This window comes from Lepus europaeus, chromosome 5 (genome assembly GCF_033115175.1).
Source record: "Lepus europaeus isolate LE1 chromosome 5, mLepTim1.pri, whole genome shotgun sequence".
NCBI lineage: Eukaryota > Metazoa > Chordata > Mammalia > Lagomorpha > Leporidae > Lepus > Lepus europaeus.
Genome location: NC_084831.1, coordinates 126,935,130 through 126,996,077, shown reverse-complemented (window position 1 = coordinate 126,996,077; position 60,948 = coordinate 126,935,130). Strand labels below are relative to the sequence as shown.

Sequence of the window (60,948 nt, the reverse complement as noted above, 5' to 3'; positions counted from 1 at the left end):
AGCAAGAAATTATACATAAGTGATAACTATAGAGTCAGCTTTTCTCTTATAAGAGAGAAATGATGTTGATATAACTAAAAATACTACTTACATGCACACAATTTAAGAAAAAGAAATATAATAGCAAACTTTGTTTTGACAATATGAATTTGACAGATCATACATTCCCTGAAAATTGGAGATAGATACAGTTAGTTATGTTACTAGTTATGGTGTTGAATAAATTCCTTTCAGTCGGATTCTTAGTTTTCTCATCTGTTAGATAAGAAATACTGTCATCTGTCTTAAAGGATAATTTTGAGAATTTAATAAGATAACAAATATCTTTTGGTCCTTGAAAATAGGATGTATTCAATAAATATTGCCCCTGAGTTATAAATAATATGCTAATTGCTTTCTAAATGCATGATTTATTTTTTTTCCTAGATTTTGCTTGGTTTCTTCAGGCTATTAAAATTAATTGGTATTATGTGAAAATTTATAAGCTAATTATAAAGAGATTATAGGTGTCTTTATTAGGTGATCATGGAGAAACAATTTTTTAATATAAATTGTGTGCAGATAATTAGTAGAATTAATACATTTTATTTTTAAGTAGCCCCATGGTACATTTTACTAATTCTTAAATAATAGAGATGAAAGAAACTATAAGTCCCAATAAAGTAGTGATATGTGATTTCAACTCAGTTTTCAACAGTATATATCATAATTTTCTGTTTGTTCATAGATTCCTCAGGAATGTAGCTGACCTGTGCAAATGGGCAGAGGAGGACCCACTCAGTGTTCAGATGGCAAATATAGAAGTTGTCTGGGGAGTAAAGGGTTAACCATGCAGCCTCAGCTTGCTCAAGCCCCGCACAATCTACAGAAAGGCCTGTCTTCAGGGGATCTGGCCCCTGACCAGCTCCTTGGCCCACATCATATCAAGTTGACTAGATGATTTATGCTACCAGTGTGGCTTCTGGGAAAGACCTAGTTTTATATGCCTGATACCCTGGGCCCCTGGGAGACTGGAGGTTTGTCACACAAGCCATGTATACCCATGTAACTGGTCAACCGAAAAACACCCAGGCATGGGTGGGCTTCCTTTTTGGCAATTCTTTACACAAGTTGTCACACGTCATTGTTGGGAGAATTAAGCACATATCTGTATGACTCTTTGGTAAGGCGGTGCCCAGAAGCTTGTATCTGGTTTCTCCTGGACTTCACCCGTGTGCCTTTTCCCTTTGCTGATTTTAGTCCGTATCCTCTCACTGTGATGAACCAGAACTTTGTATTACAACTCTCCTGAGTACTGTGAATCCCTCCAGTGCCTCAGTGAGCCTTGGAGACAGCACACAGAGCGCAGGTTATTTATTACAGTGGAAAACCAGGATGATCTCAACAACTGCAAGTAATAGATTGGTTAAATGGGTGATCTGAGCTACTCAATGAAATACTAGGCAACTATTAAGAAAGACAACGGAGAAAATGGTCTGTGATAACCATGTAAAGTTGGTTTAAAAAGGAAAAGATGGCTTCCAAATTGAAAGTATACCTAAGCCCATGTATATGTCTGGAAAATATTGAAAGACATACATCCAGTGTTAACTGATTACTTCTGGGAGCCAGCATTGTGAGGGAGACCTACATGATAGGCATCATACACGTTTTTTATACTTAGTTTATATTTATTAAAACTAATATTGCTAAGGTTATTGACTGTTAATAATGGCAGATATTTAACAATGGAAAAGAACAAAAATTTAAGGATCCAACTACTGACATTTTATTATGATATCCTATTATTAGTTTTATATTGGAATAGCATTCTCCTCCCTCTAATCCCAAAGCTTACTGTGAGCTCCTTCAAGGATGGAAGTAGAAGACACACCTGGGTCTGTACTGAAAGCCCACAGAGCCCAGCTGTGTACGTTTCTTTAGCTGGGTGAATGCCTCGGTTGATTTAACGTCTGTGTTGTACTCTTAGTCACTAGGTGGCGCATTTGCTCTTTTGCAAGATACATGATATTTTCCCCACACCTCCTTGAAAGAGGGAAAAATGAGGCTCCTGGAAGGAAATAGTGTCTAGAGAGGGAGCTGGGTTGCTTCTGGTCAAGGGAAGAAGCAGCAGCTCCTTGTCTTGGGATTGGTAGCACGCACTCTCTCCAACTTTCCTCCCTCCCTCTCACACACAGACACAATTTGCCTGTTTATGTTATCACCAGTGGTCCTGCAGTCTCTATGAGCACTGGCAAAACAAACATTTCTCATAATTACTAAGAGCCCTTTAGCCATGTGATGATGGCCTCGTAACATGTAACAAACATGTAACATGGCCCATCACATGAGGACACGCATCACCCAGCCTTCTCACTCTCCGAGTTTCTCAGATTCTTTGGCTGCTAGAGCACAGTCACATGTGCGATGTAGAAACATCATCTTTAAAAATACTCCCTGTAGGTACATAGCTCTGCTGAGCAATGGGCAGGGAAGTCCCCCTCGTTGTCCCATCACCTCCCAGATGTGCTAAGACAAGTTCCTCTTTCTGTTTCCAGCATGGTGCCAGTTTCCTTCTGCACCCAAAAGATTATCTGTAAATTTGGGGACTTAAGATCTAGAATAATTACAAGGTATGCCTGAAATGTGCTTTGAGGCCCCCAGATAACAACATTGAACAAAAGTATAGATGGGTGATAATAACAGAATTCTATTAAGCTTTCTGAGTTTGCAAGTAGAAGATAGTTACTGAGAAAGTGCTGAGTGCGGATTTGGTCCTGTCTTTGAAAGGCACAAATCTGAAGCCAGAGAACCTAGGTCTGAATCCCAAGTTGCATCTAGCCCTGCTTCTTACCAGTGTGATCCTGCGCTCTTAGAGAGTTATTTATCTAAACCTCTTCTAAATAAGAGTAAGTATCTCCATGTTGTGGAGTTGTAGTAAGAGTTAACTCAGCATCAAGTCTTATTAGTGGGAGAAAGAAATTTCAAGCTAACCCAGTGTCCCAGAGGCAGTTTGGAGGGGATGCAGAGCAGGGGGCCTTGGAGCTGTGATGGCCTGACTGGAAGACAAGGCTGTGAATGATGGCAGCAAGCAAGCTGTGCACAGGAGGTGAACCACTGTGTGCATTCACTTCAGGGACTGAATGGCCGTGAGCATGAAGGGGAAGTGGATCTTACCAGCTGCCCTGCCACAACCACATCCCTAAGCCTCTTATCAATTTAGAGGTCGGTGTCTTTGTGAAGATGTGTCCTCCTCCTTCCTTAGAAGGGTGACTCTTATCAAGAGGAAGTAACTTCCGTTCCATGGAACCTTGGGGCAAGAGATGATGGCTGGAGTTGGTCAGCTGATGAAACAGCTCTGCCTGACTTACTCCCACCCCAGCCCTCGGTATTTGCAAGCCCATCACATCGTACCAGTGCCCTGAAATGTACTGTGACAGGAACTGGTTGGTGATGTTTGGTCATGTTCTCAGTTCCTTTTTGGGCTCAAGGAGAAACTGGTAAACAGAGAGTCAGATGAGTGGAGAAAGGGAGACCACAGATGTTCCCTGGTCCATATCCAAATTTGCTGGGTTACATTTGTTGTAAGCTCCCTCCTTCCACCCCTCCACACCCTGTACAAACAAGATGGGGGGAATGGCCATGAGCCCTCCCTTTTCCGGTGTCACAACCCCGGGAGCTCTTTTGCTCCCTGAACTACTTAGTTCAGTGTGTTGTATAGTGCTCTGGACCTGTGCACACATGTCCTAGACTTTAGTTTGGGTTGTCATGTATTAGTTAAATAACTTCACCCAAACCAGTTAAGCCCTTTGAATTTTAGTGTTCCCATCCAAAAGACACAAGAGTAGTAGTGCCTCCTTACCACAAAATCTATCCCCCCCTTCCTCTGAGAGTGTCTCATACTCACTACCTCATCGCTTCTTTTTTTTTTTTTTAAGATTTTATTTATTTATTTGAGAGTAGAGTTACAGACGGTGAGAGGGAAAGAGAGAGAAAGGTCTTCCTACCATTGGTTCACTCCCCAAATGGCCGCAATGGCCGGAACTGTGCTGATCTGAAGCCAGGAGCCAGGTGTTTCTTCCTGGTCTCCCATGGGGATGCAGGGGCCCAAGCACTTGGGCCGCCTTCTGCTGCTTTGCCAGGCCACAGCAGAGAGCTAGATTGGATGCTGGTGCTGCAGGCAGAGGATTAACCTACTTCGCCATGGCATTAGCCCCACCTCATCACTTCTAAGTAGCACTTCTTTGCCTGCTGCATCTTGGTACACTTTCCTTCAGTTATTTAGTTGCTCTGATATCTACCATGAGGGTTGAAAATAGAGATGGGCCATCTACATTCAGATTGGCAGATTTCATAACCTGTCTAAACAAGAGAAAAAAAATTAATCGAGCTGTTCCTGTTCAATAGAAACAGTTTTCTGTGGTACCAAAGTGATGCATTTTTTAAATTTCTTAAAGAAATCCTCTGGCTTTTGTCTCTGTTTCTTATTTCTTGCTCATGGAATAACACAAGGACCTCAGTCTCAGGTTTGCACCATGTAGGCAGGGCTACCCATCCCTAAATCATGTGTTCAATTGACAGCAGAAACTTGGAGGGCTCAAAGAAGTCATATATTTTGGCTGGGAGAAGCAGGAGAAAATTCTCAAAGAGGGTGGCATTTGAGTTGGGTCTTTCCCATTGGTGAAGAAGATGAGGGGCTGCAAAGAGTGGTAGGAACAGAAAGAGGGTCATGAGGCAAGAGATTGGAGACCTGAGGTCTGAGACCCTTGGCATTGTTTTACTGAACGTGCCTGGTCTGTTAATGCCGAAAGGAGGATTTGTTTTGAGACTTCCCAGGCCTATCTGGAACATGCGTTGTCACACTAGCCGCATCAGCCTGCACTGAGACCCCACAGAGTTGTCCAGGTACCGTGTGTTCCTCCCAGACCCCGGTCTCTCCAGCCCTTTCACAGAGGATGTCAAAGTCTCTTACAGGGACCTCAGTTGCCCTAAATGGGTAAGCCCCCTGCTTCTGTACCTTCAGACCATCAAGTCAGTAAGGTGGCCTCCAAACCAGAATATTCTAGAGCAGCTGACTGCAGGAGTGAAATGCGCATGAAAGCAAGCAGCGTCCATTAGTGCCAGCATGAATTTACCAAGAAATTTTGCCCTGGTGGCCTGTTTGTTTTTTTTTTTTTAAGATGTATTTATTTATTTGAGAAGCAGAGTTACATACAGAGAGAGGGAGAAACAGAGAGACTCTTCAATCTGCTGGTACATTCCCCCAAATGGCCACATTGGCTGGAGCTGGGCCAATCTGAAGCCAGGAGCCAGGAGCTTCCTCCAAGTCTCCCACACAGGTGCAGGGGCCCAAGCACTTGGGCCATCTTCCATTGCTGTCCCGGGCTATTGCCAGAGAGCTGGATCAGAAGAGGAGCAGCCAGGACATGAACTGGCACTCATATGGAATGCCATTCCCACCTGTTCTTTTCTGACAGAGTGATGAGGTAGGCAGATTAGGAGACTATTCATACACATTGTGTACTTCCTTGGGCTTTTTGGAGACAACTCCTTGTGAACAGGGAGAGAATTATGGGGTAGATATTTGGATGATGAGTTAAACAATTATACCCAAAGGGATCCTTGGCAAAAAAATAGATTTCTAGTGAGAGAGTCCCACTCAAATTTCTTTTACCTACTTTATTCTACATTTGTTTTGAGAGAGAGAGATTTGGATTAGAACACAAAGACATGCTTACCTAATTTGTGCTAGAAACCAGGAGAGATTGTATTAACATCCAAAATTATTTAATTGAATTAACAAAGTAATCATTCAAAAGAGATAAGTGTAAGGCTCTGATTTTTTTTTATTTATTTATTTTGAAAGAGTTACAGGGGCCAACATTGTGGCATAACAGGCAAAGCCCCCACCTGCAGAGCCGAATCCAGTATGGGCACTGGTGCAAGTCCCGGCTGCCCACTTCCAATCCAGCTTGCTGCTATGGTCTGGGAAAGCAGTAGAAGATGGCCCAAGTCCTTGGGCCCCTGCACCCACGTGGGAGATCTAAAAGAAGCTCCTGTCTCCTAGCTCCTGGCTCTGGATTGGTCCAACTCCAGCCATTGTGGCCATCTGGGGAGTGAGCCAGCAGATGGGAGGCCTCTCTCTAACTTTGCCTTTCAAATTAATTAATTAATTTTTTTAAAAAAGTTTCAGAGAGAGAGGAGCATTGGGACACGAACCAGCACTCATACGGGATGCCAGTACTGCAGGTGGTGGCTTTACTCACTGTGCCACAGTGCCAGCCCCAAGGCTCTGAATTTTGATCCTCAGAATGGACTACATAAATATAAATTAGGGATCAAAGAGGTGTGCTTTGATAAAAAACCTATCCCTTGAGCGGAGTTTATAAGCAAAATCAGCTCAGTGGGTTGGATAATTTCTTCTGACTCCCAAAAGCAGCTATCTCTGTGGGCTATGCTGAACTCCACATGAAAGACCTGAGTTCTAGTCCAATCACATCACTAACAAATCATTTAACTTCTTGGGTCTCAACCTCCTTCTCTCTAAAACTAACAACTTGGACCATATATCTAGGTCTCTTTCATCAATGAAATCCAGGACTCAGTCCTTTATTGTCTGTGGCCGGGGTGTCAATGCCCACGCATGACCATCTGTGTCACATCCGCAGATCCTGGGTGCTGGGTGTATGTTCGTACTGGCCAGTGAGAGCCCTTGTGCAACGTATGGAAGGTGAAAGTGAAGCAGAGGTTATATTTCTGCAGCTGCTGCTGCTTCTGGAAACCTGGTTGAGGAAACTTTCGGGGTTTTCTGTAGCAACTGTCATGTTCAGGTGGCCCAGTTTTGTGGTGCAAGTGGCAGAGTCCTGAGCATGCATTTTTTGGACCATGGCGGATAGGGCAAGGTCCTGGTGCCTCAGCAGCAGCAGCAGCAGCAGCAGCCGTCCTATTGTGGCTCTTTCCTGATCACGCAGGGCTCCTGTGACCCAGACTGGCCATTTTCTGATCATGGAAGAGGCGACAACTCCCTTGGTGAATGATCTTGGGAGGCTTTGCTGAAAATTGAAACCAGGGTCTGTTCCTTCATCCCTCTCAACCATTCTGTAAGCTAGGAAATGCTGTGTAATAAATTCTTTCCTACTTAACCCAGCCAGAGTGGCTTCTGTTGTCTGAAATTAAACCTTCATCGATATGATAGTACACTTAGAAAGCTTTTTTTTTTTTTTAAGGCCTGGAGAAGTACATATCAGATGGTTAAGCATCAGTTGTCTCTACAACCTACTGAGGGGCTGGGTGGGAGGGTGGCAACTGATAGCAGACTTCAGCATTTTCCTAATAGTATGATTTTTTTTCAAATAAACTCTTCATCAATAATGCTGTGTTTAAAAAAGAAGCAAAATGAGTGAACTTGCGAGTTCGAACATTGAAAGGATAATTCACGGCTCATCACAATGCAGCTTCTGTTTGTCATACTCCACTTAAAATGTATTCTTTCCTGTTCCCAGCACCGTGCAACTTGAAGTGTGTCCTGAGAACCAGCAACACTGCATCAACTAGGAGTTTGTTGGAAGTGCAGGCTCTCAGGCCCCACCCTGGACCCGCTGCATCACAGTCTCCATTTGCAGAAAGGCCCCGGGGGATTCCCGTGTGTACTAAAGGCTGCGAAGAGCCATGGTTTTTCTGCTTCTCTTGCTAAGGGAGCAAGTCCTGCAATGACTTAGCCACTAGCGTGATTTCACTGTATACATCAGAATACAGCCAGTCCTAGATGGTGATCAGGCCTCTGATGTTTATTCAGAGAGATCTTTGTCCTCTTGCTTACACAGGTGAAGTTCTGACTTGGGGGAGGAGCTTGCTCTGCCTCTGCCTCCTGCTTCCTCCCCCCACCTCCCTCCTGGCCTCTCCTCCTCCCCTCCTTAGCATCTGCTCCCTTTGCTTCTTCTAGTCCAGAGGAGGAAAGAAGAGAGAAGAGAGGGAAGGCAGATAAGGAAATGACTGGTAGCCAGATTCACACTCTCTGAACTTGGCGAGTGGCTCACACGGGCACTTTTGTGGGCTTTCTGGAGATGTGCACAGCTGGGAACTGCTCTCCTACGATCTTGTGGCTCTAGACAGACGTTCACTTGCCCTTTTCCCTCACCCCCAAGGCATCCAGTTTCACCACCAGCCTTCTGGTGTCTTTGTCTACCCCTCTTGGTGGTCTTGTGCAGGAACCAAGACAATCTCATGCCGCCTCTCTATCGTTCTTGTACCAAGGAGATGCAAACAGACATCATTTCAGGATATTTATAGTACAAGCTAATCCCAAAAGAGGCCCTTCTATCCTTCAATCATAGTTCATTCTAGCTTCCTCAGGCCTAAGGGAGGCCCAGTTTATCTGTCTCTACTACGGGGGGGCCGTCATCATGTCTGGTGCCCCCTACGTCTACACGCAGAGCCGCATCCTCAAGGCGCGGCTGGAGTACCTGCCGGCCCAGTTCCAGATCCGGGAGAAGGACTTCCTCACCTTCGACGCCATGCGCCACGCGGCCCAGTGCGTGGGCCAGGCCATCCGGGGCAACTACAGCCTCATGGTGTTCACGGACAAGGTCCGCCCCCCGCCGTCCAGAGCGGGAGGGGGAGGTCGCGGGGGCAGAGGGCGCCGGGTCCCCCCTCCCCCTGGGCCTGACGCTGCCATAAAAATAAAAATTAAAAAAAAAAAAATGGCCCAAGTCTTGCAGAGGACACATTTTTGCTCTCTCTGAGTGACTCCACTGGCATGTCCTCAACAGACTTGAGAAGGAGGCAGTGAGCGTCCCAACCCCCCACCTCGCCCCCACTATGAGGGAGAAACCTCTTCCCAGATCCTCTCTCTTCTCCCTACCCTGCCCCCCCTATATCTCTTAATGTGAGTCCAAAAGTCAAGGAGCCTCAACCATTTCCTTTGTAAATCTGTTTATGATGGTCCGCTTCAGAATTTCACATCTATTGTATCTTGAGATAGCACTTTTGACATCCTGTCACAAGTGCAATTGCTTAATTGTAAAAAATAAAAATAAAACCCTGCCTTCCTGCCTTATTCTTTACCAGATCCACCCATCTGAGGAACTTTTGCACTCAGCTGTGGGTCCCACACTTTAAACAGATTTCACAGCAACTGGAGATGTGTTCAGGAAGCCCGGATAAAGAAGGAATCCCAAATGAGGAAGACTTGAAAAACCTGAAAACAGAAACTGTTAAAAAGAAAATTGTATCTTTAAGAAAACCTAAGCAAGAGCTAAGCAGCCCCTAAATACTGTCTTGGAGGCAGATCTAGATACCATCAGGCACCAGTCTCCTAGCCTCCCTCCCTAGCTCTCCCTTTTAAATACACTAAAATTGATTCACTGGATTGAGGGAGTGGTACAACAAGCTCTGCAGGATCCCAGTCACTAGGCTCATGAAGTCATTTGTCTCTCCAATAATGGCTGGTATGGGCATTAGGGGTTTTGTTTAGAGGAACTCCAGGTCCAGGGAAGACAGTAACTACCACTTGTGTGTAGCCCACAGACTGACTGAAGCCCACTAGACCATCATAAAAATTCCCTGAAGAGTACAGAATTGTTGGCTAATCAAAAGAAGGCCATGCGTATCACTGGCCAGCCAAGAGCTGGGGCACCAGCTGAATATACACAACTCAGCCACAACTTCAATCTCTATGAATCTTCATCCCTAACCATTTGGGAAACCTGGGAATTAAGCAGTAGCTGCAGGCTCCTTGCTCTGCATTTTGCGAATGGAGACCTACTTTCTTCCACCATCCTGATGTCACTATTGGCTTTCTGCAATCAAGCAAGCAGACGCAGGCTTGGGGGTTCTGTAGCAACTTCTCCAACTGGGTTAGGGGATTGTTCTGCAGCAGTGTCTTTAAATATCTAAAGCATTGTCAGGAGAACCAGGAATTTGACTTATTCTATATAACCCAAGATGAGACAGTGAGTAGAAGTTGTAGAAAAATCATTTGATCATTATATATATGGAAAACCTTTCCAATTTGCAGAACTGCCCAAAGATAGAGCCGACTGTTCATGGGAAGGAATGAGGGTCACATCTTCACAAAACATCAGGCATGGCCACATGGTCAGACAGCCAGGAGAACTTTAGAAATATGTCAAGAGGGCCAGTTCAAGTCCCGGCTGCTCCACTTCCAATCCATCTCCCTGCTAATGTGCCTGAGAATGAAGTGGAAGATGGTCCAAGTAATTGGGCCCTTGCACTCATGAGGGAGACCTGGAAAAAGTTCCTGGCTCCTGGCTTCAGTCTTCTATCCACTGGTTCATTTTCTAAGTGGCCTCAATGGCCAAGGCTGAGCCAGGCTGAAGCCAGGGGCCAGGAGCTTCATCGGGTCCTCCCATGCGGATGACAGGGGCCCAAGTACTTGGGCCATCCTCTGCTGCTTTGCCCAGGCCATTAGGAGGGAGCTGGATTGGAAGTGGAACTGTTAGGCAGTTGAAGATTGCCCTGTGTGTGTAAGAGGGGCCTAAGGGAAACAAGCATCAGCAGAAGCTTGGAAGCAGCCCCGTATTTGACACTACAAAGTCCTGCCCATGCCCTGATAATTTCATATATGGTCTGAGCATTCCCCCCAAGGAAAGCTCCCCAGGAGAATCCACTCTGCTCAGTACCAAGTGGGTTTCCTGGCCTGGTGACAATAAAACCTGGGGCAATAAAACCTTCACAGCTTCCCCCAAGGAAGGCACCCTAAGGGAAGCTCCTCTGTGCCAGGTGGACTACCCAGTCTAGAGTAGTGAAACCTTGGGAGGGATTTCACCTCATTCATGCTCAGCAAACTCTTTGTACTGGAGAAAAAAGGGGAGGGGAAGGAGAAAAGGTAGGAAGAACTGGACCCCATTCCTCTATAAGCACCAGTCTGAATACGGACTGCACACTCAGTTCTCAGCTCTTTCCTGAGCCACCTACCTGGCCTATCAGGTGTATTCTCTCTGTGAAACCTCGTAACCCTGCTTTCCTCAGCCTGAATGACTGGGCAGTCTCTCAGATTCTGTCTGGAGAGGTGCGCATCTATTCTAATGGAAACCACACCCCATTAAACCTTGCTACCTGGGGCCGGCGCTGTGGTGTAGCAGGTAAAGCCGCTGCCTGCAGTGCCGGCATCTCATATGGGCACCGATTAGAATCCCCTCTGCTCTGCTTCCGATCCAGCTCTCTGCTATGGCCTGGGAAAGCAGTAGAGGATGGCCCAAGTCCTGGGGCCCCTGCACCCATGTGGGAGACCCAAAAGAAGCTCCTGGCTTGGAATCGGTGCAGTCCCAGCTATTGCAGCCAACTGGGGAGTGAACCAGTGGATAGAGGACCTCTCTCTCTCTCTCTCTCTCTCTCTCTCTCTGCTTCTCCTTCTCTCTCTGTGTAAAACTCTGACTTTCAAATAAATAAATATTTATTTATTTAAAAAAAAACTTGCTACCTTCCTTACCATTTGTCTCTCTCATGTCTGAATTCTTTCTTGTGCATAGACAGGAACCTATTCCACTCATCTCCACTAACAGAGCAGCCTGGACAAAAACTGGCACCCGTATGGCATGCCTGTGTCACAAGCAGTGATCTAACCTGCTATACCACAACACCTGCCCCTGCTTCAGATACTAGTTATAACAGGGATGAACATTTTTATGAAGCTTCTTATTATGAGCAGGATATCATGCATCGGAACCAATTATCTTTGCAGGTGTAGTGACTGGGAACACATTAAACCAATGTGGGCTAACTGTAGCACATGTTAGAAATTTGATGAAAAGCTAGGATGATTTGGCTTGGGATAAGAGCCCTAATGAATTCAAGCTGCTACCTCTAATATGCTTTTGATGTAGACTTTATCAGGCCTAGTACCACTTCCTTAGCTTGGATTTCCTCTGTAAAGATTAACTGATTAAGCTAAAAGAGTGACACAAGGGTAAAGCCAGAGTTGAAACCCTGGGTCATAAAGAATAGATTCACTCCGAGGCTGGTGCTGTGGCACAGTGGGTTAACGCCCTGGCCTGAAGCACCGGCATCCCATATGGGCACCGGTTCTAGTCCCGGCTGCTCCTCTTCCCATCCAGCTCTCTGCTATGGCCTGGGAAAGCAGTAGAAGATGGCCCAAGCCCTTGGGCCCCTGCACCCACATGGGAGACCTGGAAGAAGCTCCTGGCCCCTGGCTTCTGGTTGGCCTAGCTCCAGCCATTGCAGCCATTTGGGGAGTGAACCACCTGACTGAAGACTTTTTCTCTCTGTCTCTCCCTCTCACTGTCTGTCTGTAACTCTACCCCTCAAATAAATAAATAAAATCTTTAAAAAAAAAAAAAAGAAAGAAAGAAACATTTCAATGCTAGCCTCAGTTCAGAGAGCTTTGCAGGATCTCACAGATGATGATCAAAGTAATAGACAATTTACCCATAGATAGACTGGAACCCACCTTTGTCATTCCAAAAGAAATGCGTTGCCCCCCCCCCCCCAACACTGACCCATCAAAAGAAGACCACATGCATTGTGGGCCAACCAGAGGCTCACAAATGAGCTGATCACATCGCTCAATTCCCACTTCAGACTCTAAGATTCACTGCCTCTGCTCACTAGGGAGCCTGAGAATTTTGTAACAGCTGGTTGGCCCCTTGCTCTGTGCTTCGCAATAAACACCTCCTTTTGTTCCACCAACCCAGTGTCAGTGATTGGCTTGCTGCACACTGGGCAAGCAGATCCAGTTTTGGGGGTTGCATAGCAGTTTCTCCAAGCGGTTTTGGGGGTGCCCTATAACACTAGTAGGCAGAAAACAGGTGTTTATTAAGGAAGTACAATCAAGAGAGTGTTTCTTTGTGTTAACTGCAGATCAGCTAGCAAGAAATTCAGAAGATAGTGAGCTTAGCATTACAAATAGGGCACTTTCTCTGAGGTGGGGACTGTACTACTGGAGTGTTACATGACCCAAGATACTAATGCCATCAGGATCCAACCAGGGGTACTCAACAGGAGACGCAGTTAAGAGGGTTTCATGGGTTTGACCAAGAAATAAAATTCAGGGGCCAATGCTGGGGTATAGTTGGTTAAGTTGTTGCCTGCAATGCCAGCATTCCATATGGGTGCCAGTTCTCGAACTGGCTGCTCCACTTCTGATCCAGCTCCCTGCTAATGTGCCTGAGAAGGCAGGGGAGGATGGCCCAAGTGCTTTGACCCCTGCACCCACATGGGAGACCCTGAAGAAGCTCCAAACTGCTGACTTCAGCCTGGCCCAGCTCCAGCTGCTGTGGCCATTTGGGGAGTGAACCAGCAGATGGAAGATCTCTCTCTTTTCTCTCTGTCTCTAAGTCTTCCTTTCAAATAAATAAATCCATCTTTTAAAAAAAGAAATTAAATTCAGTAGTGTATTCTCTTAACCAGAGTCAGAGAGACAAGCTCTGACATGCATAATTAATTGAAATACAAATTGATAGTATCTCTTTGAGGGAAAATTTGGCCATATCTTTTAATTAAAATACATAAAAAGATATATCCTTTAATTAAAATAAATAGAAACCAGCAGCCGCCGCCGTGCCGCCATGGCTCTCTAACGCCAGCGCCGCCTCTCGCTCGGCTCCCCGAGCTCCAGCTGGAGGAGAAGGGGGGTAAGTAAGGAGGTCTTTATACCATGGCTCGTACAAAGCAGACTGCCCGCAAGTCGACTGGTGGTAAAGCAGCCAGGAAACAACTGGCTACAAAAGCCGCTCGCAAGAGTGCGCCCTCTACTGGAGGGGTGAAGAAACCTCATCGTTACAGGCCCAGTACTGAGGCACTTCGTGAAATCAGACGTTATCAGAAGTCCACTGAGCTTCTGATTCGCAAACTCCCCTTCCAGCGTCTGGTGCGAGAAATCGCTCAGGACTTCAAAACAGATCTGCGCTTCCAGAGCGCAGCTATTGGTGCTTTGCAGGAGGCAAGTGAGGCCTATCTGGTTGGCCTTTTTGAAGACACCAACCTGTGTGCTATCCATGCCAAACGTGTAACAATTATGCCAAAAGACATCCAGCTAGCACGCCGCATACATGGAGAACGTGCTTAAGAATCTACTATGACGGGAAACATTTCATTCTCAAAAAAATTTTTTTTCTCTTCTTCCTGTTATTGGTAGTTCTGAACGTTAGATATTTTTTTCCATGGGGTCAAAAGGTACCTAAGTATATGATTGCGAGTGGAAAATAGGGGACAGAAATCGGTATTGGCAGTTTTTCCATTTTCATTTGTGTGTGGATTTTTAATATAAATGTGGGGACGTAAAGCATTAATGCAAGTCAAAATGTTTCAGTGAACAAGTTTCAGCAGTTCAACTTTATAACAATTATAAATAAACCTGTTAAATTTAAATAAAATAAAATAAAAATAAAATAAATAGAAACCTTGATCCTGCAATTCTACTTTAAGAAGTTTATCCTACAAGTATACTCAGGTATGTGCATAAAGATATAGGTATGAAGATATTCATGGCACATAATTTAAAACAGTAACAATTTACAAATAATCTAACAATCCATTAATGGCTCTGGCAGAGGTCATCTCTCCAGGAAATGATTTCCAAACCTTCACACTGGGCTTAGTGCCTCTCCTCTTGCTATCTGGTCAGAAGACAGGGACAACAGAACGAGCCAGAGGAACTATGACACCACACCCTTCCACCCTAGGGCTGCCTCGGAAACTTCTCCCATGGCTGGCAAATCCGAAATCATTACTGTAGCAAAATTGTTGCCCAGAACTGGTGCCAGCTGGAAACATCCAAAGTGCTGATTGTGTGCCCACCATGCCTATAGCACATTGTAATAGCCAGAAGATGGGCAGTCACCAAACTCCCAGAAATCTACATGGTTTCCTGGAAAGTACTCCCTCCTTGTGCCTCCACATCACACAAAAGGGATGAACCCTCATTTCGTGAGTTGCAATAGAGAAAAGGGAACTCTTAAAAACTACTGGTGGAACAGAAAGAACAGGCCATCGAAGAAGGAGGTGCCTTTCTCTGAAGGGAGGAGAGAACTTCCACTTTGATTATGGCCTTGTCTAAATAAGGCTGGAGTTTGTGAACTCAAGAGGCTTCCATAGCCTTGGCAGCTCATGACAAGAGCCTCGGGTGATTACTGACGTCATAAATAAGAGTGTCAATTGTTAAATCAACACCGGGAGTCACTGTGCACTTGCTCCCCATGTAGCATCTCTGACTTTAATGTGTTGTACTACATGAATTAACGGTAAAACTAGTACTCAAACAGTACTTTATACTTTGTGTATCTGTAAACTGTTGAAATCTTTACCTAGTATATACTAAGTTAATCTTCTGTATATAAAGATAATTGGAAATGAATCTTTTAAAATTATTTATTGATGATATTCACATCTTTTTTTTTATTTGACAGATAGAATTAAAGAGAGAGAGAGAGAGAGAGGTCTTTCCTCCATTGGTTCACTCCCCAAATGGCCTCAATGGATGGAGCTGAGCCAATCCGAAGCCAGGAGCCAGGTGCTTCCTCCTGGTTTCCCATGCAGGTGCAGGGGCCCAAGCACCCGAGCCAATCTCCACTGCCCTTTTCTGGGCCACTCTCCACTATCCTCCTGGGCCACAGCAGTGAGCTGGACTGGAAAAGGAGCAACTGGGACCAGAACCAGTGCCCATATAGGATGTCAGCACCACAGGCAGATTAGCCTAGTGTGCCATGACGCTGGTCCTGAAAATGAATCTTGATGAAGAATGGAGTGGGAGAGGGAGTGGGAGATGGGATGGTTGCAGGTGGGAGGGAGGTTATAACAGGGAAAAGCCACTATAATCCAAAAGTTGCACTTTAGAAATTTATATTTATTAGATAAAATTTAAAAAAATACTGGTGGAAATGTAAATTAGAACAACTACAGTAAATGGTATGGAGATTCCTTAGAAAACTAAAACTAGAACTTGCATATGATGCAGCAATCCCAGTAGACATGTATCAGAGAGACACCTGCTCCACCATGTTTGTTGCAGTGTGTCACAAAAAAAAAAAAAAAAACATCAAAATATAGAATCAAGCAAGATGTCCATTAATGGGTGAATAGATAAGGAAAATGTGAGATACACACACACACATATATATATACATATACATATACATATACATATACATATACACACACACAATAGAATACTATTCAGCCACAAGAATGAAATCCCAGCATTTGCAGCAAAATGGATAGAACCAGAAGACATCACATTAAAGAAATAAGCCAGACACAGAAGGACAAATACTACATGTTCTCCCTGATATGTAGAAGTTAAAAAAACTCAATCTGAACACAGAATGGTGTATATTAGGGGCTAGGGTGGGTAGGGGAGTTAGAAGGATTTTTGATAATGGGCACCAAAGTGAGTCAGATCAAAAGAATACGTTCCTAATGTTACACAGCATAGTGGGGTGTCTGTGCTTCAGAACAACGCAGTACATAGTTTATGAACAAATAGAAGCTCCAAGCTTCCAATCATAGTCAAGTTGAAGAATCAAATGTTGATTAATCTGATTTGATCAGTACTCATGTACTAAAATGCCCTGTAGTCCATAAACACATAATTATTGTCAATAAAAATTTTAAGAAAAGTGTGTCTGTTTTAATCATGACTGAGAAACTCCACTGCAGACTAAGAACAGATGAGAAAAAAAGTATTTTTTTTTTTTTGACAGGCAGAGTGGACAGTGAGAGAGACAGAGAGAAAGGTCTTCCTTTTTGCCGTTGGTTCACCCTCCAATGGCCGCTGCGGACGGCGCATCTCGCTGATCCAAAGCCAGGAGCCAGGTGCTTTTCCTGGTCTCCCATGCGGGTGCAGGGCCCAAGGACCTGGGCCATCCTCCACTGCCTTCCCGGGCCATAGCAGAGAGCTGGCCTGGAAGAGGGGCAACCGGGATAGAATCCGGCGCCCCAACCGGGACTAGAACCCAGTGTGCCGGCGCCGCAAGGCGGAGGATTAGCCTGATAAGCCACGGCGCCGGCCAGAAAAAAAGTATTTTTAATGAAGGTTCTCCTTGCTTCAACTTTCTATAGGGCCAATCCTTGAACCAGAGCCATCAAGACACAGTCAAACATGCCTGGGTTATTAGTCACAGTTCTGAAACTGAACCCCTATAATGTAAAACCAGGACACAACCTCTCATTTGTCTCCTGTAGCCCAAGGTGTCCTTGCTTGCTCTTTATCAAAAAGAATTTGCTGACTTAAGGGAGTGATCCAGCTGGCCTTACAAGGTTCTAATCGCTGGACTCAAGGAGTCATTTGCTTCTCCACTAGATAAGAACCTTGATGGCCACTGTTTTCATGGGTGATTTGTGTAGGGGAATTCCAGGTCCCAGCAGAATGTAGCTGCCAACTTCACATAACCTCCAAACCAACTGGAGCCCACCTGGCCATCATAAATTCCCTAAAGAGCACAGTATCACTGGCCAATCAAAGGAAGGTCATGAGCACCACTGACCAACCAGGAACTTGGACATGAGCTGATTACGCACCTCTCAGTCCCAATTTCCAGCTATAAGAACCTTCACCCCTAACTCCTCAGGAAGCCCAGGAATTAAGCAATAGCTGCCCTGCTCCTTGCTCTGTGTTTTGCAATAAATACCTACTTTCTTTGAGCTGCTCCTCTTCCCATCCAGCTCTCTGCTATGGCCTGGGAAAGCAGTAGAAGATGACCCAAGTCCTTGGGCTCCTGCACCCACGTGGGAGACCTGGGGAAAGCTCCTGGCTCCTGGCTTTGGATCGCAGCTCCAGTAGTTGCAGCCATCTGGGGTGTGAACCAGCAGATGGAAGACCACTCTCTCTGTCTCTACCTCTCTCTAACTATGTCTTTCAAATAAATAAAATAAATCTTTTTTAAAACATCTTATTCCTCTGCTAAGCGTTAACCACATCTCATCCCCAAATTATTTCATGCACCAGCGACAACTTGGACCCCTTAGCTTCCCAGCACTCTACCTTCTAAGTAGCTCAGCATGCCCTATCTTAAACCTCTGATAATGAAAGGATGTGTTTGTCCATCTAGTGTTGTGAGGTTACCTTGTTTCTCTCATTTTGCGAATGAAGATGCTTAGCCTCAGCCCTCTTACAGAGGTTGAGACAAAAAGTATATGCAAAATCATGAGTAATGAGAGATGGTGGTGTGATGGAAAAGAGCAAGTAATCCATGTGGCTGTGGTGTGATGGGTGGACCATACATGCTATGACAGGCAGTTTGGGTTTTACCCTAAACCTTTGATCCATTCTCTTAGGGAAAAATCTAAGCGTACAACCCAAAGAGTTCTCCTTTTCTGCAGAGTGAAGTCAAGTCAAGAGGCTGAGACGTAATCTTCTCTGATGGAGGGCATTGGGTTTCACACATGATACCTCATACAGACAACAGTAGGTTTAGGGTTTGAGACCTGAGTCTGAGACAGAATTGGTCAGAGGAGCAGAGAGAGGCAGCTTCCTCCCCAGGTGCACTCAGCATCTGGCTGCCATCCCTGCCGCTGGAGAATGAGCTCTCTGAGGTTCCTCCAAGGCAAGCTGGGCCACCTCTTAGGCGAGCTGGGTTAGCTGGTCTTCGGTTTCCCTAAATGCAGCCTAGAACATCACACACAAGTGGGACGATATCACCTTACTGCAGGCTTCTCTGGGAGGTCATTACTAGAATTATAATGGATGATCTTGGTCCTGTCCCCTCAGATGAAAATTGAAGGACTCAAAAATAGTGGAGCCTACAGGACATACTGGTCAGTTCCCTTCCCTCTACAAAGGAAAGCTGGGTCATGAATGATTCTCATTCTCACCCCCACAACCCTAGGTAGCAATACAGGAACAAAGATGTTGTGGTGGTTCACAAGGTGTGAATGAAAGGGATTCTGCCACTTCGTTCTCTTTTGAGTGGCTGTTTCACTTTTTTGCTCTCTTAAAATGATCAGCTGATTTTTTTAATGACTTAAGACTTTTTGATTACTAGGTCTCTTGGCACTAATACCAATCATGTTCTATCTAGATCAGGAACAGCAGAAACATCAGGGAGAACAAAGTCAGAACAGGAAAGAGCCCGGGCACTGGACTAGAGTGCAGCTGGTCAGGGAAGGGTGCCTGGGAACAGAGTTCTGAGAAGTTAGACGAGCCGGAGGTAGAAAGCTGGAAATCAGAGCCTCAGAGACCCCTGTGAACGAGGACCCTGATACCGGGTTACAGGGACCTGGGCATATCTTCTCAGGGCTAGGCAAGGGTGAACTGAGATCAATTTATTTGACTCTTATTTTCTAATTTTAAATTAGCAACTCCTCCAGTAAGACTTATTGGTGCTCTCATGTCCAAATACCTTTGGAATGTTTCCAAATATCCATCCCAAATAGCCAATAGGTGAAAGTTCTTCTTCATAAGAGTTTCATGTCCTGGTTCTTTCCTACTTTTTTTTAAAAAATATTTTATTTATTTAATTGGGAGGCAGAGTTACAGACAGTTAGAGGGAGAGACAGAGAGAAAAGTCTTCTGTCCATTGGTTCGCTTCCCAGATGTCTGCAACGGCTGGAGCTGCACCCATCCAAAGCCAGGAGCCAGGTGCTTCTTCCTGGTCTCCCATGTGGGTGCAGGGGCCCAAGGACTTGGACCATCTTCCACTGCTTTCCCAGGCCATAGCAGAGAGCTGGATTGGAAGAGGAACAGCTGGAACTAGAACTGGCGCTCATATGGGATGCTGGCACTGCAGGTGGAGGATTAACCTACTGCGCCACAGCATCGGCCCCCCTACTTTCTAATATTCATCTTTACCACCGTTTCCTAAAAAACACCACACACACATATACACACAGAAACACATAGAATTCTCCAAAACTCAGTTATTTGTAGCTCTAAAAACACATCAGAGTCTTTCGTGTCTCCATGCCTTTGTATCCTGGGTTTATTTGCGCTAACAATCTTTCTCCCATCTCTATTTGGGGAATTCTTGCTCTTCCTTCAACAATTCAGTTTCCTCCTCTGAATTTCTCCAGTGTTTCACAGCGCACTTATCACACTGCCTTGTATGTGTGCACGGTATAATGTCAGTGACTTTGTAAGAACAACATGGTGAAGAATAACACTAAGAAGGATATGGTGCAGTCTACTGCTGTCTTTCTGGTTAATCAATCACTCAGACAATGGGGATGTGACTGAATTCCCATCAGGCAGAATTAAAGGGCGGAGGGGTGTAGTTGTTATTTGCTCCCAGTGAAGAAGGGAAGATGAGACCCTCTGAGGACAAGTCACCCCACCCCTGCTGAGAACCAATGGCTCCACCAGGGTGATGGGGGGGGTCCATGAAAAGGAGATTTTTGGGGAGCACAGTCTGAAATCGCAATCAAAAGGGCCTCTCACTTTTTTTCAGGTACCAGAGAGGGTGCCATGAGGGTGGGGCAGGGGTTTGTGTGCATGGGTGTATCTAGGTGTGTAGCGTTGGAATGACCATGAAGGAAGGAAAAAACAAAAAACTACAAAGCAAGAGAATTCAGAAACGTTGATGATTTGTCTCAATCACTTTCCCCAAAGTGATCTCTGGTTGGATTTCTTGCTAGGTTAGCACAGCCTGCCTGCTACCTACCAAAAACCCACCAGACTCCAGGGGGTGCATCTGGGTGAGTCCACCGGAACTCTGACCCGGGAGTGGGAAGTCCACACAAATACCTTTCCCTCCCTAAAACTAAACAGAACCGACTTTGAGGCTATGAACTCATCACTAACGGGACTGAAAGTCTTTTTAATATTAACAGCTGGTAAATAAACCCATGATGAATTACAGCTTGACCTTCGGCTCTCTCAACAGCCTTACCTAGCAAGCGTTGGCCTGTGCCGAAGGAGCCACTGGCTAGGTGTCATATGAAGAGCTAACGGTGACTAAATTGACCGCAAGTCCTAAACCGCCAGTCAACCCTAGGTTTCCAGTTCCTTACTGAACCTCGCCAGGAGAAGGAAGAGATGACCGAGGTTTGTGGTTACAGACCTCTAAGTGAGGTCGGACTGGCCCGCCACACTTCATGGGCCCTTCTTTACAAACCACAGCAAAAGAAAGGGACGCAACAAGAGAGGGCTTTGAAAGGGCTCGGCGTGCGAGGCGGCAGAGCAGGGGACGGTGGCCGTCACCTCAGATCTCCACAGGAGTGGTCTCTGTGGTTGCGGGGCTCACGGCCAAGGCGGAAGTGGGCGTCTCGCGGGTTCCCCTGAGCCCCGGGAGGGCCTGTGGTTCCTTGAATTCCAGGACCACCCTGCTCAGAAGGCCCTTGAGCAGCCGCATTTCTCGGAGCAGAAGGTCCACGTCGGGTCTCAGGGCCCCGGCCGGGTCCACGGGCGTGGGCGGAGCGCAGGCAGGCGGCCCGGCTGCAGTGGGGACGCTGCCGGCCGGGAACTGCAGCCCCGCCGAGGTGGTGTTCGCCGCGGAGGACGCCGACGGGACCGACCTGGACACCGGGGGCTTTCTAAAGGACAGCGGCTTGTTAGCCGGAGCCAAGGCTGCGGCCTGCGGGGCCGGGGCGGTGCTGGGCGCCAGATCCAGGGGCGAACCTGCGAAGGAACGCGGCACAGACGCTGAAGCGCGCCTGACATCGCTGCGGTCCCAGGGCGCGGGGATCGGGGAGAGGCGCGGGTCCGGGCGGGGCGGAGGAGGGGCGGAGGAGGGCGGGAGCCGAGCGGAGGGGAGGGCGAGGCCCCGCGGGGTAGGGGGAGCCGGTGCGGGGCTGCCGGTGGGGCTCGCTCACCCCGCCCCGGGAGCTGCAGCCAGGGGCTACGCTTGCGGACGCTGCGGGAGGCGGTGGCCACCTCGCACCAGTACGACTCCAGCTCGTCGACCTCGGGCTCCGGGACGGTGTACTCGGCGGCCCAGTCGAAGCGGCGCACGGCGCGGCTGTACTTGTAGAAGGCGAACTGCAGCGGCGTGTCGCGCTTCTGCGGGTGCAGGCGCGTCTCGCAGCGCAGCACCACCGCGCCGCGGGCCGCGCCGCGCGCCTCCTGCGGGCTGGCCATGCTCAGCACCGGCGCCTGGAACAGCTCTGCGGAGAGGGCGGCACAGGGGCGGAGGATGCTTGAGGGATCCCCTCGGGGACCGGGGGGGGGGTGAGGGGGAGAGGTGGAGGAGGAAGCGGGACCTGTCGGCCGCCGCGCGAGCCCTCGCTCCTAACCCCTTCCCTACAAGGGCTCCCCACCGACCAGGAGCTCAAGACGGGGCGGGAAGAGACAGTGTGTGCCCGTGGAGGGAAGGAGGCATACTTTCTGAAACGTGGGCCGGGAGTCCCGAGTCTGCGGGAAACCTGGAAAGGGAGCAGGGAGGAGGGACCATATCCCGACCAATCCCCGCCCCCCACTCCCGCAGCTCGGGGTCTCCAGCCTAGAAGGGGGGTCGCTGCACCTGCCTCTGTGGACCAACGCTCGGGAGCCGGTTTCTCGTCCCTACTCGCTGCAAACCACCCACTTCCCATCCCCCCGCAGCCTCCCTTCTGGCTAGGACCCGGCCAGAGTTGCGCTCTCTAGCATAGGCAGGGACCCCAGACGCCAATCAGGTCGCAGGTCCAGCGGAGGCGAAAGCTTCTGTGGTTCGGTGGAGAGAGCCAAGGAGGCAGCTACTTGAACCCCCACCTCTGGTTTCCTCGCCTGGTTCTTGGCCCAGAATTTCCCACTACTCGTTTGCCTCAGCCTCCGGACCCCCGGTGTGCCCCACCTTGCACGGTCACAGCCACCTTGGCGGAGAACATGGGAGCGCTCTCCACCGGGATGCGCATGGTGCCGGAGCACTGGTAGCGGCCACTGTCGCTGGCGCGCGCCTGCAACACTGTGTAGTTGGTGCTGGAGTGGAAGTAGCGCACGGCCTGGCCATCGTGGTAGTAGTGAAGCTTGTAGATGACCTTGTCGTACCAGCCGCGGCAGCGTATCACCAGCGGCTCGCCCTCGAAGACCGGGGTGTAGGGCACTTGCAGGATGAGCCAGTCTGCAACAGGCAGCGCAGGCGCGCTAGACCCCAAGCCGAAGGGTCAGCCCTGGAGCCCTCGCATTCTCAGCTCCCTCCCCTCCCTCACCCCTCATCCTGGAGCAGCTCCTCCTCCCCTCCCCACTCCCTCCCTCCTCTATCCCCCGTGCCAGAACGGGGCACACCTTCCTTGGTGGTTGACACCCGTAGTGCAGGATGCATTAGGAAGTGAGTGAGGGGAAAGGAGGAAGCTCCTTTGGGATGCAAAGATGCTGAAGACTCCTACCCGTCAGTCAAGTTAAAAACTTATTCCCCACCTTCCACTCCTGATGCAGACCAAGTTCCAGCCACAGTGAACTGCTGAGGAGGCCCTGGTCTGAACCCAGGGCCTTAGTAGCTGCTTTCTCAGCCAAGAAAACACTCCCTTACCTGTTTAGGTTGAGGTCTACTTGTCCTGCATGTGAAGGCTTAGACCTTTCCCTTGCAGAAAACCTCCCAGACACCCAGCATAGCCGTAGGCATCTCCCACAGCACCGAGAATTCACCAGATCACCACCTACCTAGCCCTGGCACATGCTGGATGCCATATTAGGTGTTGAACCTTGTGGAAAGATTCCACAATGGCACAGCCTGCATACTACCAGCAGCCTGCAGGCAGTAACCACTGTCTCGCTTATTGAGCATACTACTGCTCAAGCAAGAAATCTCAGAGAGTGGAGTGGGCGCTACTCACCTGAACACTGAGTGGTAGCCTTGAAAGTCTACTTACAAGCTGTGGCCTACCAGCCTAATATTCATTTGCTGTTCCCTAAGAGTAGCTGATCCTGCACCCTCGTGCACGAACTGTTGTTATTTCTCTATCCTGCTTTTAAACCCGTCAAGCATTCCCAGAGTCAGTTTCTCTGTCCACATGGGTGTGCGCTGGCAATACAATCTTTGATGAAGTGCTCTGTCCAGTTGCTGCCATTTTCCTTTTGTGGCATGTCATAGTTCAGTTTTCATACGACAGACAGAGACAGAGGTACTATGATTGGCCCCGCTTTACTGCAGGGGACACTGAGACACATCAAAGTGTGTGTCACGCTGGCAATGTCGCGCAGTCCATCAGGAGTAACTCCTGCAGCTGTGCTCAGCCTGCCCAGGGACACTCACTGTTCCTGCTTCGCCCAGCCCTCTCCTTTCCACTGCTGTCCCCAGTGTTCACTGTCTGGTATTCCCAGCCCGCAGAGCCTCTGCTCTTCTGAGCTGGTCTCAGAAACAACCAGAAATGTTTGTTGTCCCCACCCTGTGGCGGGAGCTTAAACAGGGACTTTCAGGGCCAGGCAAGCCTTATTCCATCTCTCATAAGTGCCATGCGGTGGCCTACTCCAGAGAGTCAACAGAGGTCCCTCCGTGGCCCTCATTTCCTGCCCCCTGGGGGTGACCCAGCATCCACTGCTACGGGTAGGACAGCTGTCCCCCTCCCCTGCCCAGATCACTCACCATTGGATACAGAGAGATGGATAGGGTCACTGACAGGTGCTCCCCGTGTTTGGCATCGATACACGCCTGGTGTCTGGACCTCAATGCTCTTCTTGTGGGAGGGCAGGAGCAGGTGACCCAGGTACCAGAGAGTGCTGATGGGCCGGAGCTCCAGGAGCAGGGGGTGGTAGCCATCACACCGCAAGGTTACCCGCTCCCCCTTGAAGATTGTAGTCCAAGGTGGATGTAGAGACAATATGGGCTTCTCCAGAGTGGCTGGGGTATGTGGGAGAGGGGGGCAGTATGGAAAAGAGAATCAAGGTGAGGTGCCCAAAGATGCTGCCTGAGGTTGGGAGATCTTGGAAAACCCTGGCTTCCAGGACCCAGCCTGTGTACCAACTCATTCCTGCAGCACGAGAGACCACGGCACTGTTCAGCACACGTGCATCAGCCAGCACCTGTTTCTAAGTGACTAAGAACACTTAGTCACAGGGACTGAGGGCAGGAGGGAAGAGACTATCCCAGAACAGTCGAGATTGGGGGAGGGAGGGCCTATCTAATTAGGTCACTTAGAGGGGCTGGAGAAGTTGTAGGAAATTGGGATGCGGGAGGTGTAAGACTCACCAGCTTGCCCACTGCTTGGAACTGGGAAACGAGGAAGAAAGAAGGGAGGAAGAAGGATGTTGGAGATGAGAGCAAAGAAGGGGACTCTTGGGCATGGCAAACACTGAATGACTCGAAGCCTGCTTTCGGCCCCTCTTCCCACACCCTCCCCCCCAATACCAGTAGATAATGAGCCATTTGGTATCTGAAGATTGAAGGGCCACCCCACACTCTGCCCTACCCTATGCTCTTACTGCCAGAGCCCTCTGTCGCTGCAACCTCACTGAGGACTCACCCAGGAGCAGGAGGGCTGTCAGTGCCCACATGGTGGATCTGCCTCAGCAGCTGCAGAAGGGAGGCGATGCACTGCCATGGGATGGGGAGAGAGAGAAAGAAGTGGCCAGGGGCTGACCACTGGGGACTAGGAGACTTTGCTGCCTCTCCATCCATTTCTAGTTCCTGAAGACAGTGGGCTGGAGAGAATGGGATTTGGGCGGGGTATGTGGCAACCCCCAGACATCCCATGTTCACCATCTGCTACCTCTAAAGCCACACCACAGCTTGGGCCAGCCCTATAGACTCCTGTAGAGAGGACCTATGGAGCTTGTGCCTGTGGAAGCACAAAAGAGCCACCTAGAGGGGTGGTGCAGTGGGTTAGTGCCCTGGCCTGAAGCGCCGCCATCCCATATGGGTGCCGGTTCTAGTCCCGGCTGCTCCACTTCCCATCCAGCTCTCTGCTATCACCTGGGAAAGCAGTGGAAGATGATCCAAGTCCTTGGGCCCCTGCACCTGCATGGGAGACCCAAAAGAAGCTTCTGGTTCTTGGTGCAGCTCCAGCCACTGTAGCCAATTGAACCATTGGATGGAAGACCTCTCTCTCTCTCTCTCTTTCTTTCTCTCTCCTCTCTCTGTCTAACTCTGACTTTCAGATAAAATATTAAAAAAGGTAAATGTTAAAAAATGCCACCTAGAACCCCAGGCTCCAGTGGCTGACCCTGCCCATTCCATTCCTTGTCCACCTTCCAGCCAACCCTATAAGCCTCAACCAAAGAAGACACATCCTCGTGTCCTCCAGGTCCACCCAAGACCTTTTCTTACTGCTCACTCCTGGCAACAGACATCTGTGGTGGCCAGTGATCTTAGGTTCCCTGCATCCCTCCAGGTGAATAGACAGAAAGGCCTGACTCACCAACCACCTTGCCGTTCGGTTCCCCAGTAAAGGGTACAGTTGTAATGTGTTCCCTTCTTGCTCTCTTCCTGAAACCCTAAATTCTCAGAAATTAGAAAATTCTTTTTTTCTACCCTCCCTGGTGATGTCCCTTTGCAGCACCGCCACTCACTGGTTCCTTCCTCTTGTCCCTGCAAACCCTCCCCACCACACCCCCATTCCAGAACCCCCGACCTGCTGCAGAGAAGTTGCTGCATCAGCCCCACGGATGCTTCTCAGATCTGACCTTCCGGCTCTACTTCTTGTGCTCTGAGTCATGTGATCATACCTGAGCAATGGGGAACCTGACTTTTCATGTAAATACTTAATGCATTTTCCAACCTGCTAGTATGTCTCCTTGGACTCTATCCTTGCCTCACCCGTGGCCAACTAGAACCAGGGCAGCTTCTTCCCTTGGAGCTAGGGCAGGAAAGAGATCAGTTGTCAGACTGTCTGCTCTCATCAAGATGGTATCTTCCCCCGCTGCTGATGCCCAGTGTTCCGCTCAGAGAAGCCCCTCATGTTATAGGTTAACACGCTAGTCTCTGCTAAAAAGGCAAATGCCTCTTAGAGAAGTGGGCTTTGTCATTTACATGAAGCTGGCCACGTTTAACAATGCTTTGAGAGCAGGTTTTTATAAGAGGTAAAGTCGTATAGGTCTGAGAAGTAGGGAGATATTTGCTCCTGTGCCCTGGAGTGGAGGGGTGGGGTAGGGGAGAAGAGCAGAGATGATCACCCACCAGCTTTAGGGGTGCCTGAGCTGTGTGACACTGTGCTTCGTCTCAGGGCCAGAGTCCGGCTCCCCACATGGTCCACAGCATCCCGGATGTCTCACATCTGTACCTGACTGAAACCTGAATGCAACACAGTTGTCAGCTATCCTTAGTCTACACAAGCTATTTTAGCCGCTCATCACCTAGAACATAGATCTTAGCTCCTTTACCGGATTCTGGGGGGAAAAAAAATCTGACTCCGTCAACAATTCATGAGCTGTGCAGTCTTCCCTGGAAATCTCTGGAGCCATTGATAGGTTCCTATCAGACTATGCTCAGAATCTGACAGCAAAGATCTCCCACCCAACACTTCTTTTTGTTTTTTGGAAAGATTTTTATTTATTTATTTACTTATTTAAGAGGTAGAGTTACAGTGAGAGGGAGAGACAGAGAGAAAGGTCTTCCATCTGCTGGTTCACTCCCCAAATGGCCACAACCACCAGAGCTGCGCCAAACCAAAGCCAGGAGCCAGGAGCTTCTTCTCAGTCTCCCATGTGGGTGCAAGGACCCAAGCACTTGGACTACCCTCTACTGCTTTCCCAGGCCACAGCAGAGAACTGATTGGAAGAGGGGCAGCTGGGACTAGAACCCATGCCCATATGGGATGCCAGCGCCGCAGGCGGAGGATTAACCTACTATGCCATTGTGCCAACCCCCCAACACTTCTTTATTCTAGGCTCTCCTCTGCTCTCCCCAGATGGAATCCTTTCTTCCCTAGGATATTCTGGCCTTCCCCTACCCCCCACCACCAAATTTCTAATTCTTTTACTATTCATAGACCTTTAGCAATTACCGCTTGTTACTTGAGCAATGCTTTGAAGCCTATCACAGCATAACTTCTGGACAAGATATGTTAGCACTTGGTAAGAATTCTGGAGATATAAAGTGGCCTCAGTGATGATGGTGATATGGAGAGAATGCTGCTGCTGCTGCCCATGACACCACCGTACTCTCAGACCGGCTGTGGTAGATCCCGTGTCACGTACTTCTCAGATATCGCTTCATTAGAGGAAGGATTATTATTATCTCCACTTTACATACAAGGAGACCGAGGTGATAGAACTGCAAGTGGAACAGAAGTCGATCTCACTCCTGTCTCGCTCTCCCTATCAGGGGTTCAAGATGCTGCTCATGGAAGACCGTCCTTGTGAGTCAAGACCGTCCTTGTGAGTCTTTCCCAGTCTTTTTTTTTTTTTTTAAGATTTATTTATTTATTTGAAAGAGTTACAGAGAGAGAGGAGAAGCAGAGAGAGAGGTCTTCCATCCTATGGTTCACTCCCCAGTTGGCGGCAACGGCCGGAGCTGTGCTGACCCGAAGCCAGGAGTCAGGAGCTTCTTCCAGGTCTCCCACGCAGGTGCAGGGGCCCAAGGACTTTGGTCATCTTCTACTCCTTTCCAAGGCCATAGCAAAGAGCTGGATCGGAAGTGGAGCAGCTGGGTCTCGAACTGGCGCCCATATGGGATGCCGGCACTTCAGGCCAGGGCATTAACCCACTGCGCCACACCGCCGCCCGCCCCCCCCCAGTCTTTTCATAAATGCTTTTTTAGCCTTCAGTCACACTGCCATCCTGCTCCCCTCCCCATAAGCACCCACTATAAGATGTTTACTGTGTGTTCATATCTATCTATCATGCATATCTTTATCCTTGAGAAAAATTAGTGCTGTTAATTTACGCAAATGGCATTCTGAGAGAGTATTTTCTCTTTTACTTTTTTATTATTATTTTAATTATTTGAAAGGCAGAGTTACAGAGAGAGGTAGAGACAGAGAGGGAGATCTTCCATCCGCTGGTTCACTCCCTAGATGGCTGCAACAGCCAGAGCTGGGCTGATCTGAAGCCAGGAAACAGGAACTTCCTTTGGGTGTCCCACACGGTTGCAGGGACCCAAGCACTTAGATCATCTTCCACTGTTTGCCCAGGCCATAGCAGAGAGCTGGATCAGAAGTGGAGCAGTTGGGACTTGAACTGGTGCCCATATGGGATTCCAGCAGTGCAGGTGGCGGCTTTACCCACTGCCCCACAATGCCGGCCCAATAGTAATTTTTTAAGATTTATTTATTTAAAAGAGTTACAGAGAGAGAGAGAGGAATTGGTCTTCCATCTGTTGGTTCAATCCCCAAACGGCTGCAACAGCTGGAGATGGCTGGACTGGTCTGAAACCAGGACCCAGCAGCTTCTTCTGCCATCTTCTGCTGCTCGCCAAGGCTCATTAGCAGGCAGCTGGCTCAGAAGTGGAGTGGCTGGGATTGAACTGGTACGCTACACTACAGACCCCTTGTTCCTATTCTTGTATGCTGCTGCACTGTAGCTATGAATATTCATTTCCACTGTTATACAGTATTTTATTCTGTAAAAATTGCACAATTTACCCATTTTTTGTTGATGGACATCTGAATTGACTCTAAATCTCTGCTGTTACAAACAATGCTACTATGAACATTATTATACCTGTCTTCTGGTACATGTATGGTCAAGCTTCTCTTGGTTATGTACGCCTAAGCATGGAATTCTGGGTTATGGGGTGTATGAGCATATCCTTTCAAAATAAAGGATACATGTGATATAAAAAGAAATATAAATTTTCTCTCTTCTTCTAGTTCCTGGCACAGAGTTCCTAAAACCTTGGAACCTAAAACCTCCTTCCTGACAGACTGGGGTAAGAGGAACATCTTTTCTTGTTTATAAAAAGTCTCTTCGGGCCGGCGCTGTGGCATAGCGAGTAAAGCCATTGCCTGCAGTTTTGGCATCCCCTATGGACGCCAGCTCAACTCCCGGCTGCTCCACTTCCAGTCCAGCTCTCTGCTATGGCCTGAGAAAGCAGTGGAGGATGGCCCAAGTGCTCGGGCCCTGCACCCACATGGGAGACCAGGAAGCTCCTGGCTCCTGGCTTCGGATCGGTGCAGCTCCTGTCGTTGTGGTCATCTGGAGAGAGACCAGTGGGTGGAAGATCTCTCTGTCTCTGCCCCTGCTTCTCTGTAGTTCTGCCTCTCAAATAAATAAATAAATCTTTTAAAAATTTTTATAAAAATAATTTTAAAAATATCTTCTACCTGAGCTGAGTTTACACTAATGCCATGACTCCTGGGAGGCTGGGGGCTGGGTCAACTCCACCCCCTCATTTTTGGGAAGAGAAAGGAGCTGAAGAATGAATTAATCACCAATGGCCAACGATTTCACCAATCTGTACATACGTAGTGGACTGGAGCACTTGCAGGTGAGTGAGAATGTGGAGAGACTGGGAGGGGGGCATGCCCAGAGACAGTGTGGAAGCTCCGTGCATCTCCCCGCATGGTCAGTCCTATACCTGTATCCACTGGCTAAAGGAAACCAGCTGTTTTCCTGTGTTCTGTAAGCCATTTTGGCAAATTATCAGACAGAAGGAGAGAGCTGTAGAAAGCCTTGATTTATAGCTGATCAATGAGTAGTATTGGGGGACTGACACTTAAAAATTACTCTAAAGTTGGGGCTGTCCAGTGGGTTTGCATCCTTAACTTGTAGGGCTGTGCTAACTGGCAGTTGTTAGTGACGGACTTGGATAAATTGTAGGACACTCAGTTAAAATCTGCAGAGAGTGTCTTGGTGTGGAGGACCCACATACTTGGTGTCAGAAGTGTTGAGACTAGGGCACTGGCCCTGTGGTATAGTGGGTAAGACCACCACTTGTGGTGCCATCATCCCCTCTGGGTGCCAGGAGGAGTCCCAGCTGCTCCACTTCTGATTCCGTTCCCTGTAATATGCCTGGGAAAGCAGTGGAAGATGGCCCAAGTGCTGGGCCCCTGCACCCATGTGGGAGACCCAGAAGAAGCTCCTGGCTTCAGACTGGCCCAGCCCCAGCTATTGCAGCCAACAGATTGAAGACCTCTCTCAAGAAGTGTTGTGACTAGTTTTTCCTTTAATATGCTTGTTATCTGATGCTTATCTCAGAGCTAACACCTGGTATTGCCTCACCGGGTCTTCTTCTGTGGATTACAGGATACTAAACTGCACAGGCCGTAAACCATACCCCAAATAATAATTCCTCATCTCCACCCTCTCTCCGACTCCCTTCTGGACACACATACCCAGGGGGAATGAAACCACCTTGTAAAGATAGCCATACTCCCATTTGTTACAACATCATTAATAACTGCCGCGTTACAGAAACAGCCCAAGTATCCATCAATGGATGAGTAGGCTCAGAAACTGGGGTGCGTATCCCATCAGGTGCCACATAACGACATCTCGGTCAGCAATGGATCACCTTTAAGGTGAAGGTCCCATGAGACTACCCAGCAGATGAAAAATCCCTGTTACCTAGTTGGCAGACTCATCCTGCAAGGCCCGCACTGTGGGGGTGGGGTGGGGGGGTGGGTGATGGCGTTCTTTGACAGGAAGCACTGGGGACAAGTTTTGTTGAACATGTCCATTTATTAACAATCAAGAGCACCTTTTAAAGGGCAGGCAGAGGTGGCGTAGCTAGTTCAGGGCAACACTAAATCTATAGGATAATGCTGATATTGGCACCCGCTATGCTTCTCCAATCAGCTTGAAAGTCATGCAGCCTATGTAGCCTCCCAGGTGGTGCTTATGGGCCTGGAGCACACCTGGGAGCTGTTTACCTGATGGACAATTGCAAGGCCCTTCAACAGGAGGTGGGGGTGGGGGCAATGTGCCTGGGGCTCCTGCCGCCTACCAGCAGTCAGGTCATAGGGTCCTCCCAGGGAGGCATGGTGTGCCATGTTCTCTAACCTCCTGCATGGGCTAGGCAGGAAGCTTCCAGCCAGGCACAGGATCACCCACAGCTAGTGACATTTTAGGGGCATTACTCAAGTATTTATGGTAATGCTGGTACAAACCAACCTGCTGTGCTGCCCGCCCTATAGAAGTACAGCACACACTTATATATGGTCCATAAGACTTAATATGAAGTGTAACATGTACTGCTTTAAGTCTTTTCTACACTGTACTTTATAGGTGCTTTACTAGGTGTAAGCCTTTCACTGGTTAACAAGAAGTTAACTGTGAAACAGCCACAGGCACTTTCCCCAGGAGATATTCCAGAAGAAGGCATTGTTATCATAGGAAGTGACAGCTTCCCTGTAGGCCTTCATATGGGACCAGATGTGGAGGTAGATGACAGTGATGGGAGGACCCTGTCCCTGTGTAAGCAGAAAAGTATGTGTGTTTGTGTCTTAGTTTTTGTTTTGTTTTGTTTTGTTTATTTTTTTAAAGATTTATTTGAAAGTCAGAGTTACAGAGAGAGAGGAAGAGACAGAGATATAGAGAGATCTTCCATCCACTGGTTCACTCCCCAAATGGCTACAATGGCCAGAGCTGGGCCAGTCTGAAGCCAGAAGCCAGGAGCTTCTTCCAGGTCTCCCACACAGGTGCAGGGGCCCAAGCACTTGGGCCATATTCCACCATTTTCCCAGGCACATTAGCAGGGAGCTGGATTTGAAGTGGAGCAGCCAGGACTTTGAACTGGCACCCATATGGGATGCCAGCATAACATGCGGTGGCTTAATCTGCTATACTGTGATGCCAGCCCAAATTAAAATTTTAAAAATAGAAAGAAGCTTATAGGCACGGGAATAGAAAGAAAAAATATTTTTGTGCAGCAGTATAATGTATACCCAAAGCAATTTACAAATTCAATGCAATCCCCATCAAAACATCTATGACATTCTTCACAGAACTAGTAGGAAATCTTAAAATCCATTGGAAAACATGAAAGACCACAATAGGCACAGCAATTTTGAAGAAAAAAAAGAACAAAGCGGGTGGCATCACATAACCTGATTTCAAAACACACTATAGCACTTTTGTAACCAAAACAGCAGGTTACTATCATAAATACAGACACATACACCAATGGAACAGAACAGAGATTCCAGAAATGGACACATCTAGCCAATCCATTCCCAACCAAGTCAACAAAAACACCAGAGAAAGAGGAGTCTCTTCAACAAATGATTCTGGGAAAACTGGATATTTACATATAGAAGACTAAAACAAGACCTCCTCCCAACACACATAGAATACAAAATGAACTCAAAGTAGATCAAAGATGTAAATGTAAGACCCGGAACTATGAAACTACTAGAAGAAAAACATAGAGGAAACACTCCAAGACATCTATACAGATAGCAGCTTTTTGGGTAAGGGATGAGACCACAAAAGCATAGACAACAAAGGCAAACTTAGACAAGTGGGATTGTATCAAACTGAGAAACTTCTGCACAGCAAAGGAAGCAACCCATAGAGTGAAAAGACAGCAACCATAATGGGAGAAAATATTTTATAACTAGAAAGGATCAATATCCAGAATATACAAGGGATATTATTATAGGGAGGAAGTCAAATTATTCCTGTTTGCAGAAAACTAAAAAAGCTCAACATCAAAAATCAAACAATCTAGTTAAGAAATGGATAAATGATCTGAGTAGATATTTGACAAAAGAAGAGATACAATCATAAAATATATGAAAAAAATGCTCAGTACACTAGTCATCAGAGAAATGCAAATCAAAGCCATAATGAGATATCATCTCACTCCAGTTAGAATAACAATGACCAAAAACACACAAAAAAATACTGGTGAGGATGCAGAAAAAAGAGAACTATTATATACTGTTGGTGGGCATACAAATTAGTCCAGCTGTTAGGTAGGAAGTCAGATATGAGCTTTTGTGTGTGACGAAGGCCTGAGGAGACATTTGGGTCCAGCATATGCATCTCAAAGTCATCCCTATAACAGGGGCAGCCCAGTGTTCCCATCCTGCCCTGCCCCTCCTACCCGATAACCTGCCAGGTGGGGGTCCCCGCCCCTTCTGCTGATAACCTTCCAGGTGCAGCCCAGTATCTGCATTTCAAATATGCATCCTGCCCTGCCCTTCTACCTGATAACCATCCTTCCTCTAAGGCCGGGTGATGCCAGTCAGGCTTCCCCCTGTCTGATAACTTCAGGGAGAAAACTCAGATAGGAGTTTTTCTATTTACATCCAAAAAGTCCTTTGTTCCAAGAGGAGCAGAAGTAGGGAAGGAAGGCCCATCCCCTTAAAAACCCTGGCCTCAACCGGACTGCGCGCTCAGCCCTCTGCCTCTCTGCTGAGCCGCCCGCCTGGCCTGCCCAGGTGTATTCTCTCCACTCAACCATGTAACCTCACTCTCCCCCAGTCCGAGCAGCTGGGCACTCTCTCTCAGGTTCTGTCTGGAGAGGTGCCCATCCGTTCTTATGGATGTCCCTTCCCTAATAAACCTTGCTATTTTACTTTCCACTACTCTGTCTCACGCCTGAATTCTTTCTTTTGCGAAGACAAGAAACCTGCGATTCACTGGTAACACAGCCATTATGGAGACTAGTATGGAGTTGCCCATGAAAGCAAACAAAAAACACAAAACAAACAAAACCAACAACAACTAAAAAAGTAGATCTACCAAATGATCCAGCTATCCCATTTCTGGGTATATATATCCAAAAGAGACCAGCATGTAGGACATTTACCTGCACTCCCGTGTCCACTGTGGCACTCTTCACAATGACCAAGATATGAAATCAAGTTAGGTACTCACTGATGGGTGAATGGATGAAGACTATGTGGCATATGTACACAATGGAATATTATTTAGTCACAAAAAGAATAAAATCCTGGGGCTGACACTGTGGTGTAGCTGGTAAAGCTGCTGCCTGCAGTGCCAGCATCCCATATGGGTGCTGGTTCGAGTCCTGGATGCTCCACTTCCTATCCAGCTCTCTGTTATGGCCTGGGAAAGCAGTGGAAGATGACCCAAGTCCCTGGGCCCCTGAACCTGCATGGGAGACTGGGAAGAAGCTCCTGCCTCCTGGCTTCAGATCAGTGCAACTCCAGCTGTTGTGGTTATCTGGAGAGTGAACCAGTGGATGGAAGACTCTCTCTCTCTCTCTCTCTCTCTCTCTCTCTCTCTCCCCCCCTTCCCTCTTTCTCTCTCTCTGCCTCTGCCTCTCTGTAACTCTGCCTTTCAAATAAATAAATAGATCTTTATTTAAAAAAAAAAAAACATTAAATCCTAACATTTGTAGCAAAATGAATGGAACTAGAGATAGTTAAGTGAAATCATCCAGGACAGAAAGACAACTATCTCATATTCCTTCACATATGTGGGGGGAAATGTCAGTTTGAACTTAGATTACTGATTATAGTGTTTGGGAAGGGTGGAAGAATAAAGGACAGAGGGATTGGATAATGGCTATCCAAGCAATCAGATGGAATAGGTTCTAGTGTTCCACAGCACAGTGAGATGACCGTAGTTCACAATAACAATTATATGCAATATAAAGAACTGAAAGAGAGGGACTGGTAGGCTCCAAACATAAAGAAAAGAAAATGAAAATGCTTGGGCTGGTGCTATGGCATAGCTGGTAAAGCCACCACCTACAGTGCTGGCATCTCATATGGGCGCCGGTTCAAGTCCCAGCTGCTCCACTTCTGATCCAGCTCTCTGCTATTGCCTGGGAAAGCAGTAAAAGATGGTCCAAGTCCTTGGGCCCCTGCACCTGCATGGGAGACTCAGAGGAAGTTCCTGGCTCCTGGTTTCTGATCGGCACAGCTCCGGCCATTGCGACCAATTGAGGAGCAACCCAGCGGATGGAAGACCCCTTTCTCCCTCTCTCTGCCTCTCCTTCTCTCTATGTGTAACTCTGACTTCAAATAAATAAATAAATCTTTAAAAAGAAAATTAAAATGTTTACTGCTTGAGTTGGTCAATTTCCACTACATACACATATTAAAATATTACATTGCATCCCATAAAATAAAAAATGTGTATTTCATGTTGGATAAAAAAATTTTAAACCAAAAACATATAAATTAGAAATCAAATTTAAAGGATTTAGTATGGTGCCTAGCACAAAGTAAGTGTTCAATAAATGTCTACTATGATTTTGATGATTCTTATCTCAGAGAAAAGCAGCATTGAAGGCCATAAGAAAAGCAAGCATCAGAGATGTTGCCACCTGTGCAAGAAGACACACTAGTAACTGGTCCAGCACCAGAGCTGTCTTTTTTTTTTTTAAAAAGATTTATTTATTTATTTGAAAGTCAGAGTTACACAGAGAGAGAAGGAGAGGCAGAGAGAGAGAGGTCTTCCATCCACTGGTTCACTCCCCAGATAGCCACAACAGCGGGAGTTGTGCTGATCCGAAGCCGGGAGCCAGGAGCTTCTTCCGGGTCTCCCATGTGGGTGCAGGGGCCCAAAGACTTGGGCCATCCTCTACTGCTTTCCCAGGCCATAGCAGAGAGCTGGATTGGAAGAGGAGCAGCTGGGACTAGAACCAGCGCCCATATGGGATGCTGGCACTGCAGGCCAGGGTTTAACCCGCTACGCCACAGCACAGGCTCCCAGAGCTGTCTCAAGATTCTGGGTCTCTCTCAGCTTTAGTACTACCTTCTTGGAACCCTTGGTGCTGTGAGAGCCAAGTGGAGGAAGAAGCAAATGTTCAGGCTGACGCACACAAGAATAAAGATGAGGCAGAGATCCAAGTTAAGTGCTAACGCGTGTACCCATGATGGCCAAAGAAGCAGAAGTTAAGAAGTAAGAAGCTGGACCCCGGGACGCTGGGACAAGTTGTTGGACTCTCTGCTACTCTCTGCAGCTTGTCTCTGGGAGGATCTGAAACTTCCCTTGCTGATAGATCACCGAAACCGCCTATGAGACTCGCTATGCAGACAGCAAAACAGTCCCTGGTGGCCCTTTGCCCGGGACTGTGACATTCCGGACCAGTTAATGTTCTCAGCTGTGGCTGAGTATAACGCATGCGCAATAATCACCTCTTCAGCCGTCTTAGCCTAAGAATCAAAAACAAACAAAAACCTCTGTGTCAACTGATCTTTCATTTAAGTGGTAGTAAATGTTTAGTGATTTAAAAAGAGAGAAGGAAAATGAGTATTAACTGAAGGGAACGCCGTGTAGAATGGTTATAACATGGAATCTTCTGAGACACATCCAACATGGTTTGGTGACAGTCGAGTCTCGTTTTTTTTCAAATCCACCTAAATCATGCCATTCCTCTGGTTACTGCTGACCAACTCCATTCAGGTAATCATTAACCATTTCTCTCAGACTGGAGTGAGATTTACAGACTTCTAGCAGTTCCCAATTGGTAGCTCTTTCCCCCTGAAGGTTCTAGAAACTGCCTTAAGGCTTTTTTTTTTTTTTTTTGGACTGGCAGAGTGGAGAGTGAGAGAGAGAGAGACAGAGAGAAAGGTCTTCCTTTGCCGTTGGTTCACCCTCCAATGGCCGCTGCGGCCAGCTCATCGCGCTGATCCGAAGCCAGGAGCCAGGTGCTTCTCCTGGTCTCCCATGCAGGTGCAGGGCCCAAGGACTTGGGCCATCCTCCACTGCCTTCCCGGGCCATAGCAGAGAGCTGGCCTGGAAGAGGGGCAACCGGGATAGAATCCGGCACCCTAACCGGGACTAGAACCCGGTGTGCCAGCACCGCAAGGCGGAGGATTAGCCTGTTAAGCCACGGCGCCGGCCAAGGCTCATTTTTTACCATCTAGCGTGAGTCTATAATCTTTTATTTGTGGCATGTCTGGAATAATAATGCACACAACCTTTTGTAAATCTTCATGAATCAAAACTGCACAGAATAAAGACCACAAAGGAATGCCATGTAATTCAGGGTAACACGACAAAACTCCCCTTGGTTACGGTCACTAGAAAATGAGGTGCTCACACCGGGTTCTAGTCCCGGTTGGGGCACCGATCCTGTCCCGGTTGCCCCTCTTCCAGGCCAGCTCTCTGCTGTGGCTAGGGAGTGCAGTAGAGGATGGCCCAAGTCCTTGGGTCCTGCACCCCATGGGAGACCAGGAGAAGCACCTGGCTCCTGCCATCGGAACAGCGTGGTGCGCCGGCCGCAGCGCGCTACCGCGGCGGCCATTGGAGGGTGAACCAATGGCAAAAGGAAGACCTTTCTCTCTGTCTCTCTCTCTCACTGTCCACTCTGCCTGTCAAAAAAAAAAAAAAAAGAAAATGAGGTGCTGACCCACCCACCAACGGTTGCCACAGAGTCTGCCAGGCCGGCTCTCATTGGCTGAGCATTGCAGGTCGGGCATAGACAGAAGTGTTAATATGGTACTAAGATAGATCCATGTATATTTTTAAAAGGAAAATATTTCAGACAAGTGGATGAAAACAAATATTTGCCATTCTGCCAATGACTTACTTGATCACATGTTTCTGAATACAATAGGATCCTGTAGATTTCTGTATACCCTACTTCAATTGTATTATGAGTGCGAGTATTATGGCCTCTCTATCCCAAAGGTTGAGCCCTCTCCAGATAGAAGCTTATGAATATTCTTAACACGGCGTAAACTTGGGCATGTAGCGAAGACCAGGTGCTTTAGTTCACTGGGGTTGTTACAACAAAAATACCATAGATGGAGTAGTTTATATACAACAGAACTTACTTCTCACGGTTCTGCAGACCAGGAAGTCCAGTATCTAGGCACCAACAGATTTGCTCTCTGGTAAGGGCTTGCTTTCTAGTTCATAGAAGGCAGCTTCTCATTATGTCCTCACAGGGCTGGAGGGGGCGTGAGCCATCTGGGGCCTCTTTTTTTTTTAAGATTTATTTATTTATTTGAGTCAGAGTTACAGAGAGGCAGAGAGAGAGAAAGAGAAGAAAGGTCTTCCATCCGCTGGTTCAGTTCCCAAATGGCCGCAACGGCCAGAGCTGAGCTGATCCAAAGCCAGGAGCCAGGTGCAGGGGCCCAAGCACTTGGGCCATCTTCTAACTGCTTTCTCAGGCCATAGTGGAGAGCTGGATCAGAAGTGGAGCAGCCGGGACTTGAACTGATGCCCATATGGGATGCTGGCACTGTAGGTGGCAGCTTTAGCCACTGTCACAGCACTGTCCCCCCACCTAGGGTATTTTATCAGTGGCACTAATCCCAATCATAATTGTTCTGCCTTGAAGATCTAATCACCCCTAAAGGTCACACTGCCTTATATCATTTTCTTCCATGTTAGGATTTCAACATACAGATTGGGGCAGGGAGGGGGCGGTGGCACACAACATTTAGGCCGTGGCACCAACTCAACACTTGTGTATAACACTTGTATGATGGAGGCTGAGAGGGGAGAGCAGTCGGTTGAGGTAAAGTTTCGCCCCAGAGCTTACCCTAGTTTTCGTTAGGCTGGGGTTTCTCAGACAATCTTTTGTTGAAGGGGTTGTCCTATATATTATGGGATGTCAGCAGCACCTGTGGCTTCTGCTTACTAGAATCCAGTAGCACACACATCCCTACCCCCAAGAGCAACAGCCAATTGTTGCCAAATGCCCTGGGGTCGGAGAGGCTCACCACATTAAATCTACCTCATTGCTCCTCTTTAAGTCACCAGGTTCTGGTTGGCACAACAGAAGGAAATTGCCAGTCCAGAGAAAACAGAATTCTGTTGTTATGTGGACAGAGACTACACAAGCAGAACCAAACTCCAGAGATCACTTTGCACGCATTTATTTACGCTCACCTGTCTGCATTGTTCTTACCAAACACCAGGACAACTATTTGTGCACACGGGCAAGACAGGAAGAGAAACATAGACAGAGCTGGGTTTATTGGAGCTGGTCGAGCAATATGGCGGGCGAATCGCTTGCTTTTATTTTGCAGGAGCTTTTGTGGCCCCGGGCTTCAGGTGGCCAGACAAGTCCCTCAGCTCTATGACCAGATGACCGAGGAGAGCTCTCACATCCTGAATGTGCTGGAGAAGAAGGCCCATCCGGTGATACAGATGGGGGTCTGGAGCCCTCAGAGGAGAGGAGAAGCCCGAATCCTCAGAAGCAGGGGTTGGCTGTGGAGGCGGAGGCCCAGGGGGCTCGGTGGGAGTAGTTTCTGGAGCGGCTGATTTCTGCGGAGCTGGATTCAAGGTGGGGGGTGCAGCGGAGCCGGAGGGAGCTGGATGGTGGGACAGGAGGCACGGACAAGAGTGAAGTCTGGCCCTGCTCTCCCCTCATGAGCCTGCACAATCTCTCTTGTTCTCTGAAGGTGGCTGTGGGGCCCCATGGCAGTAGAGACAAGGACGCTGGTATCCCTCCCGATCCAAATTTTGATCTAAAGCTTGGTTACCTCTGCTTAAAAGTCTTCGGTGATGAGGCCTTGTCGTGACTATTAGCCAATTCCTCTTCTAGCAAAGCAGAATCCCATTCCCTGAAGCATAGACCTAGGTCAAGCTCTGTACTGTAGAGGACGTTAGGCTAATTCTCATTTTGAGGACCATTCTGCGGGCCCCTGAGTCATCTCCTTTTCAGAAAGAGCACCCCTCCCTGTCCCCTCCAATATTTCTCATATGACAAGGCTCCAAGATCCCCATCACCCTTAACATCTCCCCTGGGTGTAGTTCAGGTCAAGTGCAGCCTTCTTAATGGTAGCTCCAAGAATTGATTATTAACTCCGGACTACCTCATCCTCATATCAGATGAGGATACCATATTGTATCTGTTATGCTCTGCATATGCCCAGAGATGACGTCAGGCCCTTAAGGCCTATAGGAAGCAGAAATGGAGCTGGCTCGGGTCTTAGTTTGGTGCAGTGGTGAAATAGCCCAATCTGAAGGAGGGCTTTGCTGTCTGTGCTGCCTTCCATCCTCGGGGACTCTGGCTTATTGCTCCTGCCTCCTCTGTGTTCCCTCCTAACTTTATCACACTGAATCCCAGTCATGGGCCCAGCCACCCTCCCCTCCCCGACTTTACACACACACACACACACACATACATACATAAACACACACACACACTAACTCACCATGCACCCTCATCTCCAGCTGGGGGCTCTGCTTCTGAACTTGGTTGTCCTCAGTGGCTGCCTCACACCAGTAGGTCCCAGAGTGCTCTTCTGCAGTTATGGGGATCTGGAATTCTGAGGAGCGGCCCCTGCTGCGCATTGGCTTTCCATCCTTGTAGAAGGAGAAGAGGAGGCGGGTGGCTGACTTCTGCGGGGGCAGCTTTGTCTGACAGCTCAAGGTCATCAGGCTTCCGTCTTGAGGCCCAGAAGGTGCAGCTTGGAGAACCGGGGCAGGAAACAGTTCTGGGGGAAAGAGAGGTGAGAAAGAAGAGCTGAGCCATCCTATACTCAGGTAGACCTGGGACAGGCAAAGAACCCCAGTCCTACTTCCTTTTCCTTATTTCCACCACGATTGAGCTCTCTTAGAGCATTTGGGAGGTCAGCGCTGTGGCGTAGCAGGTTAAAGCCCTGGCCTGAAGCGCCAGCATCCCATATGGGTGTGCTGGTTTTAGTCCCAGCTGCTCCCCTTCTGACCCAGCTCTCTGCTATGGCCTGGGAAAACAGTAGAAGATGGCCCAAGTCCTTGGGCCCCTGCACCCATATGGGAGACCTGGAAGAAGCTCCTGGCTTCAGATCAGCTCAGCTTTGGCTGTTGCAGTCATTTGGGGAGTGAACCAATGGATGAAAGACCTCTCTCTCTCTGGATCTACCTCTCTCTGTAACTCTGTCTTTCAAATAAATAAAATAAATATTTAAAAAAGAAAAACAAAAAAGGCTGCATTTGAATCTGTCAGGCTCTGACTGTCTTCCAGGAGACAGGACTAGATAAGATCCAGAGGTAGACAAATCCTACAAGAGTCCTCACAACCCATCAGTAAATGCTGGGTAGCGTGGCCAGTTGGGTGTGAAACATGCCCAACTGGGTGGTGCTGAATGACTTGAAAAAACAATGCCTAGCTCTTGCCCCTCCTGGAAATCCAACTTGGGCATTTTCCAGCAAGCTGCATCCCAAGCCTTCCGTGGCCTTTTCCTCTTCGGCCCAAAGACCCCCATACTGAGCTCCTCGTCCCACCTCATCTGCCTCCACCCTGGCGGTGCTGCTTTTAGTGCTCACCTTGGACTGTGATCGCCACGGCAGCTGCTGTCTCTGGACTTCCAGGACCAGGGCTCCTGAAGACACCACTGCAGTGGTAGCGCCCACTGTCTGCCTTTTGCACCGCGGCAATGGAGAAGTCCTTGTTGGGCCCGGGGGGACCCAGAGCTGAGCCATCTCGGTAGAAGGTGACCTGAGTCAGTGGCCAGTCTTGCCACGCTCGGCAGCGCAGAACCAGTGGGTCCCCTTCAAATAGGTGGTTGGATGGACTTTGGAGGATCAGCCAGTCTGTGGCCCAGAAGAGCAAGAGCTGAGTGTTACCCACTGCTTCCCTTGGGAGGTCTCCCAGTGATGCCCACAGTAGGGTCCAGGTAACTCTCACCCCTGGTCGAGAATGTGGAACAACTTCTCCAGGGCCTAGGACTGAGGGAACCCCAGTTGCTATGGGCTGAAGGTGGGGGAAGGAAGTACCTCATCACATGGCCAGAGTTCTGGGAGAACCTTCCTGAGTGGGCTATGGGATGGAAAGGAGGGGCTTAGGGCACTCGACAGGGCCTTCCCAGGGCCTCACCGTAGGACACAATCAGATGGAAGGGTTCGCTGAAAGTGTAGGCTTTGATTTCGTAGTCATCGTCTCTTGGGTCAGCATCAGTGTGGCAGCTGCTCTCCCTGGTGCTGATGGGTCCATCACACTGCAGAGTCTCAAGATTGGCAGCAGAAGATGGCATGGTCCAGGGAGATCCAGACAATGATGCTGCAATTTAGAGAAATAGGACAGGAAATCGCCACCCCCCCCCCAAGAAGTTTCTCCCTCTCCTGAGACTAGGGAGACACCAACACCTTTTTTCCAAGAGGCCCCAAAGAGTCTCAAGTGGGTAACTTTAAGCTGGTGTGATCTCAAGGAACAGAGCATGGTTTAAGAAAGAGGGAAGGGAGAGAATTGAAGACAGTGAACTCACCAGAATGACATCCAGCTGTTGGTGCAGGCAACCAGATGCCAAAGACAACGGTGAACCCAGGGCAGCAGGCACAGGACAGGAGGGAAAGGAAAACATCAGATTCTAACGGTCATTACCATCGGCTAGCACTTTGATGTGTTATCCTACTCAGTCTTCACCTGCTTTCATCATATAGGTGACTTCATTCCCATATTATGAATCGTGAACAAACAGGTGTAGAAAAGTAAATGACCAATGGAGTAGGAAAGGTGCGTGTGAGTCCAAAATCAGTGTTCTTTGTCTTCACCACGTTGACATGGTCTATGGCAGTCCTCAGACCCTCCTTAGGGGCTTTCTTCTGAATTCTCATTTTCCCAAAATTCACTTGGCTCTTAGGCCTTGAGGACACCAAATAGCTTCCCATAGCTAGCTGGGTCTCTCCTTTCTCACTCCCCCTTTCAGGTCTTGGTCTTTGACCCATCTCTATCTTAATGTCCTCTGTCCCTTGAGCTTTCCCTGTCAACAGTGGGTCCTCTGCACCCCAGACCCACTACTCCCCGTCTGTACATTGGGAACTGTAGCATCATTCTTTGCTTCTGGGTTGAAACGTAGAGGTGTGGATTTCTGACTGTATCTCCTCAACCTATGCCTTACCTCGGTGATTAATCCAGGCAGGGGCGGTGCCACTTATACCATCTCCTTCTTCCCCTCGTGCCCTCTTCCAGCCATAGCCACTCACGGTGCTCACCTTCTCTGTCCCGCTTGCCTTTGGCCCCTTCCATCCCAGTGGCCCCGTGGTCCGCTTTGACCTTGCAGCTTCCCTTACCACGGCCCCTTCCTACTTCCTGATTCGCATCATAGGAGGCCAGGTGCTCACTCTAGAGCTTCTCGCAGGCTTCTACCTCCTTTCGGTTCCTCCTTCTACCTCCTTTCTACCTCCTGTCACTCAGCTGCACTCAGCTGCCTCTGCGCTCTTCTTTTTTAAAAACAAAACCTTGTTGGGCTATCTGGCACTTTCACTCAATATATCTCGTGTGGCTGGTATTATTATTCTCACTTTACAAGTGAGAAAGTCGAATCAGAGTGAGAAAAATGTCCCCTTTCCAAGGTGATACAGAGCTGGTAAATCAAAGAGGGGCTTGAAGTCAGACTATCTAATTCCAAGGCTGCAGTTTTTAGCACAAAGCAAAAACGAAGAGGCATGTCCTGGCCCTCAGTTAGCTTTAAGTGTAGTGGAAGACACATGCATGTAAAGAGACTGTTTTCAGCAAAAGGAGGGGAAAAGCAATCAGAAAGAGCTATCACAGGCATCCACTTGAGCAGAAACAAGGGTTCTGGGAAGGCTTCCTGGAGAAAATGCCCCTTAAAGGAAACCTAAAGTTTGTAGAGGGCAGGGGAACGGGAACCCATGGAGCGAGCTCGTCTCAGGCAGGGGTAGCCGTCCAAGCAAAGCCTTGCAGGCAGGTAAGAGTCTGCTGTGTGAATATGCAAAGATTGGGATTTATTGGATTTACTATTTATTTGTGGTCTAGCGGGTACTGGTTCTAGTCCATATGGGTGCTGGTTCAAGTCCTGGCTGCTCCACTTCTGAGCAACAGAAGATGGCCCAAGTACATGGACACATGAACCCACATGGGAGATCTGGAAGAAGCTCCTGACTCCTGGCTTAGGCCTGGCCCAGCCCTGGCTATTGTGGCTACTTGGGAAGTGGACAAGTGGGTGGATGATCTCTCTCTCTCTCTCTCTCTCTGTCTCTACCTCTCTCCTTCGCTCTCTGTAATTCTGACTGATAAATAAAATAAATCTTTAAAAAAAGAAATTACTCTGTCTGTTTCAGAGTGTCAGTGAGAGTCCTGGCTGCTCCACTTCCAATCCAGCTTCCTGCTGAATTTGCCTGGGAGGCAGAGGATAATGGCTTCAGTGCTTGAGTTTCTGCCACTCATGTGAGAAACCTGGATGAAGTTCATGGAGCTTGGTTTCAACCTAGCCCAACCCTGGCATTTAGGGAGTGAACCAATAGTTAGAAGACTTCTCTCAGGGCTGGTGTTGTGGCATAGCAGGTGGAGCCGCCGCCTGCAGTGTCAGCATCCCATATGGGCGCCGGTTCAACTCCTGGCTGCTCCACTTCTAATCCAGCTCTCTCCTGTGGCCTGGGAAAGCAATGGAGGATGGCCCAAGTTCTTGGGCCCCTGCACCAGCGTGGAGACCCAGGAGAGGCTCCTGGCTCCTGATTTTGGATCGGTACAGCTCTGGCTGTTGCAGCCAGTTGGGGAGTGAACCAGCAGATGGAAGATCTTTCTCTCTCTCTTTCTCTCTGTCTCTCCTCTCTCTGTGTAACTCTGACTTTCAAATAAATAAATGAATCTTTAAAGAAAAAAAAGAAGACTTCTCTCTCTGTGTCTCTCCTTCTGTGTTTGTCAATCTGCCTTCTAAATAAATAAATCTTAGAAGAAACAATGCTATGGGGTGAGTCCCAATCGTCAATGATGAGGGCTCATCCTAGGACATTAGTGATGTTTCAGAGAAGGGGTTGGCTCTAAGAACAACTCTGGAGATAAAATTTGCCAAACTCGGTGATTGGCCAGATACAGAGAGTGACAGGGCAGAGTCCTGGTTGCTTCTCAGGTTTCTGGGCCAGGTGGCGAGATGGATGAGGATGCCATAAGAGGTCAGAAATAATGGAAGATGAATTAGAAGAGGTGGGGGCCCCAAGGACAGATTAATTCAATCCCGGTCACATTGTGCTGAGATACTTGTGAGACAAAGCAGAACTTGATAATTAAATGTGAAGTTCAAAAGCATCGCTAGGGATATGATTTGGGACCCTTAAAAATTGAATTGTAGAGGGAAAAAATTATGCAGACAAATAAGCTCATGAAGGAGATTGTGTAAAGAAAGCAGATAGAGAGGCAAAGATGTAACTACAGACAATTTAACTATTTAAGGAGAAGAGAAGAGAAGCTACCGAAGAACCCAGAGAAGCACCTGCAGAAAATAGTTTCATGGGAGCCGGGGGAGCGGAGAACGCCAAGGAGTAAGTATTCACCCGTGCCCAGTGCAGCAGGGAAGACAGCAGGATAAGATGGAAAAGGTGTGCCAAGGCCTGGTTAGCGTGCAGGTCACTGTGCTCTGTGCAATACTGACTTCAGTGACAGCCAGACCGCAAGCGTGAGCAGTGAGTGGGGCAGCAGAGAGAGTAAGTGCAGTCTACTTTTGCAAGAACCTCATCTCACAAAAGGGTGGAAAGAGTCAAGATTGTAGCTAGAGAAGTTATCCTAGTCATAGGGAACTATTAGGATGGAAAAGCCTTGAAGAATTTTACATTCAGTCTTCAACCCCACACACCAAAATCTCTTATGCCTTGCCTCTGAACACTGCTTCCTTCTCACGTTGGAGTCTTTTCCCCAAAGCAGGTGTATCTCCCTTCCCACACCAACATTCAAGCATTCTACTTACCCAGTAACGTCAGAGCTGCCCAGAGCATCACAGGAGAAAGGTAGAGTGTCCAGCTCATGAAGACAGAGCCTAGCTTCATCGTGACTGTGTTTAGGTCTCCTGCAACCCCAGCACACTGATTTTCTTCAGCGTGAAACCACTCAAATTAGAAAACGGGAAGTAAACCTAACTGTCTCATCTCTTTGCATCTCGGGCCTATTTTTGAGTTTGTGATTGGCTTTCATCATTCAGATCTGGCCAGGTTGGCTCCAGGGTCAACCCTGGGGCTACAGATGAAACAGGGCATTTTTGACCATTCAAGAATTCCCTCACATTGCCCAGAAACCTTTCAAAGCATGCAACTATCTGGTAGCCAATGGGCCATCATATACACCCTGCAAAAGAGCAATGCAATGGGGGTCGGCGCTCTGGCAGAGTGGGTGAAGCCACTGCCTGCAGTACCAGCATTGCATATGGGCACCAGTTAGAGTCTGGGCTGCCCACTTCCAATCCAGCTCTTTGCTATGGCCTGGGAAAGCAGTAGAAGATGGCTCAAGTCCTTGTGTCCCTGCACCCACGTGGGAGACCTGGAGGAAGCTCCTGGCTCCTGGCATCAGATCAGCCCAGCTCTGGCTGTTGCAGACATTCTGGGAGAGAACCAGTGACTGGAAGACCTCTCCCTCTCTCTGCCTCTGCCTCTGCCTCAACTCCACCTTTCAAATAAATAAATAAATAAATAAATATAAAAAAAAAAGATCAATGCAATGACCTTTCAAGTTCATTGGTGAAGCCCTTGAGGATGGGTGGGAAATTTCTTGAAGGCTATATGGAAAGTCATGGAAAAGCACGGGTGCAAATACATCGTGCAGCAATCCTGGTGCTTCAATATCTGGGGACTGGAATATAGCAAGAAGCAAGTAATGACATTAAGGTAGATATCAGATTAGGGTAGATATCAGTTTAGTCCCTTCTAGGTTCTGATCATCCCAATCCCGAAAATTTGTACAAAAATTTCTCTAGACTCATCTCTCAGCTCCCCGCGTCTGCACAGCTAAGGCTGCTTGGTCTCGGTGGAAATCTGAGTATGAAGCAGGAAACGTTCTCCGAGGACGAGCAAAGGGAAAAAGAAAATCTATCTTCAGAGGATCCAGCAGGAAACCCAGGGCTCAGGCCCATGGCCAAAGCTCAAGCCACTGATCCTGAGGGAATCTGAGTCAGGAGGCATCCGGTAGCTTGAGAAACCTGAGGAGCCAGGAATGGGGCGATATGGAGGCTATAGCATCTCTCTTCAGCTCAGGTGGCTTTATGGGAACCATCGCCCCGGCCTCTGAATGTTTCATTGAGGCCTCCGTGGCAGGGCCCACATCTTTTCTCAGTGGCTGCCCTCCTCCCCTCTCTCCCATCACAGCACCCACCAGGTCCCTAGTGGGTTATGTGGAGGTGAGACAGCCATCAGAAATGGGGGGAGCGGGTGGAGGGACAGCAGAACCACTCAGCTGTGCAAACACCAGAGAACACGGCAGACATATGAGCAACAGAGGCACGAGGAGGTGGCTCTTTCTCAAGCTAAAATAAGCATCCAGAACAAATTTTCCATTATCTGAGAGGCATGCTTTTGTGCTGGTGGCCCTAGGGAATCCAGGGGTGGTTGAAGATGGGCGTGGGGCAGGCAGTGAGGCACTAAGTCTTGCAGCTGACTTGTTATAAAAGACCCAGTCACCCCAGAAGAGGAAGAAAGTTCTAACCAGCCCGATAAAAATGAAATACAAGGGATGTGTTTAGTTGGCCATGCACCTTCAAGCCTAGACCCTCAGGTTAGACAGGGCCTAAGGGGCTTCTAAACAAATCACAAAATAGAGTTTGCATTCTTATGCACATATTTTTGCACTTTCACATAAATTTAGAATCAGCACGTCAATTAAAAAAAAGGTTTTTTTAAAGCCTGCTGGGATTTTGATTAGGACTACATTTATTCTCTAGATCAATTTGGAGAGAATTGATATCTTAACAATACCAGGTCTTCTGATTCATGAAAACAATGTACCTCTCCATTTATGTATATTTAAGTCTTCCTTAACTTCTCTCAGTGGTTTTCTGTATACAGGTCTTGCACGTCTTTTGTCAAATGTATACCTAAGTATTTTATATTTGTGGTGTTATTATTAGTGGTACTTAAAATACATTTTTTAAAGATTAATTTATTTGTAAGAGTTACAGAGAGAGGTAGAGCCACAGAGAGAGAGGTCTTCCACCCATTGGTTCACTCCCCAAATGACCGCAATGGCCAGAGTTGAGCTGACCTGAAGCCAGGAACCAGGAGCTTCTTCCGGGTCTCCCACGTGGGCACAGAAGCCCAAGGACTTGGCCCATCTTCTAATGCTTTCTCAGGCCATAGCAGAGAGCTGGGTCAGAAGTGGAGCAGCCGGATAAATTTCTGATTGTTCATTTTTAGTATAAATAAACACAACTGAGTTTTGTATATTGACTTGATAATCTTGCAAACTCATTTATAGTAAGTATGTAAATTTTTTAATTTCCTTAGGATTTTCTAAATAGATTACTATGTTATTTCAAAATACATAAATTTTTTTCTTTTTAATATTTTAAATTTTGACTTTATTTGAAAGGCAAAGAGGTAGACAGAGACAGAGACAGACAGTGAGAGATCTTTCACCCACTGGCCCACTCCCCAAATGCTCACAATGTCAAGGAGAAGGCAAAGCTGAAGCCAGAAGCCTGGAACTCACTCTATCCCCAGCAACATCTTAATTTCTCTGCCAAATGCCCATCCGAGTTTTACTTCTTTACTTGTGATTTGTATGCTTTCCATTTTCTTTTATTTCCATTTATCTTTTATTGCTAGAACTTTTAACGTTATACTGAGCAAGAATGGTGTAAAAGCTGACTTCTTTACCTTCCTTCCAATCTTAGAAAGCATGCAATCTTTCACCTAAACTGATGTTAGATACAGATTTGTTTGTGTACACCATCTACCAGTATAGAGATTCAACTTTATATGACCACAGCCATCTTGGATGTAACTGCCATCTTGGCCTTTAGGTGACCCTTGCGGTCATCTCAAGCCATATGAGATTAATGAAGTCACAAAGAGAATCTGCCAAGTGTTCCATGCTGGGCACTGATGCTTGGTATGGAATACTTCTTAAGAAATTCCCATGCATTCTGGTTAGCCATGAGCCACCTTTGTATAATAGAACCCTTTTATCCTGCCTCTTAGCACAGTATCCTCTGTCTGTGGCCACAGGGGTCATACTTCTCTAACAAATTACACAGTGAGAGATACTAGATTTGTCTGCCTCTTTTTTCCATCTCACAGCACCTCCGACTTTGATGGCCATATCCTGGGCTTCCCCAAAACAATCAGGTTAAAGAAGTTTCTTTCTATGGCTAGTTAACTGAAAGGATTTTGTTGTTGCTGTTGTTCATTTGTATGTTTTGCTTTTACCATTAATAGACATTGAATTCATCAAATTTTTGCTTTGATGGATTGAAATGATTTTTTTAAATCTATTAATATAGTAAATAATATTCATTAGTTTTCAAGTTGCCCAACCTTGCATTGGTCAAGAAGTTTTATGGTTTTATATATTGTTGAGTTTATTTATTAAAACTTTGTTAAAATTTTTTGCATCTATGTTCACTAAGGATATTAGTCTTTGGGTTTCATTCCTTGTAATATCTTTGCCAGGATATCTGAATTGGGAAACGTTCTTTCCTCTCTGATTTTCAGGAAGGTTTTGGGTAGTGTTTGTATTATTTATTCCTTAACATTTTTTTTAGAATTCACCAGGTAAGCCATCTGGACCTTGAGTTTTCTTTGTGGGGAAATTTTGATGATAAATTCAATTTTTTTAAAAAAATAGCTATAGGGCCATTGAAATAGCTATAGGGCTATTTCTTCTTAAACTAGCTTGGATAGTTTGTGTCCAGCTATCAAGACATTTGTCCATTTTGTCTAAGTTACTCCTAAAATTCATCAGTGTGAAGTTTTTGGATAACATTCCTTTATTATCCTTTTAGTGTGCCTGGCGGCACTGTGTCTACTGTGTACTTACAGGACTTGCTGCAGAGCTATAGGATCTGTAGTAATGTCGCTGCCCTCATTCTTGAGATTTGGAGCGGCTGGCCACTGGGGGAATGAACCAGCAGCTGGAAGACCTCTCTCTCTCTCTCTCTCTTTCTTGCTCTTGCTCTCGCTCTCTCATTCTCTCACTTTCTTGCTCTCTGCCTCTGCCTCTCTGTAACTCTCGGCCTTTAAAAAAAAAAAAAAAGATTTGCAAACCTACTGCTGCAGCAAAAGGAAGGGGAGAGCGAAAGGAAAAGAAAGAATACAAGCAGAACCACTTTGAGGTAGCTCAGGTAAACAGGCAAGATATGAGCTGCCGGCCCCTGTCTGGCTCCTTGTCTCCCACCCCTCACCCCCAGTTCAGGTTTCAGAATACACATCCAGAAAGCATGCACAAGGATGCACCGGTGCTCCCATACCGCAGACTTCTCACCTTATTATTTATCTGCCATAGGGTGGCTCTCGGTGCCCAGAAAAAGACAACTCGCTACCCCGAGGTCACTAATTTTCATAAAGAAAATACATGTCCCTGCAAACCAGTGCCCTGGGCTATTCCTTCCATCTGAGCACTGGCAGCAAATAAGAGAACTAAGAATATTTCGGAAAGGATAGTGCCCTGAGCTCTTTCCATTGGACATTGAAACTGCTTGAAGTTCTTGAGCCACAGGAAAAAAAAATATTTAAATTTGCATATATATAATTTTTTTTCTTACTCTCTTCTTTGCATTCAAGCAAAATAGCATCTCAACAGTCACTGTGAGTTGGCCCACCGCAGAGGCGGGCAGGCTCCTGCTGGATGAACAAAATCGTTAAGATAATCTGCCAAGTGTTTCATGCTGGGCACTGATGCTTGCAATGCTAATATTTCTTGAGAAGGTCCACATGCATGGTGATCAGCCGTGAGCCATCTTTGTATAATAAAACCCCTTTTCTCCTGCCTGTGGCATTGGATCCAAGAGGAAGGCTCATCTCTCCTCTCTTTGCTGCTTTATTTGAGGCTACCGGCATGGACCACTGCCATCATTTCTCACCCCTCCCTCAGATTTGTTATTATATGGTTCATTAATTGACATAAGTCTTTCCAATTCTTTGCTGAAGTCGAATGTCTGGCAGCAGAACCACCCGCTTTTTCCTCTGACACACACAACCGAGAAAATGAAAGTTTGATCCACTTCTTTTTTTTTTTTTCCCAATGTAAATCAATTACATTTAACATTTAATGACATGAAATAATAGGGGTTCAGAAAAACAATTCAAATCATAAATTAACAAATAGCAAAAAGATTGGGGCCAGCACAGTAGTGTAGTGGGTAAAGCTACTGCCTGCAATACAGGCACTCTCATCCCATATGGGCGCCACTCAGAGTCCCCACTGCTCTGCTTTTGATTTTTTTTTTTTTTTTTTGACAGGCAGAGTGGACAGTGAGAGAAAGACAGAGAGACAGAGAGAAAGGTCTTCCTTTGCCATTGGTTCACCCTCCAATGGCCACCACGGCTGGTGCACTGTGTTGATCCGAAAGCAGGAGCCAGGTGCTTATCCTGGTCTCCCATGGGGTGCAGGGCCCAAGCACTTGGGCCATCCTCCACTGCACTCCCGGGCCACAGCAGAGAGCTGGACTGGAAGAGGGGCAACCAAGACAGAATCCGGAGCCCCAACCGGGACTAGAACCCTGTGTGCCGGCGCCGCAAGGTGGAGGATTAGCCTGTTGAACCACAGCGCCAGTCTGCTCTGCTTTTGATCCAGCTCCCTGCTAATGTGCCCAGGAAAACAGTGGAAGATGGCCCCTGCACCCATGTGGGAGACCCAAATGAAGCTCCTGGCACAACCCTATCCAGTGTGGCCATTTGGGGAGTGACCCAGATGGAAGATGGATCCTCTCCCTCTCCCTCTCCTCCCCCTCCCTCTCCTTCTATAACTCTTTCAAATGAAAGAAAAGAAAAATGAAGGAAAGAAAAAGGAAGAAAGGGCACAAAATGAAAAAAAAAAAAGAGAGAGGAAGTCACTATATGGAAATAGCAAACTTTAAAATCATAGGTAAAACAGATTAAATTATACAATGGTCTAAAGGAAATGAGATTTTACGTAAAATACAGTAACTGGTATTGAGGAAAGGGATAAAAAATAGTCAAGAAAATGAAAATAAAATCAAGAATGTAGTAAAAAGAATCAGGAAAAACAAGTGGTAGATACAACAGCAAAAAGATTCCACACTTAGTGCAGTCCCTGAGGACAACTAAAATAATGGAACAGGCATGATATTCCAAATTTCACTAGCAGAAGTTTCTGGGATTAAAACCTGAGTCTATACATCGAAAGGCTCTTGAGTGAATCTAAGAAAACTGATTTGGAAGGTCTAAGGAATGTTAGAAGTTCAATTAGATTTGAGAGAAAAAAATCCTCAGGGCCTCAAGCAAAAGAGGACATTACAAAATATAATAATAAAAGTAACAATTGGAACAAAAACAGATTACTAAGCACATAAAGTAATTAAAAATGTAATTGTTTAAGTCCCAGCGCTAGAATCTGCCACCTCTCCAGGAACTGCTGGTTCTTTTTAACGAGCGGGCAGAGGCAAAAAGGATTGGGAAGGCCGGCGCTGTGGCTTAACAGGCTAATCCTCCGCCTTGCAGCGCCGGCACACCGGGTTCTAGTCCTGGTTGGGGCACCGGATTCTATCCCGGTTGCCCCTCTTCCAGGCCACCTCTCTGCTATGGCCCGGGAAGGCAGTGGAGGATGGCCCAAGTGCTTGGGCCCTGCACCTGCATGGGAGACCAGGAGAAGCACCTGGCTCCTGGCTTCGGATCAGCACGATGCGCCAGCCGCAGCAGCCATTGGAGGGTGAACCAACGGCAAAAGGAAGACCTTTCTCTCTGTCTCTCTCTCTCACTATCCACTCTGCCTGTCAAAAAAAAAAAAAAAAAAAAAGGACTGGGAAAGCACCCGCGGGCCTCGAACCACCAACGAGTTGGTGACTAGGTCTGATTCACTAGCCGAAGGAACCGCTGAGCTAAAGCCAGCCCGGAAGCTGCTTCCAGATCACAGTGCTTTGACTCGAGAGAGAGGCGCGTCATAAACAGCACCAGACAGACGTCATAGAGGGCAAACCAGGAACCGGTTACTCAGGGACGGCTCAGCGTCCACGACTGTTCATTGGGCCCCCACCTCCAGAAGGCTGAAGCGCAACCACCCGGGGACCCGCAGCAGCAGATCCACTTCTTATTTGACAGAATTTTAAAAGTATGTACTTTGTGTTGGAAAACAGAGATGTCAACTACAGCATTGTTGTCCGGGCAAAAAATTTTGAAAACAGAAAGGCAAATCGAATTGTGTTTTTGAGGGTGATTTTTGTAGAACGTGGCAATTAATTTTTTTTAGAGATTTATTTATTTGAAACTCAGCGCTACAGAGAGGGAGAGGCAAAGGAAGAGAGATAAAGGAAGAGAAGTCTTCCATCCTCCCCAAATGGCCAAAATAAAGCCAGAAGCTTAGAGCTCCATCGGGTCTCTCACGTGGGTGCAGGTGCCCAAGCACTTGGGCCATCCTCTGCTGCTTTCCCAGGCACGTTAGCAGGGAGCTGCATAGGAAGTAGAGCAGCCGGGGACTCCAAACCGTGCCCATATAGGATGCTGGGACTACAGACAGCAGCTTTACCCAACGAGTCACAGCACCAGCTCCAGGGCATGACAATTTTTTAAAGACTTTTTATTTATTTATTTGACAGGTAGAGTTACAGACAGAGAGACAGAAAGGTCTTCCTTCTGTTGGTTCACTCCCTAGATGGCTGCAATGGCCGGCACTGTGCCGATCCGAAGCCAGGAGCCAGGTGCTTCTTCCTGGTCTCCCATGCAGGTGCAGGGGCCCAAGCACTTGGGCCATCCTCCACTGGGACTAGAACCTGGTGTCCATGTGGGATGTTGTTGCCACGGGCAGAGGATTAACCTAGTGAGCCACGGCGCTGGGCCCTCAGGGCATGACAATTTTAAAAGGAGTTCTACAAGGCCTCTTTAGGCAAATTTGACTTCCAACAACAGTTTGCTATTAATGTAACAAGTAGTAGACAATTATGGAAGGGCAGGTGTTATGGTGAGGCAGGTTAGGTTGCTACTTGTGAACCTGCAACCCATATTGGAGTGCTGGTTCCAGTCCCAGCTACTCCACTTCCAATCCAGCCTTCTGCTCATGTACATGAAAGACAGCAGATGATGGCCCAAAAACTTGAGCTCCTACCACCCATGAGGGAGACCAGGAAGGATTTCCCAGCTCCTGGCTTTGACCTGGCCCAGGCCCGGCTATCACAGGCATTTGGAGAGTGAAACAGTGATGGAAGATCTCTCTGTATGTGTCTCTCTTTCTTTCACTTTGCTTTTCAAATAAATAAATAAATAATTTATTTTTTAAAAAGTTACTGATATTCATACACCTGAATTGTTGCCCAAGAAAATAAGTCTGATATTCTTTCTTTTTTTAAAAAAATATTTATTTATGTATTTATTTGAGAGATAGAGTTACAGACAGAAAGAGGCAGAGAGAGATCTTCCATCCACTGGTCCACTCCCCAAATGGCCAAGCTGGGTTAATTTGAAACCAGGAGCCAAGAGCTTCTTCTGGGTCTCCCACATGCGTGCAGGGGCCCAAGGACTTGGGCCATCTTTCACTGTTTTCCCAGGCCACAGCAGGGAACTGGGTCAGAATTGGGGCAGCTGGAACTTACAAAGTCTTCAGTTAAGCATCTTACCAAATTGGATTCTTGAACCAGCTTTCTGCTGCAAAGGAGCACGCTCCCTCTGTTGATCAAAAGGGGAGGGGCCATCTCTTTCTGTTTCACCTTCTATCACTTGTGAAGAATTGCAGGTTTAAGATTAGAGCCTGCAGTTTTATTCATTAGCATGATAAGCAAAAAGAAGGCCTGTAAAACTGAATTTTACTGGTAGAAATGACACAGAAATAGATATTTTACCTAAGAATAACAAGATAAGCCATAAAGCATTGAGCTTCCAACTACTATTTACAATAACACATACTAACTGTGGAAAATGTAGAAAAATATGAGGCAGGCCTTGTGGTGGGGCAGATCAGCCCTGGCTTGGGACCCCCACCCCCCACCCCGGCCCCATATGCTCTATGGGAGCTCTGGTGCCAGTTCCCACTCCTCTGCTCCTGACCCAGCTGCTCACTACTGCATCTAGGAGACCACAGATGATGGCTGAAGGCCTTGGGCCTCCTGCCACCCACGTGGGAGACATGAATAGTTCCAGGCTCCTAGTTTCAGCCTGGCCCAGCCCTAGCTGTTGTGGCCATTTAAGGAGTAAAACAGGGGATCTCTCCACTCCCTCCTCCCTTCTCCCCATCTCCACTTTGCCTTTTGAGCAGATGAAAGTAAATAAATAAATAAACGAAAGAAAATAGAAAAGCCAATAACTGAAGTAATCTATAATTTCTCCATCTATAGATATCTCTTGGTAGTTTGATTTATTTCTGTCTGGATGCTTGCCCCAACAAGTTTGGGGGGTCGGGGAGGGGAGGATGGAAAGTAAAGTACAGACTGTGATTACTTCCATGTATGGATAGATAACATAACTTTAAGTATTTTTATTAAAAATATAAGGCTTTGGGGCTGGCGCTGTGGCGCAGTAGGTTAATCCTCTGCCTGCGGCGCCGGCATCCCATGTGGATGCCGGTTCTAGTCCCGGCTGCTCCTCTTCCAATCCAGCTCTCTGCTGTGGCCTGGGAAAGTAGTAGAAGATGGCCCAAGTGCTTGGGCCCCTGCACTCACGTGGGAGACCTGGAAGAAGTTCCTGGCTCCTAGCTTCTGGTTGGCCAAATGCAAGTGGGGAGTGAACCAGTGGATGGAAGACTTCTCTCTCTCTCTCTCTCTCTGCCTCTGCCCCTCTGTAGTTCTGCCTTTAAAAAAAAAAAAAAAAAAAGACTGCAGGTTTCCCCATAAGATCAGAAACAAGGCAAAGATGTCTGCTGTCATCACTTTCTTCAACACATTGCTAGTTCTAGCCCGGGCACGTGTTGTGGCCACAGCAGGTTAAGTTGCCACTTGGGATGCCTGCATCCCACAGCAGAGTGCTAATTTAACTGAGTCCGCTTCCGCTAAGGTGCTTGGGAAGGCAGCAAATGATGGCCCAAGTACTTGGGTCCCTGCCACCCATGTAGGAACCCAGAAGGAGTTCCTGGCTCCTGGCTTCAGCCTGGTCCAGCCTCAGCTGTTGCACAAATTCAGGGAATGAACCAGTGGAGGGAAGAGTCTCTCTGTCTCTGTCACTCTGCTTTCAAATAAATAAATAAATTTTAAAAAGAAAAAGTTCTAGCCAGTTCAGTAAGATAAGAAAGGCATAGGCATTGGAAATAAAGACACAAAAATAGTCTTAGTGGTACATGATACAATGATCTGCATAGGAAATCTTAAGGATCCATTAAAATCTTTAGAACTAATAAGTGAAAGTCCAGCAAGATCAAAACATACAAGACAGATGTACAAAAGCCTATTGCATTTCTGTACATAGCAATGACCACAAAGACTCTGAAATTAAAAGCATACAATCACTTACAATCACTAAATGTAACATAAAAGTCTCATAAAATATGTACACATCTCATATGACAAAAACTGCACAACACTAATGAAAGAAATTTTTTAGGGGCTGGCATTGTGGGGTAGCAGGTAAAACTGCTTCCTGTGATGCTGGCATCCCATATGGGCACCAGTTTGAGTCCTGGCTGCTCCACTTCAGCTCCAACTCCCTGCTAATGCTTCTGGGAAAGCAGCAGCAGATGGTCCAAGTGCTTGGGCTCCTGTACCCATGTGGGCTACCTGGACGAAGCTCCTGGCTCCTGATTTTGGTCTGGCCTAGCCCTAGCTGTTGTTGCCATTTAAGGAGTGAACCAGCAGATTACATATACATTGGTTCAGTAGCAACAGCCAGAGCTGGGCCATGCTGAAGCCAGAAGCAAGCAGTTCCAACCTAGTCTCCCACATGGATAGCAGGGCCCAAAGCACTTGGGCTGTCTTCTGCTGCCTTCCCAAGCATATTAGCAAGGAGCTGGATTGGAAGTGGAGCACCTGTGACACAAACTGGCTCCTATATGGGATGCTGGCCTTGCAGGCAGCAGCTTAACCCGCTATGCCACAACACTGATTTTTGACACAGATGCAAAAGCAGTTCCAGGAGAAAAGATAAACTTTTCAACAAACTGTTGTGGGAATGATGGGTCATTCACAGGCAAATCAATGAATGCAGAAATAAATGAAATTAACCTCAACTTAAGTCTCCCACCTCAAAAAATGTACCCAAAAGAGATCTTGAACTTGCATGTAAATGTAAAGCTATAAAGCTTTCCTAAAAATACAGAAGAACATAGTTTGGGGTCTAAGGTTACACAAGAGTTTGTAGACTTCCCAGCAGAAGGCTGGCGCTGTGGCTTACTAGACTAATCCTCCACCTGCAGTGCCGGTACCCCGGGTTCTAGTCCCAGTTGCTCCTCTTCCAGTCCAGCTCTCTCTCTGCTGTGGCCCGGGAAGGCAGTGGAGGATGGCCCAAGTACTTGGGCCCCTGCACCAGCATGGGAGACCAGGAGGAAGCACCTGACTCCTGGCTTCAGATTGGCGCAGCGCTGGCCGTAGCGGCCCTTTTGGGGGGTGAACCAATGGAAGGAAGACCTTTCTCTCTGTCTCTCTCTCTCACTGTCTAACTCTGCCTGTCAAAAAAAAAAAAAAAAAGACTTCCCAGCAGAAATACAATCTATTAAAAGACATGGACTCTCATTGGATATGTGGAAATCATAAATTGAAGGGATTAATAATACATTTGATTACTAATACTTACAAAAACATATGTTACAAGTTGTTTGGTGAGAAGACTTAAGTGATTTTGTTCCTATTACTTGTATAATTTGATCACTGTGGAAATTGTGTTTTCAGCAAAAAGAGGACTAAAGAACACTTAATTCCAGTGGATTTGGGAGTACAGTAAGCAGAGACCAGTTGGGTGGGACAAATATCTCACTATCTATTCCTTGGTTTTAAAAAAATGAGAAAGTATTAGAAATAAGAAAATAGGGGCTGGCACCATGGCATAGCAGGTAAAGCTGCCACCTGCAGTGCCATCATCCCATGTGGGTGCCGGTTCGAGTCCTGGCTGCTCCACTTCTGATCCAGCTCTCTGGTTATGGCCTGGGAAAGCAGTGGAAAATGACCCAAGTCCTTGGAACCCTGTGCCCACGTGGGAGACCCAGAAGAAGCTCCCGGCTCCTGGCTTCGGATCGACCCAGCTCTGGCTGTTGCAGTTATTTGGGGAGTGAACCAGTGGATGGAAGACGTCCTCTCTCTCTCTCTCTCTCTCTCTCTCTCTCTGTCTCTCTCCTCTCTCTCTGTAACTCTGTCTCTCAAATAAATAAATCTAAAAATTTTTAAAAAAAGAAACAAGAAAAGAGATATTCAAGACTAAAAACTGTTACAAAGAAGAGATTGCTGTGTATGAGATAGAAAGCAAACGAGAAGACTTGATCAAAAATATCAAAAGCTAATTCTGTGAAAAGACTAATAAAATCGACCTTAGCAAGTTTAAGAGAAACAGAAATAAAAAGAAGTCTCATCGTTAGTCAGCCATTTACAACAACATTTTGTCTGATGTGTGACAAGTAACGTTAGGATGACCATAAATCTTGGCCATGTTGTAACAGAAAACTGAATCGTAGGGACATGATTTTATTTCTCTAAAGAGAGAAATGCTAATGGGAAGCGAGCTGATTTTCCTGGGAGATCTCAGGAAATTTCTGGGAATTGGAAGAATCACATCTGGGAGCCAGTGCTGCAGTGTGGCGGGCAGCATAACAGTTCCAGTCCTGGCTGCTCCACTGCTCTGCTATGGCCTGGGAAAGCAGCAGAAGGTGGCCCAAGGGCTTGGGCCCTGGCATCCCTGTGGGAGACTTGGGAGAAGCTCCTGGCTTCTGGCTTCGGACTGGCTTAGCTCCGGCCGTTGTGGCCCTTTGGGGAATGAACGGGTGGATGGAAGATCTCTCTGTCTCTCCCTCTCTGTAACTCTCCCTTTCAAATAAATAAATAAATCTTAACAACAACAAAAAGAGTTACATACAAAGGAAGATATGGGTAAGGAATGGTTCTGAAGATGAGAAAATCATGTTAACGTCTATGTAGGAAGAAGTTAGACGCTCAAGGCCTGTGCCCCTCCCCCACACTCCATGTTCCCTACTATAGTTTCAACCTCTGGAGACAACGAAGCCGCCATGAGCTGCAGGTGAATTCAGGTGAGATGAGCTGCGAACAGCACCTGCTATACCACCCATGCAGCCTTTCTCAGGACACCCCAGGAAAATGTTTTCCCACCCACCAGGGAATGAAACCAAGAAACAGGAAGACATAACTTTCAGGAAGTGGTGGTTTAATACAAATGACAGATGAAGCTAATCCCAGGCCTATAGATGCTCGAGGGTCCATGCATCAGACTATGCAAATTAGCATCAAAGCAGGACATCTTGCTAAAAAAGAAAGAAAAAGAAACTGAGAAACAACTCCATCCATTTGACCACGTGGAAAATAATAGTAAGCTGCTTTAGAACATTCCTTTAAATCTTGGGGAAAGCTACCAATAGAAAATGAAACAGATGACAAAATGAAAGCATTTATCATCTGTGGAAGGAGAAAAGAGTTTTCAAGACAGGAAGTATAAGCAGACAACACTGTTTGTCTCAGTAAAGAACAATCATCAGAGAATTGTGACACAGCTGAATGGGAGCATTTGGTGGGGACAGCAGGGAGTGAGCAAGCAGAGTATAACAAGCACAGTCCTCCTATTCCATAGTGAGAAATCCAGTGGATAATATATGATACTGGAAAATCAAGACAGAGCAGTATCTTGCATAATTTAGAAGTCCAGAGGTGGGTCGGAGCTGTGGCGCGTAGCAGGTAAAGCTGCCGCCTGCAGTGCCGGCATCCAACACAGGTTCCGGTTTCAGTCCTGGCTGCTCTACTTCCGATCCAGCTCTCTGCTATGACCTACGAAACCAGTAGAGAATGGTCCAAGTCCTTGGGCTCCTGCACCCACGTGGGAGACCCGGAAGAAGATCCTGGCTCCTGGCTTCGGAATGGCACAGTTCCGACCGTTGCAGTCATTTGGGAAATGAACCAGTGGATGGAAGACCTCTCTCTCTCTCTCTCTCTCTCTCTCTCTCTCTCTCTCTCTCTCTCCCTCTCCCTCTCCCTCTCCTTCTCTCTCTGTGTAACTCTGACTTTCAAAGAAAGAAAGAAAGAAAGAAAGAAAGAAAGAAAGAAAGAAGAAAGAAAGAAAGAAAGAAAGAAAGAAAGAAAGAAAGAAAGAAAGAAAGAAAGGAAGAAAGAAAGAAAGAAAGGGAAGTCCAAAAGTGAATTAGCAGAAAACAGTTGCCCCTGGAGAGCAGCGCGGAGGGGCTGTGCAGGAAAGGTGAGAAGCAGCAGGCTCTGGTCCCGTGAAGTGTGTTCTGTCCTTCAGCTCAAACCAAGTGTGTGTCTTGGGATAAAAGAAACATTCAATTACAAAGACTAAAGGGTGGACGAGGGCAGAACCTAGGGCCCAAATGAGTTCCTGAATGGATGTTAAAGCCTTGACTTAAAACCTTAGGCGGCCATTGGAGGGTGAACCAACGGCAAAAGGAAGACCTTTCTCTCTGTCTCTCTCTCTCATTGTCCACTCTGCCTGCCAAA

General features: G+C 47.3%; 3 protein-coding genes across 14 annotated transcripts; 1 reads left to right on the top strand and 2 right to left on the bottom strand.

Moving 5' to 3' along the window:
- The first annotated feature begins 13,563 nt into the window (after window positions 1–13,563).
- Window positions 13,564–14,169, top strand: LOC133761083 (histone H3.3A-like). Its single transcript, XM_062193744.1, has one exon. It carries the CDS (start codon window positions 13,613–13,615, stop codon window positions 14,021–14,023), a length of 411 nt encoding a protein of 136 aa, XP_062049728.1. The 5' UTR covers window positions 13,564–13,612; the 3' UTR covers window positions 14,024–14,169.
- A 5,259-nt stretch (window positions 14,170–19,428) lies between these two features.
- Window positions 19,429–25,291, bottom strand: FCRLB (Fc receptor like B). 5 transcript variants are annotated; one of them, XM_062193739.1, is made up of 6 exons: window positions 25,261–25,291; window positions 24,987–25,007; window positions 24,384–24,638; window positions 22,656–22,922; window positions 21,700–21,990; window positions 19,429–21,505 (listed from the first exon to the last, which is right to left on the bottom strand). In XM_062193739.1, exons 1-6 carry the CDS (start codon window positions 25,289–25,291, stop codon window positions 21,090–21,092), a joined length of 1,281 nt encoding a protein of 426 aa, XP_062049723.1. In that variant the 3' UTR covers window positions 19,429–21,089. The 5 variants fall into 5 exon arrangements, with proteins under 5 accessions (XP_062049723.1, XP_062049724.1, XP_062049725.1 ...); XM_062193740.1 differs by having other exon boundaries at window positions 21,201–21,505; window positions 21,700–21,845; XM_062193742.1 differs by having other exon boundaries at window positions 21,416–21,505; window positions 21,700–21,886.
- Window positions 25,292–39,568: 14,277 nt separating this feature from the next.
- On the bottom strand, window positions 39,569–46,270 carry FCRLA (Fc receptor like A). 8 transcript variants are annotated; one of them, XM_062193730.1, is made up of 6 exons: window positions 46,177–46,255; window positions 42,747–42,756; window positions 42,354–42,502; window positions 41,804–42,070; window positions 40,711–40,992; window positions 39,569–39,864 (listed from the first exon to the last, which is right to left on the bottom strand). In XM_062193730.1, exons 1-6 carry the CDS (start codon window positions 46,253–46,255, stop codon window positions 39,569–39,571), a joined length of 1,083 nt encoding a protein of 360 aa, XP_062049714.1. The 8 variants fall into 8 exon arrangements, with proteins under 8 accessions (XP_062049714.1, XP_062049721.1, XP_062049718.1 ...); XM_062193737.1 differs by lacking the exon at window positions 42,747–42,756 and having other exon boundaries at window positions 42,354–42,499; window positions 46,179–46,270; XM_062193734.1 differs by lacking the exons at window positions 41,804–42,070; window positions 42,354–42,502 and adding an exon at window positions 42,900–42,902 and having other exon boundaries at window positions 42,742–42,756.
- Between the last annotated feature and the right edge of the window lie 14,678 nt (window positions 46,271–60,948).

What these genes read in the sequence shown, in the direction of transcription:
- LOC133761083 (XM_062193744.1), top strand. Translation starts at nt 13,613, where the DNA reads ATGGCTCGTACAAAGCAGACTGCCCGCAAGTCGACTGGTGGTAAAGCA.
- FCRLB (XM_062193739.1), bottom strand. Translation starts at nt 25,291, where the DNA reads ATGTGGGCACTGACAGCCCTCCTGCTCCTGG. An exon ending in CCATCTCTCTGTATCCAATG is followed by an intron (nt 22,923 to 24,383) that starts GTGAGTGATCTG and finishes TGCCTGTTGCAG; the next exon opens with ACTGGCTCATCCTGCAAGTG. An exon ending in GCTGCAGCTCCCGGGGCGGG is followed by an intron (nt 21,506 to 21,699) that starts GTGAGCGAGCCC and finishes GTTCCTTCGCAG; the next exon opens with GTTCGCCCCTGGATCTGGCG.
- FCRLA (XM_062193730.1), bottom strand. Translation starts at nt 46,255, where the DNA reads ATGAAGCTAGGCTCTGTCTTCATGAGCTGGACACTCTACCTTTCTCCT. An exon ending in CGTGGCGATCACAGTCCAAG is followed by an intron (nt 40,993 to 41,803) that starts GTGAGCACTAAA and finishes TCTTTCCCCCAG; the next exon opens with AACTGTTTCCTGCCCCGGTT. An exon ending in GCTGGAGATGAGGGTGCATG is followed by an intron (nt 39,865 to 40,710) that starts GTGAGTTAGTGT and finishes CCCACCATCCAG; the next exon opens with CTCCCTCCGGCTCCGCTGCA.